This window comes from Pteronotus mesoamericanus, unplaced genomic scaffold, assembly GCF_021234165.1.
Source record: "Pteronotus mesoamericanus isolate MK-2021 breed Mesoamerican mustached bat unplaced genomic scaffold, CSHL_Meso_final scaffold_1066, whole genome shotgun sequence".
Lineage (NCBI taxonomy): Eukaryota > Metazoa > Chordata > Mammalia > Chiroptera > Mormoopidae > Pteronotus > Pteronotus mesoamericanus.
In genome coordinates, this window is record NW_026555299.1 from 1,680,465 (window position 1) to 1,738,157 (window position 57,693).

Here is a 57,693-nt window from a genome sequence, read left to right on the forward strand (position 1 = left end):
TAGCGGTGCGTACAGCCCTGGGCGGGGCTGCTCACTTCCCCAGATCCCAGGCCACCTGGATTCCAGAGAAAGGCGCGGGGCGGAGGAGGGCGGGAGAGTTATGGTCAAGGTGTCTGCGGAGGACTCCGAGGGGTTCAGAAAGACAACTTGGGTGGGGGGCGGGGAGACACTGCGTTACGCCCTGTCTACCGCTGGCAGCCTCCCCAAGCGAGCCCAGAACGGGGCTAAATCACCGGCCACCTCACTGGAGACAAATGTCCCCGGTAGGGACTAGAGATCTGTTCTGGGAGAGCTAAGTGAAGGAGGGGGCAGGAAATCGGTGGGGACCCTACCCAAGCCTCCCTACACCCGCGTCTAGTCGTGTGGTTATGAAGGAGAAAGAGCAGAGGCAGGAAATCAACTGTGAGGCGGAAGCACCTTGCGGTTGAGAAGGTGGCTCCTGGGTTCAGTGCTGCCCGCGTCACCCGCCCACCCTCACCCCCGCCGCGACCCGCCCCTTACACACTGAGTGACTTTGGGCAAGTTAACTGACATCATCATCATCTTTAAGAAGATATATCTTTAACATGAGGGTACTAATACTACCTGCCTTTTCAGGCTGCTGTAAGGATTAAACCAGAGAATCTATGCAAAAAGCTCAGAGGGATTCCTGACTCATAGTAAACACTCAATAACCAAGAGTGATTATGTCTTTCCTCCCCGGCTGATGCCCCCGGCCCGGGTTCTGGCCCGGAGAGGCGTGCCTGCGGGCTTCCCTGGGCCTGGCTGGCGGAGAGATCACTCCTTGCCTGCCTGCGTCTGGTGAGGGCAACCTCTCCAGGCTGGTGCTTCTGCCCTCCCAGCTCTGAGGCTGACACCTCAGGTACTATTCCAGAGGCTCTCAGAGGTGAGAGGGGCTGCCAGACACTGCGGAGGGGGCCTTATCTGGTCTTTGCCTTTGACTCATTTGTGACCTTGGTGTGTGTTGGGGGGGGCGGTAACACCACCCATCTCTTAACCTCTCCTCCCGTGCACCAAGCATTTGGACAGGCAACTTCGAACTACCAGGCCAGGAGGCTGGGTCTGTGTCTGTGATAGTGGATTAGGGTAGGGGGGCTGAGGCCAGGCTTGGGGGGCACCTGGGGACTTGGTCCCAGCCTCCAGTGGAGTTCAGTTGCCTATCTCCATGGCCGCAGCTGCGTCCCGGTGGGAGCTTGTCCCAGGACGAGTCCTCTCCATTTTGCAAATGAGAGAAGTGCTGGGAGGTGAGGTGGCTGGTCTAAGGCCATGCAGCTAGATCCCCGCTGGCCTTGAAGCCTGTGCTACATCGAGAGTGCTCTTCCCTCCCTCCCTGCACACCACTCCCCTGTCCCTCTCTGTCCCTCTCTCACACGGTCACACAGAACAGGGTGTATGACAGTGGCTGGTGGGGCTGTGATGGGGTCCCTGCGTGTGTGTGACGGTGCCGGTGTTGGCGTGCGGGGAGGAGCAGGCGGAGCAGCTGCCCTGGCACAGCGTGCAGGGCGTGGGCCTCCCTCGCACATTTGGGAGAGGAAGAGGGGGAGGGGCCGGGTGGGAGGAAGCGCGGGCTCCGCGGGCAGGGGCCTTGCCTGGGGGTCGGCGGCTGGTGTACTGGTGACCAAGGGGTGCCGGCAGGGGCAGGCTATGGGCTCTTCCGCAGCAGCCCCTCTCTCCCCTCTGGGACAATGTCACCCTTTGTGTTCTCCCAAAGGTCTTGGGGCTGGCCCTGGCCCCTGGGAACCCAGGGGTGCCTTTCCTCAGTTGATGGGCCCTTCGGGCTTCTGATGGCTCACAGGTCTCAGCCCCTGGTTGCTGCCAGACCCCAGGGACCCTGCACCTCACCCCATGCCCTGGGGTAGGGCGGAAGGCTCTGGGAGAGGCGACGCACCTCCCTAAGCCTCCCTGCATGGCACCCCCTCATCCTCAAGGCTCCCAGCTCCATGCCTCCTCCCCGCCGGCCCCCCCCCCCTCTGGGAGGCCTTCTCCCAGGTGTGCTCCCTGGCTCCTGTGGTTCCCTGGGCCTCCGTCTGCCCTAACTCAGCTCTGGGACAGCAACACATCAAGGAGCTGTGGGACCTTGGTCAGGGTAACACCTCTGTGCCTCAGTTTCCTCATCTACAAGTAGTGAAAAATAACGGTACCTACCTCAGAGGTTTGCTGTGTGGATGAAATGAGTTAATACCTATACAAAGTGTTGAAAGTGTCTGGCACTTGGTGGAGAATAAATGTTAGCTGCTAATATATACTCTTTTTTTGTCCTCGGTGCCTTCTGTAGGCATTGGAGAGCAGGTCCTCTGGTAACGTTTGCTTAAGAAATAACCAAAGGGCTGAATGAACACTTCTGACCAGAGTCACATGCTGACCTCTGGGACCACTTGTCCCCTCCCCACTCCCTTCCCGGGGTCCCACCCACGCTGGCCCTCTGTCCTAGCCTCAGGTCCTTTGCTCTTGCCATTGCCCTTGACTGGGCCACTTTCTGAAGCTCTTCACTGGCCGCCTCCTTGTCGTCCCTCCAGGTCACCTCCTTGGACAGCCCTTTGTTGAGCACCCAGCAGGGAGCATTCCTGCCCGTCCGCTGAGTCACTGTCCGGCCATCACCCTGCCTTATTTACTCTCTAGCATTTTGTTGTTGTTGCTCCCTTGTTTGTATGATCAGACTGTAAAGTTCTCGGGGGTGGGGGTGGCGCAGAGCAAGTGTGTCGCACTCACTTCCATAGCTGCAGCCCCCAGAACTCACTTGATCAGTGAGGCATGAACGAATGAGGAAGCAATGGGACAGAGTCATCTAAGGTTCTGCAGGATAAGGTGCTCTGCCCTCGGGACTCCAGTGTGCCCCCCCGCCATTACCCCTTAATCCACGCCAACAGCCCAGCCAGCCATTCACCTCTTCCCTCTCCTTCCTCCTCCAGACACCGCCCGCCCAGCCCTGCTGACCAAAATGGCGAATTTCACACCGGTCAACGGCAGCTCGGGCAACCAGTCTGTGCATCTGGTCACATCAAGCCACAGCCGCTATGAGACAGTGGAGATGGTATTCATCGCCACGGTGACAGGCTCGCTGAGCCTGGTGACTGTGGTGGGCAACATCCTGGTGATGCTGTCCATCAAGGTCAACAGGCAGCTGCAGACGGTCAACAACTACTTCCTCTTCAGCCTGGCGTGTGCTGACCTCATCATCGGCGCCTTCTCCATGAACCTCTACACCGTGTACATCATCAAGGGCTACTGGCCTCTGGGCGCTGTGGTCTGTGACCTGTGGCTGGCCCTGGACTATGTGGTGAGCAACGCCTCTGTCATGAACCTGCTCATTATCAGCTTTGACCGGTACTTCTGCGTCACCAAGCCCCTCACCTACCCAGCCCGGCGCACCACCAAGATGGCGGGCCTCATGATCGCTGCTGCCTGGGTCCTGTCCTTTGTGCTCTGGGCACCTGCCATCTTATTCTGGCAGTTTGTGGTGGGCAAGCGGACAGTGCCGGACAACCAGTGCTTCATCCAGTTCCTGTCCAACCCAGCGGTGACCTTTGGCACCGCCATCGCCGCCTTCTACCTGCCCGTGGTCATCATGACTGTGCTCTACATTCACATCTCCTTGGCCAGCCGCAGCCGAGTTCACAAGCACCGGCCCGAAGGCCCTAAGGAGAAGAAGGCCAAGACCCTGGCCTTCCTCAAGAGCCCCCTGATGAAGCAGAGTGTCAAGAAAGCCCCGCCAGGAGAAGCTGAGCGAGAGCAGCTGCGCAACGGGAAGCTGGAGGAGGCCCCGCCACCCGTCCTGCCACCCCCGCCTCGCCCAGTGGCCGACAAGGACACTTCCAATGAGTCCAGCTCAGGCAGTGCCACCCAGAACACCAAGGAACGACCACCCACAGAGCTGTCAACCACAGAGACCACCGCACCCGCCACGCCTGCCCCTCGCCTACAGCCACGGTCTCTCAACCCAGCCTCCAAATGGTCCAAGATCCAGATTGTGACGAAGCACACAGGCAACGAGTGTGTGACAGCCATCGAGATTGTGCCTGCCACACCAGCTGGCATGCGCCCAGCAGCCAACGTGGCCCGCAAATTTGCCAGCATTGCCCGCAACCAGGTGCGCAAGAAGCGGCAGATGGCAGCCCGGGAGCGCAAGGTGACACGGACCATCTTTGCAATTCTGTTGGCCTTCATCCTCACCTGGACACCCTACAATGTCATGGTCCTGGTGAACACCTTCTGCGAAAGCTGCGTCCCTGAAACGGTGTGGTCCATTGGCTACTGGCTCTGCTACGTCAACAGCACCATCAACCCTGCCTGCTATGCCCTCTGCAACGCCACCTTTAAAAAGACCTTCAGGCACCTGCTGCTGTGCCAGTATCGGAACATTGGCACTGCCAGGTAGGCAGGCAGGGGTGTCCTAGGAGGTGCTGGTGGTCGCGTATGTGTGCTGGGGGACCACGTGGCTCAGCTGCTGTAAGGGCAGGATTTGAAGGCACCTCTGTGTTCACGGTCAAGGGGCGAACTGAGGTCCCCGTCAGCCTGTGAGGCTCAGGAAGAGGCTCTGGCTGGATTCAGAGAAGACCAGCGCGGGCCGAGGAGGGCGGCGTCTGAGCCGGGACTGCTTGGCCCATCTTGGCAGGCTTGGCTCTGCCTCAGGGAGCCGGGGGCACTGACCTGCGCGGACACCTGCCCCACTGTGACCAGCCAGCGTGGCTGAAAGACTGGACATCTGGAGGCAAGCAGAAGCCCAGGACCCCCTCGGGACAAGCAGAGGCCAATGCTTGGGAAAGGAGGCTCAGGAAGGGAAGGGTAGGGTCCCCCATTCTGTTGTAATCGGTGCTTTCTGCCCCCTGCACCCCGCATGTAGGCTCTGCCCCCTCCTCCCAAATACCACTCCAGGGGTAGAAATCTCTCTTTGCTGCAACTACTTAGCCAGGTACTTGCTGGATGGGCGGGCGGAGCGGGCTCTGGGGCACGCCCTCCTTCCACAGCACAGTCCTGGTCACCGTCACTGCGGGCCAGTAGGAGGGCACCACACTCAGGAGCTGAGGCCCAGCTTCCTGCCGTCCCAGCCTGAGCGGGGAGCATGCGCCCGATCCTGAAGAGGCCCCCCCAGCCAAGGCAAGGGCTAGTCCTGGGTCACAGGGAGCGAGGAGGGGCCGTGGTGAGCAGGGTGCCCCGTGGCCTCTGCAGAGTGTCAGGGCGGCCCGGGTCACCAGAGACAGAACAGGGATGACTTTACCCACAGACTTCAGTGCCAGTGGGGGCAGCGGCTGTTAGGGCCGGCAAGCATCCCTGAGCTTTACTCTCCCAGTGGGTAGAACCTCCCTGGACAGCAGTGGGCTGGACCAAAGGACCTTTGCCTAGGAGTGTCAGCTCTAGTGAGTCTTGTGGGTCCCCTCCCCCCACCATGGTGTTGTCCCCAGAGAGACAAGGACTGAAAAGCTCAGGGGACTTGGTGAGGGCCCCCTTTCACAGGAGGGCTCTGAGATGTTTGTAACTGTTTTGCTTTTTCCGGGGAGCAGCAAGCCCCCAAGAAAGCTACCCTTCCCGCCAGCCTTCTCTTCCCTCCACCGTCTCCCACTCCCAACAAATCACCACAGCAAACTCCCCAGGAAGGGGCTTTTATATATTAAAAAAGAAAGCTTTTATTGGGAGAAAATGAATTTATTTGTTTCTTAGCAATGGCATCATTGTGGGTAAGAACAAAAGGGGCACAGGAATGAAGTCCCTTTGCGGGGAGGCTCCAGCTGCCCAGAATCCCCTGTCCCTCCCCACTTTGGGCACTTGGGGGTGGGGGAGAGAGGCAGGGCGTGATTGATAAAGCTGAAGAACAACGAAAGGCACTGGTGGGTTAGATCCTGGGCCTGGGGGAGGGAGGATGTGGGCCGGGGGCTCTCTGGCAGTCAGGCCTGGCCACTAGTCTTTTCCCTTCCCTTTCTTGGCTGTAAAACAAGACAGAAACACCGAGTTAGAGTTCCTTCAGGTGACCCAGTCAAGATCCCTCTGCACATCAGGGGAGAGAAAATCCTGCCCCCTAGTGGTTCTCAACCAGCGGACGGGAACGCTGCTGGGATAGGGCAGCCATTATGCTGCGGGGCTTTCCCCGCCCCCCCCGCCCCGCCCCCGCATTAAACTTGCACAGGGGATCCGGTCGGTCATCCTCAAGTGTGGGCCCCAGTCCTGGCGACCCGGCACAAAACAGCCTTGCCTCCTCTGCCGGGAGCGGGCGGATCCCCTCTGCCCTGCTGGCGCCTCTGGCTGCTACGAGTCAGGAATGAGGTAGGGGACAGAGGACGTGCGAACACTGCCGTCCTTCCACACTGGAAGGGCAGAGCTGGCCAAATGCTCCGCGGGGCTGGACAGGTGACAGAGCCAAGCCCTTCCAGGGCTTTCCCGCGACCCTAAGCCAGATGCTCCAACAGAGCAGCGTGCTGGTCCTTACTGGGACCAGAAGGATTTACTGCCCTCTAAGCACCTTCTGTGGGTACATACCTACCTACACTGTCTCTACAGACAGGTGGTAAACTCTACAGAGACGCCAAAGAGTCCCTCACCAGGGCCCCAATACTCCGGCCCAACCATTCCCCCCTTAGGTCCCCCCACCCCCGCCACGACCCTGCCCCTTCTCCTGCTGACCTTTGGCCTTGGCTTTGGTCTTGGGGGTGCAGGGCTTGGTGACGCGGATGGTCTCCTGGCACTGGGCATTGTACCGCGCCTTCTTCAGGGTGCCTTGGCGGGCTTTGGTGCCAGAGCCCCCATCGCACGACCCCCAACTCTCGAACTTGTACTTGCAGTCGGCTGGCGGGAGAGCGCCCAGGGTCAGAGCGGGGCGGCCTCCGGGCGGCTTCCCCCCGCGGGTCGGCCCAGGTTCCAGTGCGGCTGTGCCCCCTCCCCTGCTCCCCGCCTGTGCCCTCCTCACCTCCAAACTCCTTCTTCCAGTTGCACGGCACCCTGCACCGGATGCGCTGAGTCTGGGCCCCGCAGGTACCTTCACGGAAACCCGCGCCACAGTCCTTGCTGCTGGGGGTGCAGGGTCCCCAGGTCCACTCCGCGCACTCGCCCCCCGGGCCGCCCTTTTTCACTTTGTCTAAAATGCACGGAGGACAGAGCTCAGGACCCGGGGCACCTAGGGACTCCCTCGGGGATCGCTTCCTGGGGTCCCGTCCTCGGAGCCCAGGCGGCCAGCCCCGAGGTCGCCAGCGTCCTCCTCCAACCCCCCCAACCTCCCATCACCTTTCTTTTTGGCCACCGCGGAGGCGAGTGCCAGCAGGGTGAGGAGGGCGAGGAGGAGGAAGCCTCGGTGCTGCATCCTGGGGGGAGAGCAAGGGTCAGGGCTCCCCGCCCATCCCCTTCCCCACCGAGGGAGCCGTTTGCATGCACCTCCCACCAGCTTTCCCATTTTCCAGGCCCAAAGGGTCGCGCAGCTCACGCGGCGCGGGAAAGCTCGAGGGGCCGAACTCCGTGCCGCCCGCCCGGGCGCACAGCCGGGGGCGGCTCCCGGGGGATGCTCGGAGCCCGGGGCGCAGCTCAGGCCCCACGCTGCCCCGGCCCCGGGCGGACGGCGGCCCTCCAGCGCCGCGCACTCACTCACTTGCTCCCCGCGCTGCTTCGCTCCCTCCCGCGCCGGCCCGTCCCGTCCCGCTCCGGCCGCTGCGGCCCCTTTTGTCTCCAGAACCGGTCTGAGCCGGTCACATGGGCCCCCGCCCCCCCAACCACCGAGGAAGGGCCCGCCCCGCCCCCTCCCCTTAAACCCGCGCCGCCCCCCGACCCCGGCGTCCCCGCCTCCGCTCCCGCCTCGCGTTCCTGGCGCCTCCACCCCGGCTTCCCGCCGCCGGTCCCCGTCCCTCGCCGCGCCCCACCGGTGCCGTCAGACCCCCGGTGCCTGGGGCTCCGGGCCCCTCACCTCCGGAGCCCAGGGTCTCGCGGCCCCAGGCCTCCGTCTTGCCTTGATACACCGGCCCCAGGCCCGGCTTTCCACCCTAGTGCTCTGCCCCCTCCCAGGGGCCGTCCCCGCTCCCCAAAGGACGCGAGCCTCCCTCCTTTGCGGCGGAGCCTTCGATGGGGACCGTAGGGACCGCGGAGTCCCGGTGTGTCACGCGGCCCGGAGCGGGGCCCGCGTTTCAGCCGAAGTGCGGCTCCGGCCCCCGTGCCCCCTGGGCCCCCGGGGCCTGCGCACCCCCAGCGCTCCCCGCCGTGCAGCTGGAAAGGCGCTTTCGCCCCCCCCCCCCCCCCCCGCCGTCGGACAGCTTCGCCAAGTGTGCGGGGAGGTGCTTTGCTTTGCTCAGTGTTGAGAGCCCGGGACGGGAACCCCAGGGAACGCCTGGGGGACCGGGGTGGGGGTGCTGCGGGTCTCCTGGAGCGCAGGTTTGCGGGGTGGAGAGTTGGAGGGGGAGGAACCCGCAGGCCTGCGTTTAGAAAGACGGGGAGCTGACAGGGGCCGTCTGAGAAGTTCCAGACCCGGCCTCGGCAGCGGCAGCACAAGCCTACCCTTTTGACCCTGGGAGCTTGGCGATCATTTCACTAGATCCACCTAAAGCACTGAGGCCTGGGGGAGGGGGCTTGCCCAAGGCCACAGGGCCAATGGGCCCCTGAATCCAGCCCTCCACCCAGCCCCACCTCTCTCTCACTTTCATTGTTAACGTCCCTGCGGGAAGCAGGAATCGGGAGGCACTCCGCGCTCAGCGGGTCCCCCACCCCCACCCCCGCCAACCGCTAGGCAGCCCGGCCGAGGTCAGGTCCCGGGCAGGCCCTGAGACTCCACCCCCTAATGAGAACCAGGACCCCCAGGAAAGTGTCTGGATCTGCGGCGCCCAGTGACCCCACTCTGAAGATACCCCAGCAGCCCCAGTTGCTTCTGTAAGACCTCTCCAAAAAACAAACGCAGAAAGGAAAAAAAAAATCCACTTTACTGAGTCACACCCAGCTGTAAACAAGTCACCGTGAGAGTCCCACCCCAACCCCCAGGCCACACAGTCCTTGACGAATGACTGGGGAGGGTCTCTGGGGTAGGCGCCAAGCAGGGCAGCAGGCAGGCAAATGCAGCAGGCTCCAGGTTTCTGGGAGGAAGCCCTGGAAAGGGTGGGGTCAGGGCAGCGCTGAGGACTGAACTCCGGGGAGCCTCGGAGCAGGGGCCCTGTAAGGACCAGGTGACTCAGGAAGGCTCCCTGATAGGGCTTCAAGCCCATCTGCCATCCCTCTCCGGCTCCTAAACTCCGGAGGGCGCCCGCTGAGGTGAGGGCCGCCCTGCAGCGGAGCAGCCCCAGTCCCCCAAAGGCCTGCCCAGTCCGGTCCAGTTTTCTGCTCCCCTGCGGGCCGGGCCTCCAGGTCAGGCCGGGGCTCAGGAACAGGTGAGATGCCCCAACGCCTGAGTCCAGCCCCCGGGTTTGGGTGGCTCCTCAGGGGGCAGCACGGGGCTCCTTCCCTGGAGTGCGGGTCCCCCCGTGGCTGTCCGAGTGGAATGTGGCAGTGAGGTGGGCTCGGGGCTCGGGCTCTAACCCAGTCCTGCCCCTCCTCAGCATTGGCCTCAGCTACACAGCTGTCTCCTGGTCCTCCCGCTGGATCATCTGGTAGTGCTGCCGGTTCTCCAGGTAGGCGGCCAGCTCCGTGTCCTGAGCCTTCTCTGCCCGCTGCCGCGGAGTGTCACCCTGGAGGGAGGAGCTGGGATCAGGCTGGGGAACACGCCAGGCACTCTTCCCTCTGGAGCTGAGGGAGGAGGGAAGGCCTTGCAGGCTGGCTGAGCCTGCCCTAGCCCTGCTGGCTCAGGTTTCTTTTCTTTCTTGATTTTGAGAGTACATGTGTTAAAGCTGGGGACAGTGAAACAAGGAAGGGCCTAGGATGGAAGCAGCAACAGGAGACAGCCTGGCCGGTCTGCTCGGCTCTCCAGAAATGTTACAGGACAGGTGTGAGCCAGGGAGGGGCTGCTTGCAGCTCGCTGGGAAGTCAGAGAAAAGGGGGCCTTGGAGATAAGGTGGGGGTCGGTGGGCGGGGTGAGCCCAGAGGAGCTGCCGCTGCCCGCTGCTCCCCTGGTTGCGGGCCTCACGGAGGGTCCCTTGGAGTTTAGTAGGTGCACACCTGCGGGGGAAGAACAGGGGCAGGGAAAGGTGTGCTCCCGGGAGGGAGAGCAGGGAGAGCGGAGTGCGCACTGGCTTGGGTTTTGAAAGGCTGAGGAATAGTTTCAACTCCCCAGAGGCGGCGCTCTCCTGAGGCTCCCCTCACAAGGGCTTAGGCCTGGGGGGGCATCGGTTGTGCCTGCGTGGACTCCCTGCCCGCCCCTCTAGGCTGCTCACCTGCTGGTCCGTCTTCATGAGCGAGGCTCCTGCCTCCACGATGTAGTGGCAGATGGTGCGCTGGCCCAGGGCTGCGGCCTGGTGCAGACAGGTCTCCCCGCTGGGGGAACAGGGGCTTGCTGTGGACCCTATCCAGCTCTCCCATGTGTCTCCCAAGGGCCATCAGAAAGGGCAGGAAGAATGGGGCCCTGGCCTGGGGCACGGCAGGTGGCCCAGGGGATGACAGATGTGGCCAGGAAGGGTTCATGGGCTCCCACCAGACAGGAGGGGCTTGAGGAAGATGGGCAATTTCCAGGGTAACCAGGGGCCAGCGCTGCCAGATACTCACTTTTCCTCTACAGCATCAAGGATCTCTTGGGGTGCTGCAGGAGAGGGGAGGGGCGGGTCAGAGAGGCCGGGCCGCCTCCCCCGCTTCCGCCTTCGCCCAGCCCGGGCCCCAGTGGCACAGCTTACCGTGGTCCAGCAGGTAGCGGACCACTTCCTTGCTGCCAGTGCTGACCGCGTGGTGCAGGAGCGTGCGGCTCTGGTTGTCCCGGTGCATGAGGTCGCCCCCAGCGCGGTGCAGCTCCTGGAGCTGAGGGCAGGAGCAGGGCTGGGCTCCTCTGGCCGCCCTTTCTACCCCCAGGGACGTCCCCCAACTCACAGGCCACAGGCCCGACACTGGCGTGCTCACACCTGTCAATCCCCGGGGGCTGCTCGGGTCTTTGGGGACCGTCAGGGGAGAGACAATGGGCTTGTCCCAGCCTGCATGCCCACAGGCTCCCTAGGAGGACTGGCGACCAGGCCCTGGAGCCTGTGGCTCTTCTGAGACTCACTCCCGAGCTCCAGGGACAGGCACATTGAGCTAGGAAACCCGGATGAAGGGACCCGGATTGTGGGCTGGACAGGGCAAGGTGGAATGGGACAATCAAGGAAACCCTGCTGAGGGCAAGATGAAGACAGGTGGCTGCACCTGAACAGGCCGGCTCCGGAGGCCTGAGGGGGTGGGAGCTGTAGCCAGGGAGCTAGTACCTTACAGAAGTCATTCCTCTTGGCAGCCTCCACCAGCTCTTCACCTGCCGGAACACCTGCCCGTTACACTCCAGGGCCGGAGGCCCGGGCTTGGGTCGGTGTGTGAACACATAGGTGATGTGCAGAGGAGGGGGCTGCGGGGCATGTGTGCTGAGGGCTGGGTTTGTGGTGAGCGTAACCACGGGGACCTCAAGGGTTAGGTCTGTGCAAGGCAGAGCACAGCCCGCCTCCCCACCCTCACTCCTGTGACCAGGGAGAAGCCTCACCTTTAGGGGGCAGAGCGTCCCCTGGCAGTGACCTACAAATAGAGCGGGATGAGATGTGACATGGCTACAGCACAGGCCAGCCGGTCACCCTCCCAGCCCCAAGCAGGGGCACCCCTCATTCTTTCAACGGTTTATTGAGTGCCTCCCATACACCAGGTGCTGCCCTAGGCACTGGAGATACGCGGGGAACATGGCGGGTGGAGAGCTGGCTCTCAGGGAGCTCACATTCTAGCCGGGGCCACAAACAAGTAAACAAATAAATAAAGTGTTTTGAGAACAGGAAGTGCTATGAAGAATACGAGATGGGGCAGTGTAGCTGAACAGCAGCATCAGATGGGGTTCCCCAGGAGAATTCTCTAGGGTGGAAACCGCCAAGTGGAGGCGTGAAAGGGGGCAGCTCTGCGAAGCATGGGGGTGTGAAGAATGAGGCCACAAGGACAAGTGTGGAACAGGCAAACGTGAGGCCTCAAAGAACCGAGGGCGAGTGGGGCTGGGCTGTGGTGCTGGAGGGCGGGCAGGCTCAGGCTGTGTACGCTGATGTGACCTGCGGCGACTGCAGGGCGCAGGCAGAGGTCCCAGGCTGGGGAGCACGGGGTTGGAGGCCGGCGCCACAGCCTGGGTGCGCTGCGCGCAGGTCGGGGGTTGCGGGGGGGCCGGGGGGGAGCTGACAGGACTTGCTGGGGGTCGGGCTTGGGTGGGAGGAGCTGGTGGGGACCAGAGGCAGGAGGCTGGAGTATGAGGCTGGGGCTTGGGAAGTGGCTGTGGCTGTGGCTGAAGGCAGGGCTTCAGGAGCTGCTGCCTCACAGGTGGGACCTAAGGTCTGGGGGACAGGAGGAGCCCTGGGACTCACCGGGGTGTGGGTGAGCAGGGGGAGGTGGGCAGAGGAGAAGTGGGGGTTGGGAGGTCAGGCCGGGCCGATGCCCCCAGCAGCTCTGGGTCCAGAATGTAGATCTCGTCCTGTGCGATCTCAGTCACGTAGTTGAGGTGCTCCTGTGGGGAGGGAGGCCAGGGTGGGGGGGTCAGGGCGGCCTGTCGTGGGGACCAGAGCGCCAGCAGGCTCGGAGAAGCCCCTGCTGTGGGTGTGAACACCGAGGAGAGGCAGCCAGGCAAGCGACCCTGCCGGCCCCTCGCCCTCCGTCCACCGGAGCCCTGTGTCCTGGGCCCACCAACACGCCAGCCCCTTCCCACTGATAAACTTTGACCCAGGCAACTCTGCCCCTGGCCAGAAGTGCTTTTTCTTCTGTCTTTCTGGATGGCACCTGTGCCAGGAGGCCCCGTCCCCACCCCTGGCCAAGAGCAAGCCTTCGCTGGGTGCCCCGGCCCTGTCCCTGGGACGCCATCCGGTGCTCTCCAGCCGGGAGGGCAGGGCGCGCCTATCCCTGGATGTGCTTGACGGGGATGCCCTATGGAATGTGAGAGCGGGGGCGCCCGTCTGTGGAGGTGATGCTGGGCGTCATGGCACAGCTGTGCGTGGAGCAGGACCGTGAGTGCTCACCTGGGCGCGGTCAATCCTGTAAAAGCGGCTGGCAGTGGTGGCTGTGGGGGAGACACTGAGTTGGCTGAGGATACAGGAGACCCTTGCCCAGGCCCAGGTCTTCTGTTTCCCCAACCCAGGGCTCCCCAGGGAGGAGGCTGGACATGGCTTGGGACTGCCAGGAGCTGGCCCTTCAGGGCCACTCACCGTCCAGGAAGCACCACTTGGGGGACAGCTTCTGGCATGTTGGGGACTGGGCTCCAGCACCTTCGGGCTCCTGCTGAGAGAATTGAAGGCCAGGGCTGGGTGAGACCAGAACCTGGAGCGGAACCTGGAGTGGGAAGAGACAGCAGGCCCTGACTCCGCCCCTCACCTGCTGCAGCCTCTCGATGTGGGCACGACAGAGCTCTAGGTCGCTGTCTCCTGGGACCACCACAGTGCCCAATGGCACGGCTGGAGGACAGAGCAGGCGGTCAGCGGCTGGCTACATCCCCATGCCCTGCCTCTCCAGGGCACTGAGTGGCTCTGCCGCTCACCCCTGCCCCTCAAAGCCCCGCGTGCTGCTCACAGGCCTCCTTGAGCTGCTCCTTATCGTAATGCAGGGCCTCGTAGTCGTGCATGCTGACCCTGCTCACCTGGATCCGCAGTTGCTCGGGCACCGGCTGCTGGCTGAGAGCAGGGGCAACAGGAAGGGACTCGGCAAGGGCCCAGGAACCTCCCCAAGTGTACCCCCCCAAATGACCTGGGGCAGAGGGACTGTTGGCCCCTTTCCAGTTGGGGAAGCCAAGGCCCAGAGGGGCAGCGTCTGGCTGTGGGCCCAGAGCCCAGGGCGGCGGGGAGGAAGCATACTCGCTGTGCAGCGGGGTGGCGCTGCGCCGCTTGGCCTTCTGCACCATGGTGGCCTGGTTGCGCAGGGCGATGCGGATGCGTGAGGCGGCCAGCTTGCAGGGCTCGCCGTCCACCTGCACGGGGATGGCCTTGGACGTGGTGAGCACCACCTCGCGGCACTGTGTCAGCCGCTCGCCATGGCCACCCACCTGCAGCGCTGCCTGTTGACCCAGAGGGCTCAGGTCAGGGGCTGGGGCGGGAAAGGGGGCAGTGGCGGGGGGTGCCCAAGTCTGCTCCTGCCAGGGAGGCTCTGGGAGAACACAGAGTGATCCCAATGGACAGGGGAAGGAGAGTCCCCAGACGGGGTTGGTGGAAGTGTCCCCACAGAGAGGTTGAAAGATACTTTAAAGTCAGAGAGAGAAGGAGACAGTGAACCCCCAGCCAGAGAAGGGAGGTTTGGTGACGCCCCCCCCCACTTTGGGGCTGTGCTTCTGGACACTACAGGGCCAGGGCCAGGGCCAGGCAGAGCTGGGCCAGGCCTCCAGGCAGGCCCCGTCCTGGCCCACTCACCAGGGACGTCATGGTGAAGCCGATGACCTCGAGGTAGCCGTCATCGTGCCGCTGGGGCTCGAAGTCGTGGTGCTCGCCGGGGTGGCCCCAGGGCATGGTGCCTGCACAGTACCTGGGGGGAGGGCCGCAGGACGTGCTTCAGAGGGTGCCCTGCGGGGAGCGGGCATGGGACGCGCAGAGCCCCACCTCCTCACCTGGGGATGTTCAGGAAAACAATGCACTGGGGCTTCAGGTCCTGGATCTTGGGGGTCAGATCCGTTCCATCACACTGGAGGCAGGAATGGGGAGGGTGTTGGGGGCGCACGTGTGGTGCCAAGGCAGCCCCCGCCCCCAGCAGGGCCTGCCTGCTCTGCCTGCAACTCGGCCTGCTCACCACCACTCGGATGTGCTTGGCCAAGTCCTTGGAGCTGCCCATCAGGAAGTCGGAGAAGGCTGTCTGTGGGAGACAGAGGTGTCATTATCTGGTGACAGGGACCTTCCCTCACCACTGCCTGGAAGGGTCCTGGCCTGGTAAACACAGGGGGGTAGGGGGCATGGGAAGAGGGGTGTGGCTGGGCTGGCAGATCCCAGACTCACCCCGGCATAGAACATCTTGTTCCGAAAGCGGCTGTTGAATTTCTCTGGGTTGGCCTCTGGGTGGCGACAGAAAAAGGGCAGTCATTCCAAGCCTCCTGGGGCTTCCCAGGCTGGGGTGAGAGGGCAGGCTGGGAACGGGTGCCTTTTCCTGGTGGGGGCTAAGGGCTGACCCTCTTGGGGACACTCCTAGGTCCTTTCCTCCCCAGCCTCCCAGGGCCTGCCCAGCAGGAGACTGCCAACCTCGAGACTCATGAAACTCCAGGGTGACGTGGGCATCAAAGCCCAGGCTGAAGTAGTTGTTGAAGACGTCCAGAGGCAGCTGGAACAAGGTCAAGGGAGCAGCATGAAAGATGGGCCTCAGAGATGCCTCCCTGCTCTAGCCCCGGGCTCAGCCACAGGCCACGGGCACCATGCCACGCTTTCAGAGGCCTTTCCTACAGCTCCAAAAAAAAAGCACTTCCAGAAAGCTCTTCCCAGCCACCTGCCTGCCTCAGGCTCTGCCCCCTCGGGCCCCCCTAAGTGCCCTGTATGCAAGAGCACCCCCAGCCTGCGGCATTCTCCTCCCCAACGGGCATACTCTGCAGGAGCTCCATGAGCAGGACTTGGTCTCTGTGTTCACTGCTTAGATCAGGGCCTGGCAGATAGCAGGCACTCAGTAGATATTTGCCAAGTGGCTGAATAACAACAATCTTGCAAGGTGAGTACCATCATTCTCATTGTCTAGATTAAGAAGCTTAAGAAGCTGAAGTCTGGAGAAATGAAGAAATTCACTCAAGGTCCCAGAACAAGCAAGTGGGAAAGTGGGGCCCAGCCTAAGTGTCCTGGGAATTCCAGACCCCGAGGTGCGGAGAGGCCCCCGTGATTTCTACTGCCTCAGCCCCGGGTGACCCACCCGGTCGGTGGCACCCTCATCACGTTCCTCGGGCCCCGCCTCAGGGTTGGGCTCTGCACGGAGGTCCCAGCGGTCCAGCTGCACCACGTTCCCCTCCTCCACGTGGGAGAGGATCTTGGACACAGGCTCATCTGTGTAGCCCTGGCGGAAGGAAGCAGAAACTGAGCCCTTCCTGGAGATAGGCCTCCCCACCACACAGCCCACCCCAGCGACCCCACCTCCCGTGGGTTCTCACCCCGCCCCAGTTGAGGGTGCGAGCCAAGTCGTTGCCAGTGCCCAGGGGCAGGATGGCAACAGGCGGTGGCGGTTTTAAGCGCAGCTGGTCCAGGGTGGAGAGGATCCAGCCGACCTGGAGTGGGCAGAGCAGAGAGGCCAGGTCAGGCTGGCCGGGCCCGGGCCCAGCCCCAGGCCCAGGAGAGGCAGAACTCACCGTGCCATCGCCCCCGCACGCCAGGATCCGCAGGTTGTGCACTTTGCGGTACATCTCCAGCCTGGGGTCAGGAGACGGGAACGGGTCAGGCTATGTGGACAGGACCTGCAGCTCCAGGCCGGGCCCCGAGCACCAGGCCAGCCCCTGCCACTGTCCCCACAGAGCCTTCGCCAGTACTTACGCTTCCTTGGGCCCTCCCTGGCTGAGGTCAAAGACTTGTCGGGGATTGAGATACCAGAGGAAGGACTGGATGATTTTTGCACCCTGTGGGGGACCAGGAGTGAAGAGGGTCAGGGGTGGCGGGCTGAGACAGGGACAGGGACAAGGCTGTGGGAATCAGGCTCAATGAGAGGCGAGGGGTGAAGACAGGATTAGATTTTCCTCAGGATCCCCGGGAAGGAGAGATGGGGCAGAAACCTGTGGGTTCCGGGGTGAAGAGGGGCCAGAACCTTGACATCACGCCTCCCCACAGGCTCTCTGTGAAGCAAGGAGGCTGTGCGTACCTGGTTGCCCCCACTCTTGGGGTTCACAAACACCAGCAGGGGCTTCATGAGGGGCGACGGGGTGGGCCTGATGATGAAGGGTCTCCAGCGGCCCTCCTTGGAGACAGAGAGCGCCTGTAAGGCTCCTTCCCACCCTGGAGGGCCCTACCCCATGCTCAGCAGTGCCCCTCCTGGGCGCCCCTCACGTGCCACCTCTGTGTCAGACCTTATGGCGTGCCTGGCCATAGAGAGGCAATTTGGATCTGACCTTCCACCCTCTTCAGGGCCCTAGAGCCAAAACTGACCCACCAAGGTCTGAGCCAATGGCATCAGCCCAGGGGCTTGTCCAAGAAGCCCTGTGTCCTGGGCCCTCTCTCCTGTCCCCTTCAGCTGCCTGCCTGGCCCCAGGTCTAACCTCGGGGCCTTTCTTGCTGGATTTCCTCTTGAAGGATGCTCTCTTTTTCTTCTTGCTTGCCTTGAGGGTGTTCTGCAAGGGAAGCAGAGGCATTGGTGACAAGGTGAGCAGGCTGGGGTGGCTGGCAGACCCCACATGTGTGAGGGGTATCTAGGGTGCAAGCAGGACTCACCTGGGGCCTGCGGGCACGGAGGATCCAGGTGGGCGGGATGACCACGGCCGCGTGGGCCCCCAGGGAACACGGCTCCTCGATCTGCTGCAGCATGAAGCAGGACACCTTGCTGTGGTACTAGGGGGGAGGGGGCAGAGCTGAGCTGTGCTGAGCTGAGCCCTGGGACCCCACCCAGCGCCGCAGAGGGACAGCCTGTGGGGGCAGGGTGGGTGCCACTCACTGCTTGCTTGCACCAGGAGCAACTGATGGCCACGATCTCCTTGCTGTGGAAGGTGAACTTCTGCTGGAAGCCCTAGGGCGGACAGGGTAGTTGGGGCACCAGGGGCCAGGCCCCGAGCGGCAGACACAGCCCCTCTTCTGTCGTCACCCTCTCTCCATATGGGAAGATTGAGCACATTTTTAAAGATTAAGAAAACTATAAAATAAGCCCTTAAGGCAAGGAGGTTCAGCCAGGGGCCTGTGCCTCTGAAGCTAACTGCAGAGTGGTGGGTGTGCACACGAGCCCTGCCGGAGGGGCCGCAGCCAACTCCTGCCCCCTCAGCGGCCCTCCTTCCCAACCACAGCCCCAGCAAGGCCCCCTGGTCATTCCCTTGTGCACGCCACGTTTATTGAAGGCCCGCTACATGCCAGACACAGTGCTGGGCAGAGTCAATGGAGGAAAGGGGGAATTCAGAACCTATGTTCACAGAGGGAGACAGACAAGTAAACAATGAACAATTGAACAAAATTGTGCGGATGGCGCTTGGGAAGGCTACCTGCAGTGTGTCGTCCAGCTACACCCTCCTCCACGAGAGCAGACACCCACCGCCCAGCTCAGCGCTCCATACCCAAAAGGCACTCAACAAACACCTGAACTAAAGACTCAGTCCCCAGGGTTCTCAGAGGGCTCAGTCATGACCAAGGCAGTCCAAAGACCCTGCACTAGAAGAAACGCTCCCTCCCTGCTCAGCCCAGAGACTAGGGGCCTTTGGCACTGGCTGCGCACTGCGACCTGGCTAAGAGTGAGCTCTGGGACTCTGTACTACAGGGACACGGTGATGGGCGGTCCACACAGTATACACGGAGCGCGGCTCGGGGGCCGCAGAGCCCAGGTCCAATGAGTAGCAGGCCAGCTGACGCCCAGGGGCAGAGCCTCTCACCTTCCCACAGTGCCGACACTTGCCATCCTGGCGTCGCCTGTGCACCCAGTGGTGCCGCACAAAGGTTGGCTGGCGGAGGAGGAGAGAAGTGTCACTGGAGTGAGCGAGCGGTGGAAGGAACAAACCCTGAGCATGGCCTGCACCCCTCAATATATCAATGATGAGGAACGGGGGCTGCCAGAAGCTGTGCATGAGGTGAAGGACCTGGAAACGTCTCTCTGTGGCCCAGGGCAGGACTGAGGCTCAGGAGGGACAGAGGCACATGGAAGCACACGGTACCCCACCCCCCACCCCCTCTGAAGGCAGGGCCAGCCAGTCCTCATCCCTTGCACCGCCCTGGGTCCCGGAACAGCCTAGAGAGAGCTGAGCCCTCTGCTCTCAGAAGACACTCAGAGATGTCCACTCAGGAGACTTGGGATCTCCTTGCCCCTAAACTATCATAGGCACTTACCTCACGGACATTCCTGGACCCTGATTCACGGAAGGACGGCTTACAGCGAAAATTTATCTGTGAAAGATTAGTGACCATGAAACTGTCAGACCCTCCCTTCAGGGTCCGCATGTGGCCGCCCCCTGCAGGAGGGGGCCTCTTGGAGTCATCCTCACAAGGCAGGAATAGCTCCAAATCACTCAGGGAGCCTCGGGACGTGGGGCACCTCTTAGAGACCCTCCTGCATCCTGCCTCCGCTCCCCCAGTCTCCCCTGCGGGAGTGGCACCGCGGCTGCCTCCGAGATTCTCCCTTGGCCTCCCGCGCTCCCAGCCGGGGTGCCCGCGGGCACCGCAGTGCTTGCCTTCACAGTGTGTTGACTGGCCCCTGGAGACTTTTAGCCGGTCTGTGGAACCCTGGTTTGACTTTCACTGTTAGGGGTGGTGAAGGCTCTATAATGCTTGTGGCTGCTTTTGTTCCTCTTTTCCTAAGTGTCCCTGCTTCACCCTTAGCTAAGTCGTGGAGAAGCTTCATTCTACAAATCATTTGTTCATTCCTAATCCTACCGGCTTTCCCGTGGGCTGGTCAGGGCTTCTGCCCGGGGCACCCGGACGGTTATGGCAGCCCCTACCTTCTGCCTGGATCCTCCCGCGCGGCATTCCCGTGCCTCCTTGGAGAAGCGCGGGCCCAGCCAAGCCCCCAGCTGCAGACACACTGCACTGTGGACGGCAGGCTTTGGGGAAAGGTCTCTACAGCGACATTGTGTGGGGCAGACTCAGGTTTTGAGACTGAGCCTGCTGCGGCAGAGTTATGCAGCTTCAGCAAGGCAATGGCCCCCTCTAAGTGCTGGGTTGGGTACGGATCAAGTGGTGCCATGGCCATTGTTTATTAACTCCTGTTAAGTAAGAGTCAATGTGCCCCGCTCTGGGCAGTGGGGATATGGCAGATAATAAAGTGGGGAAGCCGGGATTCAAATGTGGGCATTTTGGCTCGCTGGCGCTTGGCCCTTCACCACTACCCACACCGGGCACCCCTGGCAGGCAGTGCTCATATGTTGTGTGCACACACACGTGTGTGCTCTGGCAGGGCTTTCACACCCAAAGGGGATGGGGGGGAGGCTGAGCAAGCCCACTCACCTTCTCCAGCTGTTCGATGCAGGGGGTGTGCACCACGATCTTGCAGGCTGCACACTTTCTCCGGGGCACTGATTTCTGCTGTAGCAAAGAGAGGGCCCCTGAGGCACCAGGTAACTCCACCTGGGATGCCACTCCAAGGGCAGGCAGAGAAATCCTCGCGTCTACCCCAGCACATCTGCCCTGTGTGCTCCAGGAACCCCCACCCTTGACTCTTGGCATCGGGACACGGCTCCCGTTCCTCTCGCCATCCTCAGACAGTCCACAGCAAGGGCACTCAGGTAGGAGCCCTGTTCCCACCTTCCACTGGAAGGGGCTGCAGCGGTCAAGTCAGCAGGGGTTGGCCTATAGGCTTCTGGATCTGGCTCCACCACCAGGGGGCAGCATGCTGCACACAGCTCACTCACCAGCATCTTAGCTACACAGTACTGCTCCCCAACATAGCAGAAGTCCCCAGAAACATTGGTCTCGAACCAGATGTGCTCCCCATATGTCGCCGACTCCTAGACCGTGGGATAAGCATACTCAGTGCACACCTCAGTGCAGCATACTGTCACCCAACTCACCAATCAGCCCCTGCCCTGGCCCACCAACCCTCTCACCCAAGAGAAACCTGCTCCAGCCTTGATCCACTTTGCTCCATCCTCTTTTCCCCACTGTCCCTGCTCTCAAGGACTTGGCCCAAACATGGCCCCCCCAGGAGGTGTGCTCTGACCCCACAGGCCCAGTGGCACCTCTCGCGGCTGCGCCTAGTACCTCCACTCCCAACTGCTCTTGTGGCCCAGAGCCCCGTGGGGACTGGCTCCCATCTGCCCCCCCCTGCCCGGCACCCAGCCACTCACACTCCAGTCCACAGTGCTCCGGATCTGCCGCTCTGGCTCGCCGCATAGGGCCCCGTGAGCAGGCGGCGGGGGTGCCAGGTGCTGGAGGCCTGACTTGGTGATGGCTTTCCTATAGAAAAGGAGACAGCTGAGGCCAGCAGAGCACTTGGCCTCTCTGCTTTTTTCCCTCCCCCACCTGGGACCTCTGCCCTCACTGTGACCTCAACCCAAGGCCAAGTCAGGGACAGCAATAGGGAGAGTCGGGGACAACACCGCCCCCGCCCCAGTCCCAGTCCCAGCAGCCTGACTCTGAGAGGATCCTTGGATTCCCTCAGGAGACTCAGCCTTCCTCGCAGCGCTCCTGAGGCGCGCTGTTCCAAAGCAGGTTACCCTCCGGCCAGGCAGAGCCCTGAGGCCCTCGCTCCACGCCGGCCCCCTCGGAAGCCGCACCACTTGCCCTGCTGGCCACAGCTATACCTACGCAAGCAGGGCGCTCCAGGCCTGGGGTCCGGCCGACTTGCGCCGTAGGGCTACCTGGCGCCTGCGGGAGAGTGGGCACACACGGGCGGGCAGCACGGGGCTGGCTGTGGTGCCTGAGGCTCTTCGGCCCCCAGGGCCAAGGTGCTGGCCTGAGGGTCGCTGCTGGCTGAGGCGACGATAGTAACCATGCAGGCCCCAGAGGGCGCGGTCGTATACCGCGTCAGCAGGGAGCAGGTGGGAGGAGGCCTGGCGCCCACGTAGGCAACAGGGCACTGGCAGCAGGGTCCGGGCACCCTGGTGTCTGAGTGGCCCTGGTGTTTTGGTGCCTTGCTGGGTGGTACTCAATGCTCCAACTGTCACATCCTCCTCCTGGACTCCCTCCTCCTCCTCCTCCTCCTCCTCCTCACTCATGCCCACAAGCCCAGCCAGCAGCAGGGGTGCACCCAGAAGCTGAGCCCCAACAGTGGCAGGCGGGGGAGTGGGCACCTCACCCACAATGAAGCGGGGGTTGCGGGCGGGGGGTGCGGTGCTGGAGCGGCGGCGGCAGCTGGTGCCCCGGGCCTGCATCCTGCAGCCCAGGAGGCAGCCCTGGAGCTGTGCACTGGAGCGGCGCCGCTGCGCCAGCGAGGAGGAGGCCTGCCCAGCAGGGGACCGGCGCCGGGCCTTGCCCGTTGGCAGCCCCACACCACTGGACCTCCGCTGCCCCTCTCCAAGGCCTGGCGCCATCCGCTGGAGGTGTCTCCTAAAAAAGGTCTCCATGCAGGGGCAGGTGGGTGCCTGTTGGGCACAGAGACCAGGAACATCAGGAGCTGGGCTGAGCCATGGCCCATCCTGTGCCCAGGAGCCCAGCCATAGCCTCTACCCTTTGAGCTGAGAGGAGACACTTGGGGGAGGGGCGGTTGGCCTCTTGTCTCAGTAAATAGGGTGCTTGAGGGACCAGAGAATCCTCAGTGGAGCCCACATTTCCCACCATTGGGGGCACTGTGCTCTTCGCAGTTATACCTCTGGGCTGCCCCAGGAGTAACGGGTAGGAGGGGGTTTCCAGCTACCCAACCTGGCACCCCCGGTCCGGGCACCATAATCCACAAAGTTCTGGCCTAAAGGACTTCGACTCTTGCCTGAAGCTGACAGAAAAGAGAAGAGAACTGAAGTCTGGAGTTCTGGGTTCCAGTTTGGAGTTGGCCCAGACAGACTGAGGGGCAGGGGGCGGGCTTTCCTTCTCATCAGGTCTTCGTTTTGCCATAAACAAGGAGTGAGTTAGGTTTAGGTTCCCCCCACCCAGGACATGGCACACACCAGGCATGACAATAAAACAAGGCTCTCTGCAAAGAAACTCGGTCCTGGTAAGATGCCCTGACTCTCCACCCCAGTCTCGGTGTCGGGCTGCAAGTGGCGTTTACAAATGGAGCAGGTATGACCTCTGCCTCAGGGATCACAGCACCCTGGGCGCATGAGGCCCTCAGAGGACTGGAGAGGCGGCTGCAGGGAGGGACCCACCCCAGTCTTCAACCAGGAGGCCTTCGTATTGGGACGCCAAGAGAAAAGCTGTCTGGATTCTGGCTTTGAGTGTATGTCTATCTTTGAGGGGCTGACGGTAAGGACTTTTCTGGAACTAGGCTGCTCTGTCTCACTCGGAGGCACAGTTCGGACCTCCCCTGTGTGAAGGTACTGGGTGATGTCTGAAAACCCATCCAGCTCTGCTAGAGGGTGCCTGTGAACTGCACCTTATCCTAGGCCACTGCTAGGAGCCCCAACTCACAACACCAAACACTGAGCTGCCCTGAGCCACGTTCAAGGAGGCAGGACCCTTGGCGACCATCCTTGCTGAAACCATCCGCCCCTAACCTACCCTGAACACGTGCTCTGCTTCCTTTGCCAGCTCACCTGTTCCTGCCACCCCTTCTTCACGACACTTCTCTCCCCCTAACAGCGGGGGAATAGCAGGAGGCCATAGCTAGCAAGAGGCCTCCAGAGTGCCCAGGGATGCTTGTGTCTCTCCATCAGGCACTCTCCCGGGCCCTGACGGCCACAGGGAGGTCTGAGTCACGGCCATGAGACGTCTGCCTGGGACTGGCAGACGTCAGACGCAGAGGGTGAGAGGCCTGGGCAAACGGCGGAAAATGATGGGCCCGAGGAGTCAGGCCTGGCCACACATCTAGCACCTGCTCCTCCCGCCCACCTACCCACCCACTCACTCTTTGATTTGCTACTGTGTCAGGACAGGCAGAGTCAGGCCGAGCCCTGAATGGGTACAAGGGTACTGAAGGGGAGGGGGACTGGGGCCGAAGTGTCTGAGCTCCTGTGATCAGAGAGCAGTGCTGGCAGCCATGCCTGGGCAAGCGGCGTTTGAGACTCTCAGCTCTAGCTCTCTGCCCCGTATAGGTGCCAGCCCCTGCAGGTGACAGGGAACAGGCAGGAGGTGAGCTCTGCGGGGAGAGAGCTCTTGGCTGCCTCCTAAAATCGATACCATCCCGGTTAACATCTACTGAGTGTCCACATGTGTCAGGCGCTGTGTTGAGCACTTGATCAGCACATATATCATTTTATAAACCACAGCAACCCTAAAGAATAGGTAGGTACTGTGTCATGTCACGTTCCTGATGGGAAACGGAGGCTCAAAGAAGTAACCTGTCCAAGGTCCACAGCTAGTCAGCGTACAGCCAGTGTCGGAACTCAAGTCTGCCTGAAGGTATAAAGCCTGCGCCCCAGAGATGCAGTGGAAGGAGGGTCTCTCCTCTTGGGCCATGAGACTGGGGCTAAGGTGGAATGGGATAGGGAAGGGGCCATAAGGACCACAATAGCCCCACTTCTTGAACACCTACTATGCGACAGGCCCTGGGCTAAGCACTTGCATTCACCATCTCCTCGGACCCCTGCCACAAGTCTGTGAGGCAGGCAGGGCCGACGGCTCCATTACAATGGCAGTAACGCGCCCTGGGTCACACAGCGGCCAGTGGCAGAGAGGGGTCTGGCCCATCTGCCTGACTCAGGTCTGCTCCGCGCAGGGGAAGAGGGCCTTGAAGGCCCAGCAACCGGCCGCTGCCAGGGCGCTGGCCTGCCAGCGCCCCCCCAGGGTGTCGGCTTTCCTTACTTGTCTGGTCAGGCTGCCCTGTGACAGCTGCACGGCCTGCAGATTAGTCACCCGGACACACCGCCTGATGCTAATGTCACCCAGAAAACAAAAGGCCACAGTCAGTGGGGGTGGGGGAGGTGCTGCAGGCGCTCTGTGGGCAGTGGTGACGGCTGGGCCCTGCTGCTGCCCCAGGCTCACACCGACAAGAGGGGCCCGGAGGAAGAGGTCACTTGCACACGCCTGCTCACGACGCACAGCACGGGGTGGCTTCCGCAGTGCTCTGGCCCACAGGCTGCCGGGCAGCCCAAGTCCACATCTGTCCAGGAGTCTCCTCAGCTATCTGATGGTGCAGTCACTCAGAGTGGGGAGCAAGGCGGGCCAGGCCAGGGCCGTGTGACTACACGCAAAGCTGTCCCTTCACAGACCCCAGTTTCTCTATTTGTCCAAGGAGGCAGTTAGACTGGCTAATTTGACATTTTATGACAAGCTCTCCTGCCAGGCACCCAAGTTTCTGTGTCCCCAAAGCCCCCTTCCCTGCCCCCCCCACCCCTCGCCAGGGGCCAAGCTTCCTGTTCCTCTGGTCTCCATAGAAACCTCTGTCCTCTGGTCAGCAACCGCCTGACTCCTGACTTCCTAACTCTGCTGAGGCCTCCCTTGGGTCTGCTCAGAAGCCCAGCCTGGCCTTGGGCCTGGCCCAGCTGTGCCCTCGCCTGGCCCAGCAGCCTGTTCCCACAGCACGGCTCTGGGCTGAAGCTGCTTCTCACCTCATGCTGTCACCTTCCGCACACCGAAGGGGCCCCACAGGGTTCTGACACCAACAGCAGAGGCCGCTTCTCAGCCTCCCGGTGGGGGACCTGGGGGCAGCCTGTCACACCCCGAGGAGACAGGGTGGGAAAGACTCATGGGCCCTCTCCATCTCCAGCTGGCTCTGGGGGGCCTGAGAAGGGCCCAGGCCCCCGCAGAAGGGACATGCATGGTGCGGTCTGGCCCTGCGCCCGACTGCTGCGGCCAGCAGGGAGCGAGTGGACAGGATCCTCAGCCTCCCAGCACAGGCTATCTCACTCTCCGTGTCAGCTTCAAGTGGAAAAGCCCGAAGGCTTGGGAATCCTGTAGTTGCCACTGCTTTCCTGGGCTCAGCAACTAACCTTCTGAGTCTCAGTGTTCTCATCTGCAAAATGGGACGATACCACCGAGTTCAGAGGGCTGATATAAGGGACGTTCTGACGAGATGGTGGTATAAAGCACCTGATGATACAATACCTGGCAGAGAGCAGGGGCACGGCAGGGCCAACACCCACAGCAGGCGCCAGGAATGTGGATCATGCCACCTCCTGGGGTTTGTCTCTGCCCGTGGTGGGGGTGGGAACCCAGAAAGGGAAGCAGGAGTACCCAGGATGACCACCAGCCACCATATGAGGAACAGAGCCCGACAGTCAGAGCCACCTGGGTGTCTGCTCAGGCTACGAGGAATGTCTGCTGCCCCAGTACCAGGCCTGGCCCCTGGGACTCCTCTGCCTCCTGAAGTGCTTGCACACACACCCCCACCCCCACCCCGTGGGATTCAGGCAGAGTGCCCGCTCCATGCGGCGGGCAGGACCCTGCTCCCAGCAGCCCTCTTTGGCCGCTCTGCTCCCAAGTGGGAATAGCTAGAAGGGAGGCCTGTCTGAGGGCTGGGGAGGTAGGGTCCCAACTTCCCCACTTCTACTTGCTAAGGAGATCCTGCCAAAAACAAAATAAAATAAAACAAAACAAAAGTGCACAGCGGGGAGCAGGTGGGCCTGCGAGGTAAAGGAGGCAACCAGGTTGGTAATGCTCCCCTCTGCAGGGCCTGCCCTGGCACGGGCAGGCATTCCCTCCCGCTCCGCGCCCCCTTTCCCTTTCCCTTTCCCTTTCCCTCAGCTTCAGGAGCCTTTCCAGGGATGGTGGTGCCTGGGCCCACCCTGACCCACCCCTCCCTAGACCCACCCTGGCCGATGCAAGAGGGAGGAAGCAGAAGACAAGGAAGGGTTGGGGGAGCCCCCTTGACCTGATCTGAAGGCAGGGCAGCAGGCAGGAGGTGGGCGAGCGAGTGGGGCTGGGGTCCCTGGGGCAGGAGAGCCCTGGCTCTGGCTCCAGCTCCCGGCTGCCAGCCTCCGGCTGGGCGAGTCCTAGTTTGGAGAGCCAGAGGCTGTGGCTGCTCCTCTGCGCCCTCCCCCTCGCCGCTCTCCTCCCCCCAGCCTGAGACAGACAGCCGTTATGAAAATAACCCGATTGGTAACCGACTGCACTTCCTCTCCCAGTGGCCGCTCCAGGCCCTGCAGCAAGCAGGCGGGCGGGCAGATGGGCAGACAGAGGGACACGCGTGCGTGCACACACACACAACACACACACGGCCTTGCCTACCGGCTTCTCATCCCACAGTCCCCAGAGCCAGGCCGAGTGACAGCTTCCCCTCTACCAGTTACAGTGCAGCCCCTGCCTCTGCTCAGGGGCGGGGTGGGGGAAGGCCTGGGGAGGGAGAAGGGGTCCGGGCAGCCTCCTCTCCCGGCCACCTAAAGCCTTCTCGCACCCACTGGACAGAATTCTGGGGGTCTGAGGACAGTGTCTGAGATAGTTAAGCAGTGGCTCCGGAAAAAAACAAATCCCACAAAAATAAATGCCGAGAGGTTCACACCTTACAAAGGCCCTTTTACTAGTATTATCAGGTTGGAGGCTTGTCGTCCCCCTGGGAGGGCAGCAGTACCGTCCCAGCGACAGGGACGGCGCGGAGGCTGGGGGCTGAGCCGGGACTCCCGTGCTCGGGTCCCCAAGCCCTGCCAAGAGGGCCTGTCGGAGCCGCACGGGCCGGTGCCCGGTGCCCGGGGGGGGGGGGGGCAGCCTGTGGCACACCCATCCTGCCCAGCAAGCCGCTGCCCTCTTATCTTCCTGGCTCCCCAGGGTGTAGAGTGGCAGCTCTCAAACTTCCTGGTCCCAGAACCCTCTTTACACTCTTGAAAATTACTGATGATCCCCAAAAGGTTTTGTTTGTCCAGGTTATAGCTATTAATATTTACCATATTAGAAATTAAAGTTGAGAAATGTTTAAAATATGAACTTGTTTAAAAACAATAAGCCCATTACATGTTAATACAAGTGACATACTTTTATGAAAAATAAACTGTATTTTCTAAAACAAAAACACCAATGAGAAGGGTAGCATGTTTTAATTTTCTCAAACCTCTTTCATGTCTGCCTCAATAAAATACAGCTGGATGCTTGTAGCTGCCTCTGTCATTAATGTTACTATATACTGTTTTGGTTGAAGTGTATGAAGAAAATTCTGCCTCACACTGATGGCAGTTAGAAAAGGAAGGATTATTTTCAAAGTCTTTTCAAGCAATGATATTATGGATATTCTTCTTTGCTGCTACATAAAAATATGACAAGTGGTAGTTTCTTAAAGGTTAGTGGCTATGTGGAATCTGAAACCAACAGACTTTTCACTGCTCTTTCTTGCATTTTGAGTTTTGTAACATCAGCCATCAGTCACTGGAAAACATTGCTTTACTGAATTATGAAGATCTTCTAAATGTTGATATATTTCATTATACAATATAAAAAAAAATCACACCTGCTAACAATCACCAGTGATCTCATTAGAAGACTTTAAGTCTTGGGAAGCTAGCTGTCAGCCAGGCTAGATAGTGGATACAAGGTTTCCAAAATGTAATTTTCACTCAAAAGCTCACTTTTTATCAGTAGCAACAAATACTGATACTGTTTTTGAAGTGACAAGCTCACTTCATTCATTTTGAGAAAATGTCTGCCAAATACCCACCTTGGAAGAGTTTTGTCTGTCAGGTGTTCTTTCAAGTTAAAATGGTGTCCCTTAAAAAAAGTGACTAAGTACAGCTTGCGAAAGTGCTTTTCAAGACAACCATGAGAGTTTGGAGTGCCTTATGTGTATTTCACATTTGTTCACACAGAATATTTAAAAAGACACATACTCAACAATCTAGGCTTTATAAAATCAGCACCTTCTACCGTATTTCCGGGGTTTTGTTGGGAGTGTGACGATACGATACGGCGGCTACCGGTGCACGTCGGGCCGCTGCCTTGACCTGCGCCAAGGCCCCAGGCGTTTCACCCACAATCGCTTTCGCACATCGGCACAGGTATTAGCACAGCGGAAAGGGTTCACACCATGGCAGCTCTAAATGTATTATTATGAAAATGGTTTTGACCTCACCAATCCCCGAAAAGGTCTAGCTCTCACCTCCTCTGGCCCCCGCAAAATACCTGGAACCCCTGATCCAGCAAAAAATTCCAAATCCTCGTCTGGCAAATGTGGCTTCTGTGGTGTGGCACTAGCTCAGCCTCCTATGCCTTGACACAGACCCTCGGTGCTAACCAAGCCGACCTGTTCTCTGCACCCCCATCTGGCTGGGCCTCAGCTTACTGCAGTGTCCCTGCACGTGGCCTCCTGTCTGCCTGGAATACTGGCCTCCTTTCCCACCTCATATCCAAATCCCACCTGCTCACAGCTGCCCCAGCCAAGAATACTTCCCTCCCACTGGTAACTTCGCACTATCCGTTTGCTCCTCTACCACTGGACTCCTGGAAGTCCTGATTCTTTCAAATCCATACGCCTCGTTCTTCCCACCCACCAGACCACAAGCTCCTGGGGAGCCAAGCCAGGGGCAAGGTCTAGTGCCTCTAGGTATGCCCAGCTCGGTGCCTGGCAGCGAGTCCAGTGTTTACCGCTGATCAGCTCAGGAGGAAGGAACAGGGAATTCCGCTGAGGAGGGGCCAAAGCCGTAAGGGAAGAGAAGGACTTCCTCCACCCCGGGTACCGCACCCAAGGGCCAAACCACAAGGCCCTGGCTGGACCAGACCACTTCTTTGTTTGGGCACCAGGGGATAGCAACAGCTTTTGTTTTAACAGCCACCTTCCTCTCCTCTCCAAAGGATCTGACAGGTGACAGGTGAAGCCCCTTTCTGGGCTGAATGCCATTACCACTTCGTGTTCTCTGTGGCTTTGCTTATGAAACCTGGACAGCAGGATTTGGTGACAGGAAGTCACAGGGTAAGGGCGGAGGGTGAGGAGGGGAAAGGAGGGGTTGCCTCAGATGCGTGGGGGCTGGATGAGGACCCTTAGCTCTGAGCTCCTTGCTGAAACAGTCTCTCCTTCATGTCCTGAGTCCCTGCTTCAAGGTCAGGCTCCTGGTAAGTCCTGGAGAAATGTCTGTGGAGCAAATACCTGATGCAGTCCCAGGGCTACATGCAATCCAGGATGGCTATGAATGAGGCCCAACGCAAAATTCTAAATTTACTTAAAACATCTTTCATGCTCATCAGTTTTTGTTAGTGTCTGTGTATTTAATGTGTGGCCCAAGACAACTCTTCTTCTTCCAGTGTGGCCCAGAGACACCAAAGGCTGGACACCCCTGCTGCAGAGCCTCCCCTCCAAGCCGTCCTCCCCCTGCCACCAGAGCTCATTCTAAGGCACCCACTTACCCCTGACTGGGTCTCTACTGTCAGCTGAGCAAAATGCAAAGGCCCGGGCCTAGCAATCACTAGGCTTCTCAGCTCCTCTGTCACCTTCCTTTCATATGTTTTTACCTTTTACTTGAAAATACATAACTCCCTCTGTGCCAGACACTGCTCTAAGAGTTTTACAAATATTAACTCAGTTGCAGAAAAAAATAATTATTTTCCCCGTTTTACAGATGAGGAAATTGAGGCCTAAAGGGATAAAATATCCCTTGCCTGCAGTCACACAGCTAGCAAGTGGCAGAGCAGGGACTGCAACCCAGGCGTCTGCTCCAGGTCTGCGCTCCCACCCCCTCTCCCCCTCTAGATGCTCCTGTCAAACAAAGCGCTGTGGGTCTCTTTGCGTCTGTGCACTTGGCACTTGGTAGTCTCTCTACTGGGAATACTGTTCCCCTCTTGTTTCGTGAACGCGCCTTCATCTAGTTCCTCTCATCTTTTCAAAGCTGGCTCAGACATCGGCTCTGCTGGGAAGTTCTCCCCAGCCCCCTTTCCCAAAGGTTAGCTGCTCCCACACTCAGGCCCTCTCTTGGTTATTCTAGGCCATCGGCGCTGGTTTACAAGTCTGTATCCCCTACGAGGCTGTGAGCCCCTGGGACCACGTATTGCTTGTAATTGCATCTCCAGAGTCTAGAAGTGCTGGAAGTGGTTTGAAGAGTGAATGGAGGAAAAAGTGAATGGTCCCGGTTCAGCCTCATCGATCACGCTGAGAGCAAAGGGCTGCAGGCCAGCACGGTGACCCAGCAGCTGGCCAGCTCCTGAGGCCCTCCTGCCAGCACCGGTGGGCGAGTTGCTGATTTGGGCTGAGCTCTGGTGACTCTGAGACACACACAGAAACCCACTCCTGATGGGGTCCCCCTCCGACTATCCCAGCCCCCTGATGGGAGTCTTACAAGCCCTCTGCTGGCCCCCATGTCCCTCTTCTCTTGTGACCAGTCTCTCTTGTTGCCTTCTCCTCTGTCGGCCGCAGGCTCCCGTTCCCCATCTGCCAGGAGCAGCACCCCGCCCCCCATCCCTCATTCAAAATTTAACCTCCCTCCTGAAGCTTCTGATCACATTGCTCCCTCCCCCACCCCTAGAAGATCTTCTCTCAACCAGCTGTCAGCCCCTGGGGACCGGCCCTGTTCCCAGGGTTCCAGGCACCCCACTCAGGGGTTTTCCCCGCTGGCTTTGAGGAAGAAGCTGCCTAACATCTCAGCAGCTTTTTCTGAGGATTTGGATGTAAAGATCCAGAGGGTTTCTGCCTCTGATCAGCTTTTGGACCTCAAGCCAAGTCTCTTACCCTGCCTGAGCTTCAATCTCCTCATCTGATAAACGGGGGGTACCTGCCATGTCTTCTCCATGGGACCGTTGCAAGCTTGAGAGGGAAAGTGTTTGTTCCTGGTGGCCGATTCCTCAGTCTATCAAAACTTTAAAGAAAGAAACTAACTCCAGAAGCCTAAAAATTAAGATCACCACTTTGGAGCACAATTTGGCAACTGTCTAAGCTGAAGACATGCCATCCTGTAACCAAGCCCTGGTGGGGAGAACGCACCGGGAGCCGGGCACCAAACAGTTTTGGAAGGGCTGCTTGCAAAGGCAACAAAACTGTCAACAACCTAAATGCCCACTGACAGGGTACTGGGCAAATGAGCTGCTGTGCAGTTACAAAAAGGAATAATTTATGGCAGTTAAAATGGGTTCACTAGAGCTCATGTTTCACGATGGTTAAATGCCCAAAACTCAGAATATGTACAAGTGCAAATAAATCCAGTGCAAACCCATACCAAACAGTACCATACGTTGCTATGGGTGCTTCCTATGTAGGGAAGAAGTTTAAGACAGGCAAACACAAACACAAGAATCAGGACTGCGGTTTCCTCGAGGGAGGGAGGCCTGGGGGGCCTCCAGTTCTAAGGCAAATACGGCATAATGGTTTAGATCTGACCATGCTAACTGGTGGTGTTATATTACTTTGTAGTTTTTAAAAAGATTTTATTTATTTATTTTTAGAGAGATGGGAAGGGAGGGAGAAAAGACGCGGGAGGGAGAAAGAAAAGGGAAATATCATTGTACGAGAGAAACATTCATCAGTTGCCTCTCACACGCCCCCCAACCTGGGACCTGGCTTGCAACCCAGGCATGTGCCCTGGCAGGGAATCGAACTGGTGGCCTGCCGGTCCGCAAGATGATGCCCAACCTACTGAGCCACACCAGTCAGGGCTATTCTATATACTTTCCTAATTGCAAAATACTTAATGCTGTCAAAAATATTTCAAAATAATTTTTTAAAAAGACATCCAGAGGAAGAACAGCTCTCTGAGGTTGCCTTGGGTCTCTCATAGCACGGAACCCTGCATGCGTTCCTCATACTATTAGTAGAAACCCCATGCCTGTGGGACAGGAAGGAAGGTCTCCCCCTAAAGGATGCCTTCCAGAGGAGGCTGAGGGGGTGGCAGGTTGTATCAGTGGGGTGTCTGTGTGGGCTGGAGAGCAGGATCCAGCTTGCCCCCTTTCACAACCGCCCCCACCTCAGTAAAATGTCAGCAAGCTGGGGAAGGGGGGCGGAGAGACAGGCAAGCTGTTAACCCAGGAGATGCGGGGCGTGGGCGGAGCAGGCCCAGGCTCCCAGACAGCTATTTTGGCATGTGCTGTGATTGGGCTCAGCCCGGGCAGGGGAAGGGCCTCTAAGTAGGAGCTCTGAACTGGCGCCCCGCCCAGAGCAAGGGGGAGGAGGCTGTCGAGAGTGGAGGGGGAGGGCTCTGGGGCCCAAGCTCTCTTTTCAGACCTTTCACCATGAGGTGCTGGGTACAGGCGAGGCCCATGCCCTGTGCCCTCCTTCTAAGCACCTCTCCCGGGCCACAAGCCACCCACTAACCCCAGGGTGATATCAGCAGCTCCTTCAAACACGTCCCTTGAGTCTCCTACTCCCTGTACTTTGAAAGCAAGAGAAAAGGTCACACACTTGCTCCTCCACTCCAGATCCAGCCAGGGAGCCACATGACAACTAGGCTCCCTACGCAAGGGTCTCCCCCAGCCCAGCCTCACTCCCCCTGAAGTCAGGACCCTGGTGACGGTCCTCCTGCGGGTTCCAGGAGCAGATCACTTCATGGGTCTTACTCCACTCCCACATGAGGCAAAATTCTCTCACTCAGTCTCATAGGCCCTCAAACCCTCTTTCAGGCTCCACCATCTTGGGATGGGAAAATTAAAAAAAAGTAAGAAAAGAGTGCTAGTAAGCAAGGCAGCCTGGCATTGTGAGAAGATCCCTGGGTTTGGGTTCCAGGGAGAGCTGTGTGATCCTGGGCCATGCCCCGGCTTCTCTGAGCCTTGGTTTCTCATCTGTAAAATGGGAATAAAAACAACTAACTACAAGGTTGTTCTGAGGATTACATGAAACTGATGGATTTAAAAGCTTCTGGCAACCGTTATTTGCTGAAGAAAGATGAGCTGGCACCATCACTGACCTGGACACAGGGGCAGGTAGGGGAGGGTGGGAGTGCCCATCACAGCCTCCCCCTCCTCTCCCTGGGCCACAGGGCCCTTGGTCTCACTCGAACCTGCTCTGCATCCCCTAACCTTGTCTCTGGAGTCACAGCTGAGGAAGGAGGCAGAAGGGAACGATGGCAGAATGACAGCCCCTCCAGGGCATTGGTCACTGCGCTGGCCTGCCCTTTGCCTACCTGAAACTGTCACCTAGGCCCTGTGCTGAGAACCACGGGGGTGGAGGACCACACTGCAGGCCCTGTGTGGAGCCGACACCCTAAGGATATCAGGGGCCCCACACACAGAACACACAGGAAGCAATCCAAGGGAGCAAAAAATGAGTGCTCGGTACCACTAGGGTGCGCCCCGCCAATCCCACCGAGGAAGAAGGGGGGCTGGTGAGCCTGGATGCAGTGCAGCAGTTTCCCCTTCTTATCCACACTGTCCCCTCCCACGCTGACTTAGAGAATTGCTTGGTGGCAGTAGCAGCGTCCAGGAGGAGAGGCAGAGGGCAGGTTGAAACGTGCCAGATGAGGGAGGCTTTGGGGTCCTGCGATATGGTACACATTGACATCAGCCTGGAGTCAGGGGACTGGCACTCGGTCCCAGATAACCCCGAGCTAGCTGTGAGACCTTGGCCCAGTCAAGGCCACCTCACTGGGCCTCAATCTTCAGGGAAGAGGAGGGGTTGGGCCAGGTGATAAGGAAGCTCACACACAACCTGCCTTCTGCTACATTCTGATTGGCTCCACCCTGGCAGCCAGAGTATCAGGTAACTCACAAGTAGGAGGTGTCTGCAGGTCCACCCACTGAAAGTCTTTGATGCAACAGGATAGCAGGAAGGAGCAGCTCTCCTTTCCTGCTCTCCCCACAATGGTGGCTGTCGCCCCCTTGTGTTGCTCTAGGATACTGCAGGGCAAGTTCCCCCATCAGCTTCTGGACCTTGAAACTCTCCTGCCTTTGTGAGGAGGGTACAGGGATCCAACCTCTGCTTCTCCTAGAGACCAGCACAAGCCAAGCCTCTGGGCAGGTGGACCCTCTCACCTCCTCTTCTGCTTGGGTGGTGACTGGTGAATGCTGGAGAGGGCACCAGGAAGCCGAGGAGTGCAGGCCTGTCTCTTTCCACCCCTCACCTCCAGCCGCCCGGGGCCTAGGCTTTCTCTGACTAGGGTTACTCAGCCCGTCCTCTCCCCTGCCTGGGAAAATACCCACTCTCGTGCTCTCTTCTGCAAACTTGAGAGTCCTGAGTGACTCTGCATCCTGAGAGCTGACCTTTCTGGAGCCTTGCACAGAGAGAAAATGACAAGAGTTGCCCATCTGCTTCTGCACCTGTAAGCCAGAGGCTCGGTCGGGTGAGGGGCGGCAGAGGGAGGATTGCGACAGTCCCCCCTTCCCTGGCTCCCGACCTTGGCCAGCTCGGCACTGGCACACGACACTGCGTGGGGAGCAGGATGGGGAGGTGAACTTGATGGCACAGATCAGCCACCGAGGCCTCTTTTTCTTCCCAAACTGGTGGGCACCCAGGGACTCTGTCCTGCACCTGCCTCCCTCGGCCACTTGGGCCACTCCCAGGATAAGCCTGAGCAAGACAAACCGCTCAGAGAGGCTCCTTTTGCTCCAGACATCCCGGCGCCACGGGCAGATATTCTCATCTCTGAGTGTGAGGCATCCCCTCCCAGTCATTGCAAAACCAACCCAAACTGGGACTGCTTCTGCTCAGGCTGCCCGGCGGGCACCCTCTGCCTACCTGGACTCCAGGCCCGTGCTCACTTGGGGCCGTGTGGCATCACCTGTAAATGGGACTTATTGTTTCAAACTTGTTCCGCAGGTGCATTTCCTGCCCTCCGGGAACCGCTGACTTTGAGCACTGAGGAAGGGCAGGGGGGGCGGGCCAGTGAGCAGGCTCCCAGACACTCTGCGGGCCGGGCCTGCAGGCACCTTCTGCCGAGATGTTTAAAGGGCCAGGGACGTTCGGATGCTCCTGAGGTGCAAAACCAGCTAATCCATATGCTGTGTGACCTGCCCAGGGTCAGGCTGCCAGGACCAGGCCAAAGGATAAGTGCGTCTTCCCTCTAGGTGGGCTCGGGAGGACAAGGAGGGGACAGAGTCAGCATCCCTCCTCTTCTGACTGACCACCCCTTAGGCCAATAGAATGTGAATGGCAAGCAGAGAGGAAAAGCCAGATGCTCTGGGATTAGGGCAGGGCCCATAGCTCCTCTTCCAGGAGGGGGCTGCCGGTTGCCAGCAAGGACAGGTGGGGTGGAATGGAGCAGGGGCGAATCATGACTCAGCTTTGTGTCTTACTGGGCTAAAAACGGGGAGAGGGCAAGTTGCCCCCTAGATTTCAAGAAGGTAGAGCCAGTTGTGAGGGGCTGAGGTGGGCTTTAAGGAAAAGACTCTTAAGAAAGATACCAAAGAGACTGTTCAGAAGCAGTTCTACCTGACTGGACCAGGGAAGCAAATACGCTGCACCACCCAGTTACCACCTCTACCCCTCCCAAGCTCACAGCAGAGAGCGCTAATTGATTATACATAGAACTTCACCGCTGAGCCGAGGTCCACTGTCTACTCACTTATCACACCCCTCAGCCCCAAGGTTTGAGGTGTGCACGGGAGGGGAAGGGAGCAGGATGGGGGAAATGCAGAAGGAGGATACCCACCGAGAAGCAAGAGCAGGTGAAGAGTGAGCACGGAGCCTCGGGAAAAGATGAAGGGTTGGCTTCAACTGGGGACTTTTACCTGAGACTGGCAGCCAGTAAGATGGCAGGACTAAATAAACAGCATTCAAGGGGCGGTGCCCCGGGCAGGTGCACTGTTCCAAACGTTTGTCTTCACTCCCCCCAGTCAAAACCCAATCAAAACGAGGGGAGGAGGTCAGCCCCAGTGGGCATCTGATTCGATGAGCTCCCAGGCTGTCAGGGGAAAACTCTCTTCCTCCACTGCCCCCACCCTGACGCTCCTGGGTTTTCCAAATATATTCCTTTCTGAATGCCCCACTGTTCCAGAGCAGGGCGCTACACAGGAGACACTCCCTGCATGCTTCTGGGGCTGCTTCTGACTTTCTTCCCATTAAATAGCCTACTGGATCACTTAGCATCCCCAGAGTGATGTAATTCTGTGGTTTGCAAAATTGGTAGCACATTAAAAACACGTGGGAGGCTGTAAAAAAGAAGTTCATGTCCCACCTCCAGTCACACATGCCAAGGGTAAGGCCTAGGAGTCTGTATTTCCTCCGACTCCCTAGGTCATTGTGACGTACTGCTTGGGAACCTGATATAGAGAAAGGGATGTGGGTTTTGGAATCAGACTAGAGTTCAAACTCTCTCTCTGCCCCTTTGCTATGTGACCCTGGGGAAAACTACTTATATTTTTTGAGCCTGTGTTTTTCTCATCCATGACAATGGAGAAATAACACCTATCCTGCTTCTTTTAGAGAATTATGTAAAGGTATTTGTTGGTTTTCTTGTTTCTTGTTCTTCCTCCTGAATGTGCCTGAGGTCCATCCCCACGTCCACAAACCTGTGCCCTTCACGAGGGGCACAGTCAAGGGTCAGAAAAGCCCAATACTTGGTACCCTGTGGGCAGGGACAGGAAGCCTCTGGTGGAGCCCCTCCCTCCCCCTCTGAAGCCTGCGAACACTGAAGGCTACATCCTGCAGAGCTGGGTGTAAACTGTTCGCTCCATCTTGCAGGGCTGTGGGTGACAAAACAGAGGTACTGCGAGCTTTGCTCCCGTCCCCATGTTATATGACATTGAAGCCCTCATGGCTTCAGAAGAGCACATGGAGCTCCATCTGCCAGTGCGAGGCTCCGGACCTGCAGGTGGGTGTGCTTGGCAACTCAGTGCAGGTGCAAAGAGCAGGGCCCTGGCGAGGGGGAGGCAGGCAGAGGGCACAGGTCAGCGCTGCAGGGATGCGAACCAGCACAACTGGAGAAAACTGCTCATGTTAGCAGTGGTAAAGTCTACCCTGGGAAGAGACAGGGTAAAGCTCAGGGGGCCAGATGCCACAAAGCCCAGGCAACTGAAGAAAAGCGAGAGGAAGGCCTTGGGCAGACTCCAAGTGGTCAGAGTCCAGTATGAGTTGGCTTTGGGGTCCTTAGCTGATTGGCTGCAAACTCCTCAGCCACTGGAGGACAGGGGGCCATCAGGAGAAAGTCCAGGGAGCCAGGTCGGGTACTCAAAGGCCCCACCTTCCGTCACCTTACACAAGGGCTGCACCAGCAGGAAGCGGCTCCCAGTCAATCCGACACACATGACACGAGCTGCCTGCACTCAATCTTTCCACACCCTCCCCCAGTTTCTCACCAGGGTCTTGGTCAAAGCCCTGTAACAGGCACAAGATGGTGACATTTGGTGTGCTGGGGGAGGGGGCAAGATGGAGCTTTAACAGTCCCCACAGATTCTAGACTGCAGCCCACCCCATCCCTTTCCCAGAAAGGAAAGGACTGAAAGGTAGGGGAGAGGTGCCTACTGCCTAGCAGAGATAGGGGTTGGGGTCTCTGCTAATTACGAGTACAGTAGAACAGGTGGCCAGGCACCCCCAACCCCAAGGAGAGGCTTAAAATGTTGAACGATTAAATCAGTGACCAGTGCTCCAGGACAGGCATGTGCCCTGACAGTATCAGCAAGACCATGTTCTGCAGATGTCAGGAGGTGGTGGGAGGCACCGGGACCCCACCGAGGTCCGGGGGCGCCCAGATCCCCCGCCTCATCGCGGCCAGGAGACTCAGAAGGGGCCCTGTTCTATCAGTGCCAACAAGGGGTGAGTGACCAGTCCTGAGGCCCTACCTGCGGCTGCCAGGGGATTGAGGTGATCCCGTCTCCCTGCTGGAGAGTCGGAAGCGGGCCCTGCCTTGGTACCATGAAGGAGGCGCGCCAAGTTGCCGGTGCCAGGGAATGACCCCCCGCTCGGTGCCGGTGCCAGGACGCTGGGGGATGACCCCCACGCGGAGCCCACGCCAAGACAGCCCGTACTGCTGGTGCGCGGCGGAGACTTCCACTCCGTGTCAGCACGAAGTGGCCAAGGAATGCCTCGCGGTGTCCGCCCCGCCGCCGCCCCGCTCACCTGTGCCCGAAGAGCCGCAGCCCTGGGAAGCGCCGCTTGCTGAGGCGCCGCGGTGTCTTGTCCGGTTCGGGACAGGTGTCGCGCTCGGAGCCGCTGGACGAGGCGGAGGCCGACTCGGAGTCGCTGCTCCGGGCCTCGGGGCTGCCGTCCCGCGGCTCCATCCGGCCCTAGCCCCGGCCGGCGGCGGGTCCGCGGGAGACGTCCATGCCGGGCCGGCGGCCGGGGCTCAACACGCCGGCTCCGCGCCGCCCGCCGCGGGCATGGCGCGCGCTCGCTCTGCCCGCCCCGCGCCGCGCGCCCCCGCGCCCCACGCCCAGGTGCCCGGGAAGCGGCCGCCGCCGCTCCAGGAAGTGCCGCCAGCCGGGGCCGCAGGACCCCGCATAGCTGGCCGGGCTGCTGCCTGCCCGCCGCCGAACACGCCCCCTCGGTTGCGCTGCGGCACCCACCCACGGCGCCCTCTGCTGGCCGCCGGCCGCTCAGCAACCCTCCTCGGCCACCCTGAGGGGGAGGGGCCTAGGGAGGAGGGACAATCGAGGTCCCGCCCCCAAACCTTCGGCTGGTTCGCCTGGATCCCACAGAATCTCCTCCCTGACACCGTTGCACTGCGCCCACCCAGACACAAACAACATTTTTCTCCCCTTAACCCTCTTCCCCCAGCAACAACCTACCTGATCTCTAGCAAACAACTAGGAGGGCGGCTGTCACCGCCTCCCCTCCTACAGCCACAAGGAATAGACTCCTCTCTTGAACACCCCGTAACCGCTCACAGCCACTCACACAATTTCCACCCTTACCCCCTTGGCTCTCCCAAATCACACCCAAGGGAGAAAAATCACACAGAGCTTTCCATACACTGAAAAGACACGCCTCTCACACTGTTAACATTCACGTACTACTCAAACTAACACTTCTAACCCCAGCCTCTTACACTCAGAAATGTGTACCAGGACCAAAGTTATACCAAAGTGACCCTCGCACACACTAACAAAGAACATACACTTTTTTCATACAAATTCATCTTTCCACAGCTATTCACAGTCGCTTCCAACCCTTGTGCACACTCCTAACAAATGGCATTTTCCCAACGCAATATCCAACAAAACATGTAGATCTCTTACTCTATAAGAATCACCTGCATACCTTTTACACCCTCATAAATACATACACATAAGGACCACACTCTTATGCACCAACACACACCCCCACATAGAACATACACACCTTTCTCCTATGCACAAACACCCCCAGGACAACGGTTACGTGTTGCCACATCCCTCTTACATACACATCACCCACCAGAAATAGGCCTCTCAGATACACACACAAACACACCCCTAGGATAGCAGAGGTTGTCCCTTTTGAAGATAAGGGAGCCTTGGCTGTGTAGCTCAGTTGGTTAAAGCGTTGTCCCAATGCACCAAGGTTGCAGGTTCGATCCTGGGTCAGGCGGCACATAGAAAAATCAACCAAGGAATGCATGAATAAGTGGAAGAACAAATTCATGTTTCTCTCTCTTGCTCTATAATCCATTTAAAATATAAAATAAATAAACAAAGATGAGGAAAGCAATTGGAACCCGAGCAGTCGCCTGTGGTGCCACAGCCAGCACACATGCCTGGGAATCCGCAGCTTGGGCAGCCCTAGTAGCCTCTGCAGGGCTGACAAAGGGAGGCCAGGGGGCTGGAAGGCATAGCCTTTTTCCTCCCAAACCCTGCCATCCTGATGCCCATATCAGCTGCCCTCTGTTTCTGTTCGTGCTCCTCTCTACAAAGCCACATCCTGTGTCACCTTCACTTTCACCCTTTCCTCTGGGGTACTGGCTGCCCATTTTCCAGCCTTAGGCAGCCACATATAGCCAATGCTGGGAACTGTGACCTGTGGGAAAGCCTGCGGTTTTGAGAAATAGCCAGCAGCCAGAAGCCTAAAACCTTCCTCCAGCTTCCTTAAAGTTTCCTGCGGGCCTGGAGGTCTGCACAGGGAGTGGGACACCAGCTCTCCAGCCAGCCTCAGGTGCCAGGTTGGCCAGAAGGGCAGTGAAGTCCCCAAGTGAGCCTGACGCTGTCCTCCTAGGATGCATGGGCTCCTCTGGAAAACTTTCCAATGGCTCTGACACCAAGCTCTGAGGGAGGAGACCAGAAATAGCTGAAAAGCCCACTGAGTTTGCACAACGCCTCCTAACATTGAACGCTTTAGTCCTGTGGGGACTTCTCTTCCCAGATCCCCCTGCTGTGAGTGCGGTCAACACTTAGCCTGCTGTGAACTCAGCCCTCCACCACACTGCCCCCCAGCAACTGAAACATCCGAGTTCCCCTCAGCCTGCTGACAACGCCTGGCTTTCTTTGAGCCTCTGTAGAGCTGCTGGACAACGGGGAGGGTGGGTAACCCCACTTCTGCCGCAAGCCCCCATCCCAGATAAAAGACTCACAGAGGGCTGGAGGTGCCCATTCCCCCAGCCACCCTGAGTACCTACTGTGTCTGGGGGGTTGCGGCAGGGATCTGTGGCACGTCCCAGGAGCGGTAGCGCCACATCTGCCTCAATGCCCCCGGCAGCTCCCCTTCTTCTGTCCCCAGCGCCTCCACGGGGTCCAGAGCTGTAGCCTCATCGCAGCCTCCCCGGGCACTGTGGCCGGCCCCCCAGTACGCTCATCCTGCCGGCGACTCTCTTCCTCTTTTGGCACTTCCTGACCGGGGCCCCTGCGAGAGGCCAGCTGACTGGCCCAGCAGAGGACCAGGGACCTCTCAGGCGCCTTCCGCTGGCTGGGGCAGGAGGCTGGCTGGAAGAGCAGCTGCACAGGAGAGCAAGAGGCAGGTGAGGACAAGCCCAGCCCGGCAGCCGGGAGACAGCCCCAAGAGTCGGAGGCTGCTAGGCAGCCACCAGACCTGCCCAGGCTGGAATTTGAACCTCAGCCTCAGGCTGGCCTTCCTTGCCACTTCACCTCTTGGATCGTCACCTCTTGGTCCTGCTGAGGTCTCCTGCTTCATTACAACTACCGGGTGTGTTGGGGGCGGTGCTTAGCCCATACACAGCTCTCTTTCCTTCATACCTCTGTGAGTGTCACCCCATCTAGCAAGGGTCAGGCACAGAGGACAGGAGCAGAGCAGAAAGAGGAACCAGAATGGAGCTACAAGATGCGGACTCATGTCATGTTTCTGCCACTTAGCAGCTGTGTGACCTGGGTCAGGTCAGAGAGGTTTACCTCTCTGAGTCCACCTTAAACCTTTCTGGAATAAGGTAGGAGGTAAACAGATAAACCTGTGAATACACGTGTCAGGGAGCTTTTCTGAGTCTCAGTTTTCACATCTGTAAAATGGAAGGAGGGCAAGAGTAATAATTGAACTCATGGAATTTTATGAAGGTTAAGTAAGAGGTGAAGGGTTTAGAAATGAATTCATTCTTTAACTATTATTGGGTGCCTTCTCTGCGTCAGGTGCTGTGTCAGACTACATAGCAGAGGGCAAAGAAGCAGGGCTGCAACTACAGAGCTTAGAGTCGAATGGAGAGGACATCTAGAAAACAAATACTCAATATATAAAATAATGTCAGGTAATGGGATGTGCTAGAGGGGAAAAGGAGGCCAGAATGAAGGTGGGAAAGAATGATTGGGGGGGGTGCCGCTTAGGTGGGGGGATTGGGAAAGCCTCTCTGAGGAGGTGACCTTGAGAACAGACCTGAATGAATTAAGAGCAAATGATGCAACTGCTCCGGAGCACAGCATTCGAGGTCCTGAGGAAGGAATGTCCTTGATATGCATGCAAAAAGGCCTCACTGTGCTGGACTTTGAGACCATCATGAAGATTTAATAAATGCACAGTACGGCATATACTTACTTTTTATTATTAGGGTTGTTTCTGGGATGGAAATCGTACCTTCTTCCAGCACTCTTTAATCACCCTGCTCTATAATTAGTATTTTTTTGTAGCTCTATATGTCTTTGTTACCCCAGGAAAGCTATGAATTTCTTGAGGACAGAAACAGTGTCAGTTCAGTTCAGGTCAACAAACATTTGTGCCGCAGCAGCCGCAGACACAGGGATGCACACGATGCCCCCCAGCCCTCAGAAACCTCCATCTGGTGCTGTAATCACCTCTGGGTCCCTCTTGACTGGAGTATAGTATTTCTCAGTAAATATTTGTTTAATAAATAAGGTTACATTATGAATAATTAGTACTCAGCAATGATAAAACTATAGCTAATATTTCTTGGACACTTCTGTACCAGAAACCTTTGGATCCTTGTAATTACCCTATGAAGTAGATCCTTTTATTTTCCTTTTACATCTGGAGACTCTGAGGAACAGACTGTTAAGCTCACTTTTCCAAGGTCACCCAACTGGTAACTGGTAGAAGTCATGATCTGTGCCCTTCAGGAAGACATTCGATTGCCCCTCTAGGACTGGGGATGTGGCCAAGTGATGCCCCTGAGGCTTGGCACCCCCTTTTCCAGCAGCTTTCCTTTGCAGCCCATCATCTCTGAATCCCTCAGGGCTGGTCCTGTATGTTGTGGCCCGTCAGAAACTCTGCCAGTCAGACCAAGGACTATTCTAGAAGAAGACTGTGGCAGGGCCCTGTGCTCCTCTCCCAGGGATTCTGCAAGTAGCTGGAGCAGTTAAACAGAGGAAATGGGGCTGGGCTTGTTTTCCAGCTGCGCTTCTGGCAGCTCGGGAGCAAGCAGCGGAGAGCAGGAAATGCGGCTCCTGGAGGGGAAGCGGGCAGGCTGGAGGCTCTGCGAGGCAGAGCAGTCCCGACTGCGGGACCTCTTGGGTTTGTCCTCTTCCAAGCCCTCGATACTTTCCAGGTGGGGTGGGGAGGACAAGGCTGGAAGGGACAGGTGCAAGGCTGGGGAGGGTGCCCTTCGCAGATCTTAGGCTAACGTGTGCCAGCGCTGGGGAGCTGGGGACCCCTCAGAATCCACCCAGATACACACAGGAAGAGGAATCTAGGTAAGAAAATTATTCTGGGCTTTGTTGAGGCCCCAGAGGGTGAGATGTTCTACTTTCTGTGGCCTGGATGATTAAGTGGGAGCTGGGGAAAAGAAATGTACCAGGGCACCAAACACTCACACCACGATCTGGACAGCCTCTGCTCTCAATACCAGCCAAGCTGGCCTCCTTGGCCTGACCTTCAAGGATCCTTACGCTCTGGTTCCTTTCTTTGTTGCCTCCTTGTTCAGGCTTTCCCTGCAGAAAGAGGTTTTCTCTCGACTCACACCATGCTGGCGCCCACCTCGCAGCAGGCGCTCAGTTACCATTCCTGCCCGCGTTCTCCACACCTCCGTTACCGTGCTGCCCTCACCCCTGCTATTCCATGCTGCCTACGCTGCTTCCTTGCCTTTCCTGCTCATAATGTTTGACCAACCAAAATCTTTATCCTTCAAAACCCCAGCGCAAGAAGCAAAAGCGGGAAGGTGAAGAGAGGCCCAGATCAGGGTCCATTGGTTCAAACTCCAGCCCTTCCCATGTGACTGGGCAAGTGACTTAACATCTCTGGGCTGGATGATGAACCAGATGATTTTAAAAGTCTCATTTGGCTACTAAGAGTCAAGTGCTGCTCCAGAGCCGGCACTACCACCCCACTGATTTGTCTCTGACACTCACATTTGTTCCCAACAATATCCCTATGTCACTTGACCCTTTGTGCACGTTAGTCTTGTCTCCTTACAGGGTTCTTGAACCTTATGCTGCTCTAGCTCTGTGCTGGGGCAAGTATATGCTTAGTAACTTCCTATGGAAGTTGAAATGCGCTGAACTTCAGTGCCCAACAAGCTGAGCAGAGGGAGGGGAACTGGCTTCCTGTTTGCATCAGTCGCTGTGGTGAGATATGGGGGAGTTTTTGAGTCTAAGTTCCATCCCAGCAGCTAAGCCTGTGATCCAGGTACCTGCCAAAGCCCTTGGAAGCAATTCTGAGGCCAAGAGCTCCAGCCGACTGCCAGCCCTGCCCAGGTGCTGGGCCTCTGGCACCACCCCTCCCCCGCCAGCCCCAACACTGGCGACAGAGGTACCTAAGTTAGACTGCAGGTGCCACTAGCTAGAGACAGATGGAAATTTGATTAGGCTCCTTCTGTGTAGCCTCATTAAAGTCATGAGCAGGAGGAAATCTGGAGGAGGGGCTTGAGACCCTCTCCCATTGGGGCAAGAGAGCTGCGGTAGCTCAGCAGTCAAAGGTGGACCCTCCAGTTACCATGACCTCTCTTGGTGACTGTCCTTTGGCACCTCCCAGGGCCCCAGGTTGGAGGTGAAAGGAGGCTGAGGGGCGCTGCCCTCTTTCTGGGTCAGCTGGGTATGCCCTGAAGAGCTTCCTTCTGACCCCTCCTTGTCCGCAGCACCAACCCCAACGCCTCCTGCCCTCCTACCCTCCCACCTGCAGCTTCTAAACCATGGCAGCAAGCCCAGCCACCTTTCAGCCGCCACATCTCCTGTCCTATTATCCCTCCCAGCAATATGTGCACTTAGTACAGAGCCAAAAGAAAAGATCCTTAAGGATGAAAGTCCAGGCTATGAAAAGTAAAAAGGCTTGGGAGTGAAACCCACCTGAGTGTGGATCCTGGCTCTACCAGCTGGCAGCTGTGTGACCTTGGCAAATTGCTTAACTTCTCTGAGGCTCGGTTTCTCCTTTGTAAGATGCTGTCCAAGGGCCCTCAAATCCCCACCTACTCTATGCACCCTGCTGTTTTCCTTCCCCAAACATCTGTAGCTCAAGAGCATCTGTAGCTCAAGCACAGAGGAGCCCAGCAGAAGCCACATTTAGTCCCAATGCCTTCCCGCCCCTCTTTGTGTGTTTTTGAAGAGAGACCTCCCCCAGCCTGTGCTAACCCTCTCCTTGGGACCTGGCCCCCTGAGGGGCTTCTCTGAATGCTCTGCTGTGAAATTGCACCGAGGCGAAAACAAGACTCCAACCCAGGCTCCCTGTTACCTCACTCAAGGGCCATGTACTCAGGAGCACATCAGAGAACCTGTTCAAATGCTTTTGCTTGAACTGTTCAAATGCCTTTAGTCCTCCCAGCTGCCCTTGAAGGGCCCAAATGGCTTGTGCCTGCCCTTGTGTGGGTGGCAGGGAGCATGAGCTGCTGGGGGTGGGGGCAAGTCCCAAACACCCAGTGTCAAAATAGGATCAGATAAGATTCCCTCCCTGGGATCCTAATCCCTGCACTGTTTCCTTCAGGACGAGCCTGGCCCCACTTCCGGGCACTGCCCTGCTTGGCCTTTGACTCACTTGTCAGCAAGAACCTTAGGTCCCTGCGGGGAAGAAGGAGTTCCAGGCCGGGCCTGGGCCCCGCCCTTCCCAAAGAAAGGAAAATAGATAGACCCCCAGCTTCCGGCTTCCTCTGGCCTTAGCGCCCCCTCCTCCTCTCCACCTCAGCTCTCTGCCCCCGGTTTTTGCATTTTTAATTCAGGACAGAATGTGATCTCTTGCAGCTCCTTGCTTTATCCTGTTGCTATTTAAATTACAAATCGGCCCCATCTCCCTGTCACTCTTGGGTTATTTTTAGCTCCTGGTAAATAGCAGCAGGGAGAGTTGGATCAGGTGCCCCTCCCTGGAGGACTTGCGTGCCCACTGCCAAGTGCCTGCAGCAGGGGGCACTCTCCCCTGGCAGGTGTCGCCCCCAGTCGCTTCCCCCCAGCCCCTCTGTGGGGGTGAAGGGGACAGGGAGGACTGCGAGCTGAGGCGTGCACACAGGCTCAGTCTCCGCTCTAAGTCCCCATTAAGCGCTGCCACCCCCAGGTCTCACCACCACCCACATCGCTCAGGGCCGATCTCCTTCAGGGGCCTTGTCAGACCCCCCAGACCCACAAGGAGGTCCCCTAGGGGGGTGCGGGGCAAAAGATCTTCTAACTTGTGTCTCAGCCCTACCACGAGTCAGGAATTTTACATCACTTATCTTCCCGATCTCCCCAGCCACCCTTTTGTGCAGGTATTAGTGTCCCCATTTTCCATATGAGGAAACAGGGTCAGGGGTAAAAGTGGCTTATCCAGCTAGGAAGGGGCAGGGCTGGAATTTGAACCCAGGTCTCTCTGACCTTAAAGCCTGTAAGCATGTGTATTGCACTGTCTCTCTCAGTAAAATGCACGTGCCCTTTGCCCAGGGCCCAGGTTGATTCCCAATGCCCAATGTCAGCTGTCGTTCCTGTGGGCTTGTCCTGTCCCTTCAGCTGGATCAGGGGTTGGCAGACTCTGCCCCATGGGCCATATCGGTCTGCTGCCTGTTTTTGTAGGTCTGTGAGCTAAGACTGGTTTTTACAATTTTAAATGGTTGGAAAAAAAGCAAAAGAATAATATTTGTGACAGTGGCAATGATATGAAATGTAAAGTTCAGTGTCTATAAATAGTTTTGCTGGAACCTGGCCATGCTTCTTCGTTTACATATTGTCCATCGCTACTTTTGTGCTACAATGACAGAGCAGAGTGACAGAGAGCATGTCACCTGCAAAGCCTAAACTATTTACTGTCTGGCATTACTGTCTGGCTTTGTGCTGAATCATACTTTTGCCAAGGGGAGGGACTCTGTCCCATACGTGCATGCCATGCAGCGCCAGGCCCAGGTCCAGAACTCCAGAGGCACACTTCTTGCTGGCCACACCCCAATGGTTCAAGTTTTTTTTTTTAAAGATGTTATTTATTATTTTTAGAGAAGAGAAGGGGAGGAGAAAGAGAGGGAGAGAAACATCAATGTGTGGTTTCCCCTCACGTTCCCCTCTACTAGGGACCTGGCCCGCGACCGAGGCATGTGCCCTGACTGGGCATTGAACTGGCGACCCTTTGGCTCAAAGGCTGGCCACTGAGCCACACCACCCAGGCCTGATTCAGCTTCTTCACAGGGGAAACCAGTGGTTTCCAAATCTTCTTGATTATCAAAATTACCTGGGAGAGGTTGTTAAAGCTGGGATGCCCAGGCCCAATCCTAGACTACCTATATCGGGATCTGCGGGGATGGGGCTTTAGAAATCATTTGAAAAGAAATCCCTCAGGTGGCCTGGTTTGGGAACCACTGGGCTTAGCTCCAGAAGCCCAAGCGCTGCATCTCTGACTGGCCCTTTCAGACCAAATTCAGTGTCCCTTGAACCCCTCTGGCTTTTTCCAGGCTGGACACCACCCTCCAGTCATCTCTTGAGCCCAACCCTGATACTTCAGAACTTCCTTGAATGTGTGGGAGATACCTTTCCTCACACCAGATGCAGATGTAAGATGTCCCCCTGTTCCCCTCCCCCTGCAAGAGTTGCTACTGGAGCAAACCTGCCATCTCACCATTCTCATAAAACAGCTGTCAGCTTGGGGGGTGAAGAGAACTGACTTTCCAGAGACCCCCATGTCCCTAAAAGCTTCCGCTGTCCTGCTGAAAACCCCCGTCCTCATCTACGTCCGAGGCAGCCAGGCCTCAATCCTGCTTCTGCTTCCACTCCTCGCCCTCAGATTCTTTTGCCCCCGCATTTGGTCCCACAGTCTTTTCTCTCTGTGAAGGGCTTTCAGCGGCTTTTCTTAGCAACTCACAGCGGGGTGGGAGGTTCAGCTGTGAGCCAGAGCTGCTTGGAACTGTGGCAAGCGGAGGATGTGAAGAAGGCCACCGTGGGCCTGAGCTCTTGCCAGCCCTGGGCGGCCTGGGCGAGGAGTGCTTGCAACGGTCATCAGCCCACTCAGAGCCGCAGCCTCATGGGAGGGCTTAGCCAGAAGCACAGCTTGTTCCTTGGGCCTGGAAAGGTTTTTGTGGGCCCAGGGCTGCTGTTTCCTTCACAGGGCTTCTTCTGCCTTCTCCCCAGGGGCCTCTCCTTGCCTTGTTGCCTTGTCTGGCTCTGGTCCTAAGACTGGGCTCCTGGCCTAACCCTGGTGTGTGGAGGTGCCTTGCCTGTTGGCTCCGGGGTGAGGGCTGGAGCCTGTCCTGCGGCTATCTTCTGCAGACCTCATGCAGGTGGTTCGGAGGTCTCTGGATACCTTCACAGCCAGAGAGGAGCCATAGCTTGGTCACTGTCTGTTCTCAGTGACTAGAGGCTCAAATGTGGGCTGTGGAGGGCCCTCCATTCAGGAACCACACTGGGAAGAATCCCAGCCCTTGCAACTGTGTTCGTGTGCGTGTGCTTGCGTGTGTGTGTGTGTGTATGTGTGTGTGTAGCCTCTTCCATCTTGGCTTTTTAATGTTTCTTTGCTCCCCATCCTTTAAGGCTCTACCTCACTCTGGCCTCCTTTCTAGCTTTAGATGATGTTTGTCCCTGATCCACAGCCAAGGGAAAAATCTGAGGTCCCTCTCCCGTCCTGTTACAAGTGAAGAACTGAGATCCGCGGAGATATTGTCTCGCTCAAGGACACACAGTGAGTCACTGGCAGAAATGAGAATTCAAGCCAGGTCTCCTGATTGCCAGACTAATATTTCTTCCAGGAGCCTACATCCTATGCCCCACTTCCCGTCAGTCAGTCACCTGTGCACTCTCTCCTCCCTGGGGGGCTCTTCTATCTGTAGCCGGAAGGCCTGGGGCAGATAATGCCTTCCTCCCTGTATGGTGCTCTGGGAGAACTTGGTAACGGAGCTCAGTGCACCTCTGATTCCTTAAGTACCCCCCAAAGGGAAGGCAGGGCCCATGGGAACCTAACCTACTTCCCATTTATTCTGAACATCTCACTTCATGATGGTGAGGCCCCTGCCTGCTCTCCCGTCCCCCCCCAAGTGATGGAAGCCTGATGACTTCAGAGCTGTTAAGAACATACAGGCCCTTCGAGCTCTAGGGGCTGGGTTTGTTTTATAAAACATCTTCCCAGAAGTCCGGGGGAGAAGGGCAGCCTCAAACACTCCCCACGCCCTCGTGGTTGCAAACAGAAAATTGTCTCTCTGAAAAGGCTGATGGCATCAAGGACTGCAGATGCCTCAATGTCCCCGCTGGACCCTCCAAAGAGGTCACTGTGGGCCAGGAGCTTTACAGGCGCAGCAAGTCCAAGCCGAGGCTGTGGTCTGAGAGAGGAGGAGGAGGGGAAGGGCTGCCTCTGCCCTGCCTCCACCCCCTCCCCTGATGCCCTGTCTGTGGAACACACTTACCAACCCTTGTCTGAGGGGCAGCCCTCCCTCATCCCATCCCAGGTCATAAAAGTGGCTTTCGAGGCCCATCCCAGCTGATTCCTCCAGGGAACCCCTGGGCAGAGGGGGCAGGACCAGGGATGCTAGGAATCTTTCACAGGCCGAAGACCGTTTGATTAAGACGACGTCTTAAGGCGGGGGCGCGAGGTTCAGCCTCCCACCAGGGAGGCCAGTGGCCGCCTGCTAGGGCAAAGGGGTGCAGGGGGGGTTCCTTTTCCGTCTCCAGGCCCCAGGGGCTCAGCTGCGGTGGCAGGGAGCGACGCAGTCACTCCCAAAAGCCAGTGCCTAGCGCAGGGTCAGCCCACAGGAAAGCTCAGGTAAGGCCTATCAGATGAATAAGGGGTCCCTCTTTCCCCCAGAAGAAGGGCCGGGGAGTGTACCCCCGTTCTCCCCAGCAGACACAGGTCGGTAGGGATCATGGCTTGGTTAGTCTCCCCTCACTGCCCAGTGCAGTGCCGGGCACGCAGTTGGCATCAGTTATTCCATGTTGAATGAGTAGGGTTTTCACAGTTGAGACAGAGAAGGGGTCCCAGAAACTCCTCCTCCCCCCTGCACGCGGAGGGCAGGGACCCCTTCGTAGTCATTTCTCATCCTCAGCGTCAGGCAAGCGGCTGGCGCTCAGTGAATGCCGATGCAACGGGGCGGGAGGGGGGTGGTCCCAGGCGCCGCGCTGCCCTCCGCCCCCTTCTCCTTACCTGTAAGACACCTGTTTTCGTAGGTGCATCTGGCGGAACCGCTCCTCCACTGGGAGCCCAGTGGCCATGCCCCGGGGTCCCTCGGGCCAAAGCTGCGAGACCTCGGCTTCTTCCCCCCGCCGGCAGCGTCGCCGCACCACCTCCTCCTCGGCCGCCCGGCCACCGCCAGCCCCGTCCCCGCGGGGCCCTCCGCCGCCGGGCCCCTCGGCCATCCTGCGGCTGCCCGCTGCCCGCGCTCCTGCGGCCTTTCGGGGTCCCCGCTAAAGTTCAGTCTCCCTTTCTCCTGGGCCCAGGGACGCGGGCGTGGAGGGAGCGGAGCGCCGGGTCCCTCCTGTCCCTCCCGACGCCCGGGCTCCGACGACGGGAGCAGAGAGACGCTGGGCGCTGCTCCTGGGAAAGGCGGCGGGGGTCCTCCCGCGCCCGGGGCGGGGGTCCTTGGAGGGTGTCGAGGTGCTGCGTGGTGCGTCCTGGGGCTTCCCCCGGACGGCTGGGGCCGGCGCCCGAGCGGAGCGGGAGCCGGGGCGGCGAGATCGCTCCTGCAGCCGCAGCCTCTGCCAAGCACCGGAGTGTCACCTTAGAGACACCCGCAGGCCCGCGGGGTCCGGGGGCGGGGAGGGCGCCGCCCCGCCCAGCCAGCCCGGCTCCGGGCAAGGAAGGAGCGAACCCGGCCCAGCCGGCGGTGGGTACGAACACTGCCCCAGGCGCGAGGCTAGGGGTGCGGGGCGCCCGCAAGAGCCCGCTCCTGCCCCCGCTCCCCGTATTCTGCTGCTCGGCAGCTGCCAATCACCTCCCGCCCGTCACTCAGCGAGCGCCTGGGATGCCCACCCCCACCCTCGTCTTGCGTTTTCCGGCCACGGCGTTCGCCGCCGCCGGGCGGGCAGGTGGAGGGCCGCGGGGGCGGCGACAGGAGAGGGCTTTAACCCCGTCCGCGCCACCAGAATTTAGAGGCCCAATTAGATTTGGGGAAGGGGAATCTACTCGGGGGTGCCTTGGGTTTGGAGATGGACCTGATTGCCGGGAACACTGTCTTTAGGCCCGGAGTTCTGGACCCCGCCGGGAGCGGGACTCGGCGCGGGTGGCATAGGAGTGGGGTGGGACGGTGAACTTCCAGACCCTGGAGCCTGCACTCCTCCAGGCCTGGCTGCCTGCTGCGACCTGCCCTCCTGAGGCTTCTCCTTCTGTGGACCCGGGTCTCTCAGAAGGTTGAATCGACCTTCTGGGTTAGGAGGAGCTGATGGGAGTCTATCTTGGACTCCCTGCTTTTCTTGCACCTCCAAACCCCGTGGTTCCTCTTCTTGTCCTCGGGGTGTTCCTAACCTCAACCTTACGCCTGAACGACGGTGGGATTCTGGTTAAATTCTAAGACTAAGGTCTCCCATTCACCGCCCCAGACCCTTCTGTCTGAAGTTGACCTTTGATAATAGCCTCTGCTCTCACCCTGCAATATGTAATGGCTCCGCCTTGCCTATGCTTTCGCCCTGCATTCAAGATCTGCCTTGATCTTCCCACATCCTATTCTCTGCTTCCGTCCACTTCTTTCCACTCATCTGTGCTCCTGATTTGGGGAAAATGCCATCAGACCTGTGCAACATTGTTCAGACTGTCCCCTCCATCTGCAATCTCCCTCTGTTGATGTACTTCAAATTCTGAGGCTCTGCTCAGATACCTACTTCTCTTCCAGGAAGCCTCCCTGGACAGCTCTAGGTGAAAGTCTCGCTCCTTCCTCCCAGCCCCCATTGCCCTCTGCACCTCCTGTCTAGTTTAGCCTGTGTCTTCTCCTTGCCCCTTGACCATGAGCCCAAGCAGGTGGGGGGACCAGACTCGCCGAGGGCGAGAACTGGCTGCAAAGGAGGACAGCTGCGCCGATCGGGCTCCTCCAACTCTCCCCGCCTCTGCAGTGGCTGTCGGCTCTGCACCGTTGCCTGGAGTCTGTGCCCCTCTCTGTTCCGCCCATGGAAATTCCGTCTATTGTCAAGGCCCATCTCAAGTACCACATCCCCCATGAACCCCTCCCTGACACTCCCCTACAGACTGTCTCCCTCCTTCAGCCCCGTGACTATTTCCTGGGCCTCTCTCTGGGCAGCCCCCTTCACACTCTAACAATAACTACCATCTCATTTGATCCTCACCACAACTCTGGTGGTAGATATTATCTCTTCCTCCATGCTGCAGATGAGGACACTGGGATGTCATTCAAGCGATTTATTTGCTCAAGGTGACTCAGGCAGTGAGTGGTGAAGCCAGGATTTAAAGCCAGGTCTTCTGGCCCAGAACTCATGCCCTTTTCCACTTCCCCGTGCTGGCTGCCACACAGGAGCTGCCTTGAATTTGCCTGTTTCCCTCATCTGAAGCTCCCAAAGGGCAGGAGGGGGCCTGCTTCAGCTCTGCCTCTCACCTCTCCCCAGGCCCAGTAATCCCATTCACTGTGGATGAATGGAATAAGTGGAACTGCATTAAACTTCTTGGCCGTGGGAGGGGTGTCTTCCCTAAAGCCAAGTTCTAAAGAAGGCGGGGCAGGGCACTTGGGTGCCCTGCCTTCTAGCTGTTGCCCTTGGAATTGCCCTTGGGATTGCTAACTCCCTATCAGCCTGGTCCAGGGTAGCCTCCTACACCATGAATTATGGTAGTGCTGGCTGGGTTTGACATTCCCTCACCAGCTGCCTAGCTGCTGGGTTTCCAGGTTGGTGTTTTGTTCCGCTCTTTCCCGCTGAGCCCTCCCCACTCAGTCCTTTTAAAAGTGAAGCTTCTCCCCTCTCTCTTCACACCTCCCCCATTTAGTACCAGCTGCTAACTGCATTATTTTTTAGCTACGGCTCCACCCTCTTCCCAAGAATCCAAGGGAGAAATGAAGGCCCCCTCCCCTGAGCAGCCTGACCACCTTCTGCAGCCTTTCCCACTGCAGCCTGCTCCTCAGAACCTCTCCAGCCCATTGTCTCGGTGCTCAGAAAATAATGGCTAATGCCTTTTGAGTGTTTACTGCAGAACTGACCTCGTGCTGAGAGCTTTATGCGCAAGCTTTCAGTTAGCCCTAGCTGCGGGGTGCTGAGGGTGGGTGCTGTTTTCCAGATGAGGACACCGAGGCTTCACGCGGGTAGGGAGCTGGCCAAGGCCGCACACCAAAGTGCAGCATGGACTCCAGGGCTCATGTTCTTCAGACACTCTGACGACAAAGCAACTCAGGCTCCCGTGGAGGTGAGTTCTCAACCTGTCTCCCCACCTCCCCGTGACCCAAAGGACACCTTTTACCAACATCAGATAGGCCAATTTGGCCTCTGAAATTGGAACCTTGCCCTGGCCCATCCCAGGTCCAGGCATTGCCCACAGCTACTCTCCCTGCTTCCAGAGCTTCTGGTTTCCAGGCATAACAAAGGGTTCGTTGTAGCAATCTGAGCAGAATGACTGTCACTGTGAAAGCCATCACATGTGTGACAAAGCCGGCTGGCAGGCTGACAATAGAGTGCAGAGGCAGTAGCTCTATTACTGCACATGCATTGGGGGCACCTCCCTTCAATGGCAGTGACACATGGCCCTGAGGAGGTGGAGTGTCAACAGGTGGCTTGTGTGAGTGGATTAACCTCTCATCGTAACATAGGCGGGGCAGACTGCCTTGATTGGACAGGCGTAAGGTGCAGGTGGCAGATGACCACCCTTTGACCAGCTCACCAAGTCCTGGGCTCTCTGGAGTAGTTGCTCTAGGAGGCCCCTATGTTCTTGGATCATGTGCAAGAATAAAAATCTGGGCGGGGGGAAGGGCATCTGGAGGAGAGAGGAAGGGGCGCTGGGGTGAGAGATGGAGAGCTAGAGGTGCAACAGGAGCTCTGAAGCCAAGCAGACCTGTGTTCAGTTACCAACTTGGCCACTTCTTTGCTGCATGACCTTGGTCAAGTCATTTCACCTCTCTGAACCCCATTTTCTTCATCTGTAAAAATACCCATTCCTTATTGGGAGCGTGCGTGGCACATGGGAATTAGTCAATAACGGGAGAAGGGGAGAATGGGAGAATATGGGGTAGATTTCAAGCCCTTTCGTATCAGGAGCCAGGTCTTGTTTGTATTCTAACAGGAGCAATGTGCCGTGCACATAAGGGATACCCCTTAAATATTTGTTAAATGAATGAATGAGTGATGGATGGTGAGGGCGGTCGCGCCAGAGGTCAGCTTCGTTTCCCATTGCTGAGTAACTATTTCAAACTTTCCCCTTTCCCTCCATTCCGCTCCCATGCCAATTCACCCCGCTGCCCACCCTCAACCTTCACAGCCCGGGGGAGGGAGCTCCCCCAGTCCCCTGCCTCCCCACATCCTTCACTCACAGAATACCCTTCCTTTCTCTCCAAGCTTCTTGGGTCCAAGGTGGGCCTCTCCAGCCACTTCCTGGTTCCCTAGACCACACTCCTCATCCATCATTTTACCTCTCTGTTGGCTCTTTATCTTCTGGAAATAACCATGGTCAACTCTTTCCCATCTAAGAGAACAGCACTGAACTGCCCTTGATCTCGCCTACATCCCCTCGAGTCACCATTCTCTGTCCCTTCACAGCCAAGCACCCTAAAAGAGTTCCCTATCGCCTGCCCCCAGTCTCCCCATTTTCATGTCAGTTCCTCTTGTTCTCACTTCTCGCTTCCACCCCAGCTCTTCCTCCTCAACAGGGTTCCAACCAAGGTCATGGCAACCTTCTTGTTGTCAAAGAGAAAGGACACTGTCTTCTCCTCTTTCCCAGCCTCTCAGATGGTACCTGACTCCTCTGAGCACAGCTCCTGGAAGCTCTCCTCCCTCAGTTCCTGGGCACTCACCTCTCCTGGTTTTTCCCTCCTCTCTGACCTTTCCTTCTCAGCCCTCCTCCAGCGTCTCTCCATTTCCATCTTCCCTGCACTGCTCCACCTCTCTTCCCTATATGCAGACCCAAGGCTTTAACTTCCCATCTGGATGCTGAAAATTTCCTAACTTCTGCCTGGGATTGCTTTTTCCCAGCCCTAGACTTACCTGGTATTGTGAACATTCGAGAGGCAACTCAGATGCAAGATGTGCTGAAATGAATTCTTCTTGCCAAACCTGCTCTTCCTCCTGTACTCCCTGTCTTGGTGAATGGACTCATCAACCATGCAGTCCTTCAAGTGAGATACCTAAATGTCATCCCAGGCTCCACCCTCTCTCTTGCACCCCACAGCCAATTCAATTTGATGTCAAAGCCTGTTGATAATTCCTTCTAATTATCTCCAGAATCTGTCTCATTCTTAGTGTACCCCTTGCTGAGCCCCAGCACAGGCAAATCTGATTATTTCATTCTCTGGCTCAAAAACATCCAGCGGCTCCCCATCACTTTTGGGATAAAGTATTCTTTCTTTAGAAAGGGCCATACTTTTCATCAGGATTAGAACAAGGTAGAGCAAACTGGGAGTCTAGCGTGCACAGCTTAAGGAGGTGCTCATTCTCAGCGCTCTGCAAGTGCTTCCTTACATTTCCCACCCTCAGCACCCCCTTGCCTCACCGCAGTGCTGGCCCTGCTTTTCATGGCTCTATGCCTTTGCACTTGACATTCCCTCCACCCCAAACACTCGCATCTCTTCTCTACCATACCAGCTCTTCCCCATCCCTGAAGACTCAGTTCAAGGGCCACCTCCTCCTCGTTGCCCTCCCTGACCCACAAATCTGAATTATATGACATTCTTTTATGTCCCGTTCACATCCTATATATCCCTCCATCCACTGGCCCTGATGGCTGGTTTACTACTCTCCAGCCTCCACTAACAAATTTCAGGGAAGTTTGTTGAATGACTAATAGAATCGATGAATCACTTGGAAAGGATGTGTGTGAAAAGTTATTGTTAATGATAACAATAATAATAGCAGCAGCTTGGGCCCAGAGCCCAGGCCTTAATGGCCTTGCTGTAAAGGTCTGCATGTTCTAGCAGTTAAAACTGATGTCCAGCCACAGGCACTGAGGTTCCCATCAAGTGGTCAAGATGAGGAAGGAAGGGGGATAGCGGATGAGGCCTACTGGCCAGTTCTGAGGTTCCGTAACTCAGTCCAGTCTTGTCCAGCTTTTCCTCTGGCGGACAGCTGGCATGGGAACCATCCGACCACCATGCCCCCGCCTCTGAGTATGAAAGTATCATGCTTCAGTGTTAAAGTCCAAATGCCTCAGCCAGACATTTGAGGCCCCTCTGGATCTGACCGCTAAGCACCACCCAGCTCAGCTCAGCATCCTTGCCCTCATCCCTTCAGGCTGTTCTAAACTATTAGAATTTTCTTGAAGTTTTCTTGCTCTCTCCCACAGTGCAAGCCTTTGCCCAGGCTGCTCTGTCCTTCGGATACGCCCCTTTCCTCTCCCCTGCCTGCTCCCAGCAGTCTGGCTTGTCCCGTCTTCCGGGAGCCCTTTCTGCTCAAGTCTGGATGAGGCGCCCGCCTCTGTGCCATGATAGCAGCCTCGCCTGGCCCTGAGCACACTGTACTGATATTGCCTCTAAATGCACAGCTCATCTTTCTCGGCGTCACTATGTGCTGGGCCCTGCTCTCAGCACTTTACATAATTTACCTCACTGAATCGCCCCAGCAGCCTCATCTGTTGGGTGTTAGTTATATCCTCATTTTGCAAATGGAGAAATGGAGGCTCAGAGAGTTTCAGGTTACAGAGTCTTAGCTTCCTATGCTGCATAACAAGTTACCACAAACGTGACAGCTAAAAACGACACACATACGATCTCAGGTTCCGTGGTTCAGAGTCTGGGCTCTGGGCGCTGTGCTCAGACTCTCTCAAGGCTGCCGTCCAGCTGTTGGCTGGCCTGCGGTCTCATCTGTGTCTGGGGTCCTCTTCCAAGCTTGTTCAGGTGTTGGCGGAGTTCAGTGCCTCTTCACTGTAGCACCGAGGACCCCAGCTCTGGGAGGCGGCCCGTCTCCATGGAGTCCACAACATGGCTGTTTACTTCTGCAAGACCAGCAGGAGACTCTTTCTTCTGGAACAGCCCAGTCCTTCTTGTTGCAGTTTTCACCTGATTAAGCCAGGCCCACACAGGAAGATCTCTCTTTTGAATAACTCAAAACCAACTGATTTGGGATCTTAATCTGCAAAATCTCTTTACTTTTGCCATAAGAGGTCATCTAATCACAGGAAGGACATTCCCTCCTAGTCACAGGTCCCCTCCATACTCTAGGGTAGGGGATTAAACATGGCATCTGTGCCAGGGGCAGGAATCTTGGAGGTCACACTGTAACTGTGCCTAACACACACAGTAAGCAGGTAGCAGCTCCAGGAGGCAAATGCAGAGTTTCTTGATTGGAAGCCTGAGCCTTTAATCCTGTTGCAGCAAAGGATACAAGAACGAAGAACTTGGCAGATCTTAGGGGAACCCATGTGGGCACTGTGCGTAGAGAGGCTAGCACAGTGCCTGGCCCATAGTAGGCCCTCCATACTTGCAATGTCCACCCCTAACCACCCACCTGGTGGCTGGTATATCTCTCC

At 58.0% G+C, this 57,693-nt stretch overlaps 3 protein-coding genes across 11 annotated transcripts; 1 reads left to right on the forward strand and 2 right to left on the reverse strand.

Moving 5' to 3' along the window:
* The first annotated feature begins 2,938 nt into the window (after nt 1-2,938).
* Nucleotides 2,939-4,375, forward strand: CHRM4 (cholinergic receptor muscarinic 4). The gene has a single exon (XM_054587183.1). The coding sequence runs from the start codon at nt 2,939-2,941 to the stop codon at nt 4,373-4,375; it is 1,437 nt and encodes a 478-aa protein (XP_054443158.1).
* A 1,415-nt stretch (nt 4,376-5,790) lies between these two features.
* MDK (midkine) lies at nt 5,791-7,285 on the reverse strand. 2 transcript variants are annotated; one of them, XM_054587184.1, is made up of 4 exons: nt 7,210-7,285; nt 6,896-7,063; nt 6,613-6,774; nt 5,791-5,918 (listed from the first exon to the last, which is right to left on the reverse strand). In XM_054587184.1, exons 1-4 carry the CDS (start codon nt 7,283-7,285, stop codon nt 5,893-5,895), a joined length of 432 nt encoding a protein of 143 aa, XP_054443159.1. In that variant the 3' UTR covers nt 5,791-5,892. The 2 variants fall into 2 exon arrangements, with proteins under 2 accessions (XP_054443159.1, XP_054443160.1); XM_054587185.1 differs by lacking the exon at nt 6,896-7,063.
* A 1,577-nt stretch (nt 7,286-8,862) lies between these two features.
* DGKZ (diacylglycerol kinase zeta) lies at nt 8,863-50,450 on the reverse strand. Of its 8 annotated transcripts, XM_054587081.1 has the most exons (32): nt 26,479-26,614; nt 21,381-22,156; nt 20,921-21,029; nt 20,486-20,581; nt 20,082-20,159; nt 18,969-19,025; nt 18,518-18,586; nt 17,599-17,670; nt 17,379-17,495; nt 17,207-17,278; nt 16,813-16,908; nt 16,491-16,573; nt 16,310-16,370; nt 16,115-16,228; nt 15,880-16,020; nt 15,228-15,306; nt 14,988-15,043; nt 14,785-14,847; nt 14,606-14,679; nt 14,412-14,523; nt 13,863-14,062; nt 13,582-13,682; nt 13,387-13,466; nt 13,221-13,293; nt 13,035-13,075; nt 12,390-12,529; nt 11,540-11,571; nt 11,274-11,317; nt 10,716-10,836; nt 10,591-10,624; nt 10,263-10,362; nt 8,863-9,620 (listed from the first exon to the last, which is right to left on the reverse strand). In XM_054587081.1, exons 2-32 carry the CDS (start codon nt 22,136-22,138, stop codon nt 9,504-9,506), a joined length of 3,390 nt encoding a protein of 1,129 aa, XP_054443056.1. In that variant the 5' UTR covers nt 22,139-22,156; nt 26,479-26,614; the 3' UTR covers nt 8,863-9,503. The 8 variants fall into 8 exon arrangements, with proteins under 8 accessions (XP_054443056.1, XP_054443061.1, XP_054443064.1 ...); XM_054587086.1 differs by lacking the exons at nt 21,381-22,156; nt 26,479-26,614 and adding an exon at nt 50,239-50,450 and having other exon boundaries at nt 13,221-13,290; nt 20,082-20,156; XM_054587089.1 differs by lacking the exons at nt 21,381-22,156; nt 26,479-26,614 and adding an exon at nt 38,491-38,771 and having other exon boundaries at nt 13,221-13,290; nt 20,082-20,156.
* Between the last annotated feature and the right edge of the window lie 7,243 nt (nt 50,451-57,693).

What these genes read in the sequence shown, in the direction of transcription:
- CHRM4 (XM_054587183.1), top strand. Translation starts at nt 2,939, where the DNA reads ATGGCGAATTTCACACCGGTCAACGGCAGCTCGGGCAACCAGTCTGTG.
- MDK (XM_054587184.1), bottom strand. Translation starts at nt 7,285, where the DNA reads ATGCAGCACCGAGGCTTCCTCCTCCTCGCCCTCCTCACCCTGCTGGCA. An exon ending in CGCGGTGGCCAAAAAGAAAG is followed by an intron (nt 7,064 to 7,209) that starts GTGATGGGAGGT and finishes CGTGCATTTTAG; the next exon opens with ACAAAGTGAAAAAGGGCGGC. An exon ending in GACCAAAGCCAAGGCCAAAG is followed by an intron (nt 5,919 to 6,612) that starts GTCAGCAGGAGA and finishes CTTGTTTTACAG; the next exon opens with CCAAGAAAGGGAAGGGAAAA.
- DGKZ (XM_054587081.1), bottom strand. Translation starts at nt 22,138, where the DNA reads ATGGAGACCTTTTTTAGGAGACACCTCCAGCGGATGGCGCCAGGCCTT. An exon ending in GCCTGGAGCGCCCTGCTTGC is followed by an intron (nt 21,030 to 21,380) that starts GTAGGTATAGCT and finishes CCTTTTCTATAG; the next exon opens with GAAAGCCATCACCAAGTCAG. An exon ending in TCCGTGCCCGCAGGCCCCAG is followed by an intron (nt 17,279 to 17,378) that starts GTGAGTCCTGCT and finishes CTTCCCTTGCAG; the next exon opens with AACACCCTCAAGGCAAGCAA.